This window comes from Plectrocnemia conspersa, unplaced genomic scaffold, assembly GCF_051122295.1.
Source record: "Plectrocnemia conspersa isolate PC_06_02 unplaced genomic scaffold, ASM5112229v1 ptg000008l, whole genome shotgun sequence".
NCBI lineage: Eukaryota > Metazoa > Arthropoda > Insecta > Trichoptera > Polycentropodidae > Plectrocnemia > Plectrocnemia conspersa.
Genome location: NW_028277172.1, coordinates 5,139,119 through 5,211,207, shown reverse-complemented (window position 1 = coordinate 5,211,207; position 72,089 = coordinate 5,139,119). Strand labels below are relative to the sequence as shown.

At 32.7% G+C, this 72,089-nt stretch overlaps 5 protein-coding genes across 55 annotated transcripts; 2 read left to right on the top strand and 3 right to left on the bottom strand.

The window, feature by feature from the left end:
* Positions 1-13,950: 13,950 nt before the first annotated feature.
* Positions 13,951-34,960, bottom strand: lig (ubiquitin-associated protein-like lingerer). 50 transcript variants are annotated; one of them, XM_088190123.1, is made up of 23 exons: positions 34,820-34,960; positions 29,565-29,678; positions 28,557-28,676; positions 28,302-28,481; positions 28,024-28,231; positions 27,093-27,317; positions 26,807-27,012; positions 25,895-26,044; positions 25,715-25,835; positions 25,554-25,639; positions 25,050-25,223; positions 24,690-24,975; positions 21,322-21,485; positions 21,122-21,241; positions 19,989-20,105; positions 19,824-19,920; positions 19,571-19,749; positions 19,206-19,493; positions 18,051-18,258; positions 16,910-17,040; positions 16,576-16,728; positions 14,443-14,475; positions 13,951-14,242 (listed from the first exon to the last, which is right to left on the bottom strand). In XM_088190123.1, the coding sequence occupies exons 3-23, from the start codon at positions 28,653-28,655 to the stop codon at positions 14,141-14,143; spliced, it is 3,327 nt and encodes a 1,108-aa protein (XP_088046249.1). In that variant the 5' UTR covers positions 28,656-28,676; positions 29,565-29,678; positions 34,820-34,960; the 3' UTR covers positions 13,951-14,140. The 50 variants fall into 50 exon arrangements, with proteins under 50 accessions (XP_088046249.1, XP_088046252.1, XP_088046256.1 ...); XM_088190126.1 differs by having other exon boundaries at positions 19,833-19,920; XM_088190130.1 differs by having other exon boundaries at positions 26,807-26,979.
* A 1,469-nt stretch (positions 34,961-36,429) lies between these two features.
* On the top strand, positions 36,430-44,265 carry glu (structural maintenance of chromosomes 4-like protein gluon). Its single transcript, XM_088190120.1, has 18 exons — positions 36,430-36,476; positions 36,684-37,044; positions 37,106-37,297; positions 37,364-37,543; positions 38,199-38,303; positions 38,376-38,563; positions 38,624-38,764; positions 38,881-39,049; positions 39,111-39,677; positions 40,660-40,862; positions 40,935-41,122; positions 41,191-41,317; positions 41,384-41,525; positions 41,593-41,879; positions 41,946-42,084; positions 42,154-42,333; positions 42,434-43,039; positions 43,909-44,265. The coding sequence occupies exons 2-18, from the start codon at positions 36,694-36,696 to the stop codon at positions 44,080-44,082; spliced, it is 3,939 nt and encodes a 1,312-aa protein (XP_088046246.1). The 5' UTR covers positions 36,430-36,476; positions 36,684-36,693; the 3' UTR covers positions 44,083-44,265.
* Positions 44,253-48,051, bottom strand: Gint3 (GDI interacting protein 3). The gene is made up of 8 exons (XM_088190121.1): positions 47,911-48,051; positions 47,476-47,838; positions 47,105-47,235; positions 46,895-47,036; positions 45,844-45,938; positions 45,617-45,773; positions 45,393-45,550; positions 44,253-45,029 (listed from the first exon to the last, which is right to left on the bottom strand). The coding sequence occupies exons 2-8, from the start codon at positions 47,725-47,727 to the stop codon at positions 44,624-44,626; spliced, it is 1,341 nt and encodes a 446-aa protein (XP_088046247.1). The 5' UTR covers positions 47,728-47,838; positions 47,911-48,051; the 3' UTR covers positions 44,253-44,623.
* A 4,404-nt stretch (positions 48,052-52,455) lies between these two features.
* Prosalpha5 (proteasome alpha5 subunit) lies at positions 52,456-54,139 on the top strand. Its single transcript, XM_088189714.1, has 5 exons — positions 52,456-52,599; positions 52,712-52,968; positions 53,028-53,206; positions 53,614-53,726; positions 53,797-54,139. Exons 2-5 carry the CDS (start codon positions 52,712-52,714, stop codon positions 53,977-53,979), a joined length of 732 nt encoding a protein of 243 aa, XP_088045840.1. The 5' UTR covers positions 52,456-52,599; the 3' UTR covers positions 53,980-54,139.
* Positions 54,140-54,205: 66 nt separating this feature from the next.
* Positions 54,206-57,302, bottom strand: Pgls (6-phosphogluconolactonase). 2 transcript variants are annotated; one of them, XM_088189716.1, is made up of 4 exons: positions 57,115-57,302; positions 56,852-57,052; positions 56,513-56,793; positions 54,206-54,392 (listed from the first exon to the last, which is right to left on the bottom strand). In XM_088189716.1, the coding sequence occupies exons 1-4, from the start codon at positions 57,230-57,232 to the stop codon at positions 54,291-54,293; spliced, it is 702 nt and encodes a 233-aa protein (XP_088045842.1). In that variant the 5' UTR covers positions 57,233-57,302; the 3' UTR covers positions 54,206-54,290. The 2 variants fall into 2 exon arrangements, with proteins under 2 accessions (XP_088045842.1, XP_088045843.1); XM_088189717.1 differs by having other exon boundaries at positions 56,519-56,793; positions 57,115-57,300.
* Between the last annotated feature and the right edge of the window lie 14,787 nt (positions 57,303-72,089).

Here is a 72,089-nt window from a genome sequence, read left to right as displayed (position 1 = left end):
AAAACAGGAATGCAAGTAACCAAGAATCGTTTTTCCTCAAACTCTTTCAGAGATTTTCTCTGATACAACTTTATTCACATTTCGTAGTTCAAGATAACAATAATGCAAGAGCATTCATGTGAGCAATGATCCCTTAACCATAATTTCATGCTGCTTGCTCGTGACAATGTAAGCATAATACTTATTTAGACAAATCAAATAGCTCTTGAACATACCCTGAAGATCAAAATATTATATTGCTACTGCACAGTGATTTTTATTATTTTTTAATACAAATCTGATCATAATTACTTCACAGATTTTTTCAATGCGTCATTATGACTATACATTGCTACTATAGTATAAACATTCTTAAAGAAACATAGAATATTATTTGTCGATTCTTCACTGCTGTGAGATACCATAGCAAACATGCGCACGGGAGCTGGACGTTTTTGTGCTTTACTTTATTGCTTCGTTTAATTATTTTATTATTTACAATTTGATATATTTATAACCAAAAACATTGAAATTGCGTGTTGGTATTTTTTTTATATATAAAGTAGTTATATTATAAAATAACTCCTAAAATACATCTGGACGGCTCGTGCCAGTGGAGCGTATTCAAGCGCTGCGCTCTGGCCGCGACAGACAAGAATAAGGGATGCGATCGCTACAAGAATATGAATGATCCTCTAGTTGATTTCATCGTCCCCTCTTCGGTATCATCACAATTTTATCCCCGCAATCTCTCGTTTTAGTTAGCGTCGCGCAATTGCACATTCGGCTCAGTCCGTTGCGCAATCCAATTTACCCAACCACTTTGTGCATCGCACGCGACCGTTAGGAGCACGTTACGTTCGAGGAAACGGCGCAAATCGTACATCGTCCATTATTGCGAGAGAGGCGAGATCGCAACGCTTCGAAACTGGTGCACTCGAACAGGTAACACACTCTGTTCCTAAAATGCATCGACAAGAAGCTCACTATAGAAAAATAATCAGTGACGAAATAATTTGGGCGGCACTCTTAATAAAATAGCGAAGGGCTGGCATATAGATAATGTAGACAAGACGCAAGGTAACTTTTTTACAAAATTAAAAAGCAGCGAATCACAAATAATATTTATCCTTAAAACTTTACACATTCAGAAGAATTGGGTACTAACGAAAATTATAAAAAATATTTACAGTAAGTTATTAAGATGATATTTTTTTGTCAAAAATCTCTAAACATGTCATATCAAATGATATCAAAAGAACAATAGCTTTTTACGAAGTTGCATTTGTAAGAGAAACGCGTGCAAATTCAGTCTCATAAAATCGGAGATATCGTTCACTGAGTGCTTAAAGAGAAATTTAGTTAACAAATTGAAAACATCTCTTTCTCATATAAACGCAAAATTAACGATATGGCGAAATATATTGCGCATAACATTATTTTAAAATTTCAGTTATGTATTGTACTTTTCACAATTTGATGAGTCAATGAACGTTGCAACTCTTTCCATTTTATTGGTTTCCGTTCGATATTACTTAAATGTTTTATCATTAAATAAATGTTACTTTGTGAAAGCCGGCGCCACAACAAAATATGGAATATTAAAATATTAAGATATTTTTATAGAGAGTTGTGAAATAATTTGAGATTACGTGAAATCAACGATAGGACTTTTACTCTAAATTTAACGATAATATCTGAAAATAAATAATTTATTATTTAACTACCATTTAATGAGCACTGGAGCTTATACTAAAACCAATGTGCGAATTTTTCAATAGATATTTATTTTTAATTTAATATTGAATACGCATTTATTTTGAAATTCACCTATTAGTGGTATTTAAATATGTGTTAGTAGTTTCTAAGTCGTTACCGAAGATCAAATTGTGCTTTTCGATTCTGAACGTGAAGTGAAAAACGGCTGCTTATGGTCGTCTCAGTTGAAACTTGGGTTAGCTCCGTTCAGAGCGATTTAGGCTAAATTCTCATGTGTTCCAAGTCAGAAACGAAGTGGTATTCAAGGTAGAATTTTCCGTTCAGAAATATATTATATTTCAATTAAAAACTTTTTTATATTTTTGAGTTTGGGAAGGTCCATCGTTATTCCTACTCTTGATAGTTAGGCCAGTGCGATAATTTGGGGCGGAAACAGACTATTTGTTATTTAGTAAATATCTAATAAGAATTTATTTAACGATAATAATTCCGCTAATCATCCGATTATAAATCAAGTCAAAGGGAAATTAGTAGAAAAGTAAAAATATAAAAAAAAAGTTCATAGAAGAAGTTTTTAATCAAAAGTTTATTTATGTGGAATTTTCTAATATATGGAATATTTTTTTTTAATAAATATAACATGGTTGACGAATGAAAATATGTACATATTTATGTACACAAATTAAAACATAACATATGCTATGTACGGCAAGAAATAAACGCGTACATTGGACATGTAACTACATATATGTATGTTGTGAGATAATAATGCGATTTTTGCAATTAGATCCAATTGAGTAAAAGTTACATTTTTATGCCGTTTTTAGATCACAAATCACGTACAGGTAATTTTACGTTGTATTTGAGTTTTTAGGTTATGCAATACGTTTCGAAATTAAATTTTTAGTACTTATGAAATGACAAATTGCCTTTTCATTATTTGCAATACATAAAAATTTCTTTATTTTAAAATTAAGTTAATGTTGCGTTACAAAATCTATTAAGATCTTTAAATATAACCTCGCGGTGGATTTTTAAAATGGCACCACTATAACTGCCATTAATGAGTGAAAAAAAATATTTTATTAATTTTTTTGGGTCATTCTGCGTATTATAATGATTTAAGAATAGTTAAAACGCAATTTATGCTAATTATTCATATGTTCTAGACCATTTTTCAATTATTAATTGACGTTTAATTTTAATGGCGCGTGATTTACGTTGCACGCTATAATCGATTTCTTTTCAATAGACTGCGCTGCGCGCGCCCGCATTGAATTAAAAATTTCAGAAAAATAATTTAAACTGACTTTCTATTCTTTTTTAAAATGTGCAATAAGAGTAGCTGTATTTTTAATTTAAATTTAATACTGGTATTTAATAAATATAATTAAAACCAATAAATATAAATAATAATAACCACCCATATATTCAACAATTGGATCACCCAATGTTGAGATTAAATCTTCAGGTCTAAAAACAGATGAAAAGCTTCTAGTAAAAATACAGGCGTGAGAATCCAAATAATCTTAAACATTGATGACAAATTCAGTTTCAGCATATGATATACATAGACGTGTTTTAGGACATGACAATGATAATACTATAATTATTTTTTTTAAATAAAACCATTTTAGATAAAAATAAAATATTATCAACTAAATATTGTTGTAAAGGAAGTGTCGAGTAATATTTATTCACGCAGCGTGAAAATTTGTATGTTGTTAGTTTTAAGTGAAAATTTGTTAATTTAATAAATGTCTACATTGTTACTGTGGTTACTTTCAAGTTTTATCACTACATCCGCGTTCATTTTTTTATCTGTTAGATCCGCGAATTTAACATTTTTCAGTGTTGTCTGTTTGGAGTTTGTAAATTATATGTTTGGTACTTCCTGATATTTTTAAATATCTTATTTTTACACAATATGTATCAGAATGTTGGAATCAAACAATTTTATAATTTTTTATCCATGATTAGAGTTAATCAATAATTTACATTTAAAGCCATCGTGATTTCAATCCTAAGGTACTATTTATTTTAAGAAGATGAGTAATTGGAATTGACATTATGTTTGTTGCAGGTGTCATTCAATAAATATTTAACATGTCTTCTTAAATATACAAACGCCTCGGTTTCCTAAATAAAAATATCATATCAATAGCATTATTGTATAATATTACTTTATATTTTTTAATTGTATGAAATGCATCGTTTGGTGCTATTTTTTTATAATAAAACAGCTTAAGCTTATTTAACCAAATTTTTTATTTTCGCAATAAAACTGCGAGTTTACGTGTTTAAACTTGGATTTAAAAAGTTCCTTTATAAACTTTTTTAATAATTTTACCTTCCTAGCACTTCGCTTTCAACTTGGAACATATGAGAATTCAGCCAAACTCGTTCTGACCCCAATTATGACGGTTAAACAAAATTTTATTAGCTATTTAATAAATAACAAATAGACCTACTTATTAGCAATAATTATATTTAAATAAAAAATGTATTTGAAAAATTGGCGCGAAATTTATGTTTTTTTTTAAAAAAAAACGTTTTTTATTGGAAAATAATACAATGTTATTTTTTCTGATACAAATAAAGATAGGTTGTACTAGATCAGTAGTACTTAAACTGGAGTCCGCGTACCTTTATCGACGGTTCGCGAAACCATTCTGACATTAATTTTAACACTGGATGTATTATTAATAAAAAATCAGTAATAGCATCTTATGAAGTATTCCTACTAATATCAAAAGCTACAGAACCAGAGCAACTAATTCTTCCTGCTACAAAAGTAGTAACGAATATAATGTTAGAAGCTAAAGCAACAAAATATATAAGTTTGATTACATTATTGAACGATACATATATAGTTAATACATCAATACTGGTATTGACCATTTTTTTCTCTCTGTAATACCGGTATTGAAAATTCCAGTATTATTTCAATCCCTATTTTTAACAAAGCAAAGTGAATGACAATGAGTGCATCTCAAAGTCTACCTCCATTCACCAAAAAGACCATGAAAACATCCATGTTTATTTTTTATTTGTTTTTTAAACCCTCATGTATGAGCACATTACCACCCGTCAATTATCCCCCTTTAATCTTCGGCAAAATGTTGCGTTAAACAGATAATGCGTAATACTTACTTGGTACTACACGCGGGCATGTACAACAAATTTTGCCAATTATAAGAATCGCTCCCGGGATTTGCCACGGCACACCTGTGCACACACGAATGATGCATCGTGATAATTCGTTTCGTTCGAATGGGAAGGTGAAGGAGAAGAAGAAGATCCAGGTAGACGGACAGTCACGTGCTGGGGTCGTTATAACATTCGCAGGTGTTTCGCAGGTTGATTCCCACACACACACGCGACCCGAAAATGACGGTGTCGCGTGGCCTGGGCGCGTGTCTGACACGTGGACAAATTATTAAATAATAAATACGTTGCGTAACAGGTGATTTCAGGATGATAATTGCAAGTTGTTGTTAATCGAGATTGGATGGATAGCTTGGAGAAGACATTAATGTGCATACTCTTGTTTAATGTATTTATAAGGCTATTTGAATTGCATTAAAAATGGTATGCGACAAGAATTCATTCTCAGGCCGATACTGTGTGTTTCAGATCTATAGCGAATACATCACAATCCTTGTGTTTGGCAAGCTCGTTGAGAAGCTGGGTGGCTCACGCAATAGAAACGTTTTCAAGCGCTAACGTCCTGGCCACGACGGGCAAGAATAAGAGACGCGATCGCGACCTACTAGAGCTCGCTGCTGAAAGTCGTATAGTACGAATTAAAATCTTGAGACTACTAGATGTCTCTAAAAAATAACAAAAAATAATAGCAAACACTATTGACAAATCGGTTCTTGGGTAAGAGCAAACCATCTATAGAAAACTTCCTAATATTTTTCAATACAGAAAATTGATACAATATTTTGATTTGCTTCGCAGTGTATACAAGATTTAGGCTCTGCACGAGTTATACTCCCCTTCTCCTAGCAATTTATAATTTAAAAAACTCAACGAGGATTTGCTCTAACACGCGGTAAGGTCGGTGGAGCGAGTGAGAGCACACGGTGAGTTAGATGTAATTTTTTTAATTCGAGGACGATAACCCTGATTATTTAGTTTGTTGTGCTGTTTAAAAATATGCTGTCGATGATAATTAAATTAGGCTCAAATATTTTTTTACAGATCTAGCAAAGTGTGCCAGAACGCAAAAATGTGCTGAAACGACGTATTTCAAAAATGTTCTATAAAAATATAATACATATTTAAAGACAGGTTAACAACTTCTGATCTAAAGGATATTTTTGTACGTATCGTCGCGTGAGGGGTTAATCTAGAAAAACCATTAAAATGACTAACTGTACTATCACCTAAATTGGGTTTTGGGTGCGACGTATATTTTGTTTCACGTCACAAAAATTAATATCACTTCCAAAATACTATCTGTATTTATAGAGTTTAGATGTATTCTTACTTTTGAAATATTTTAATGTTGAATAGCAAAGGACAGAAATTTAAAAAAATAAACACAGGTAAAAATATCTCTATCGTTTTTAAAATGCATTTAAATTACTCAAATCTTTAAAAAAAAAAACACGAATTACTGTGTTACATAATGTGTAAATTCTACATTTTATTTAGCTGCCAAAAATTGTAATTGAATTATAAAATAATAATTATAATTATTATCTATAGGTCTATGACTATGTAGAGCTCCGCCTCCGTAGTTCCACTTGAAAAGCCATCTCCAAGTATTAAGCCTCCGCCCCCCGGGAAGTTTGCAAAGCGAAACTGTATCTTCGAGATTAGTTCCCCGCGAATTTCCTCCGGGATGGAGGGAACGTCCTGATCCCGAAATTAATTAACAAAGTTTGACGGAGCGTTTCACAACGCTCCTCCTTGAAGACCTTATCAGCGCCATGCTTGACGGAGTTTCTCAAACGAAAGGGTGCTATAGATATGTATGTATAAATTCTCTAAGCCGTTATTATTATTAATTATTATTTATAAACTCTTTGAATACGGGCCGAATTAAAAATTTGGCACGGATCAAGCCGCATTAACCTTTCGTGTTTTGCGTCCAAATCTCTAATTGCTAATCCTTGGTGGTCTCTCACAATCCAAAATAAGCGGTATGATAATTGAGGTCTGAATTAACCAATGTTTCAATTTCTTGGACGATTCAAAACCCCCCCCAAGTCTTTGTTTTGAGATCACGTCGAGAATTTTGATTAAATCATTACGTTTTAATTAACCAGCTGCCGTTCCAAGCTTATGATATGAATCTATAAATATATATATGAGACAGTCTCATATTGAATTGGCTTTCAGTTTTGATTTATATTTTTAAATGATTATTTTCTCATAATTCTCAATCTCAAAAGAAAAGTTTCTTCTTTTGGGTTTTAAGGCCGATGGGGTATGACTTTGCAACCAGAACAGACGCCGTAAAATCTGCTAAGAGTTTATATTTAATAGGCATACATAAAATAGAACATATGCTGCCACTATCCGGTGGTGATATTGAAATGGCAAGTATTGAAAATCGGAGAGTCTTCGCTGGAGTGTAAAGTTGAATTATTGTCGGCTGTGATCTGATGCGCTTATGTGTCTCTGCTGTGACTAATAAGCGTCCTTAGGGTGTCTTTTCTTTCTCATCTATGCCCTTCTGCCGTATGTGACTAATTGTTACATATTTATATTTCGAATCAGCTTTGTCGAATCGCAGATGAAGATGTTGCGAGCCAATTGCATCGCCTCATGCTCACTTTCAGAGATCATTAACAAAATGGTAGAGAACAATAATATTTTTTGCGTGGAGTAGAACTCATTATCTATCACGCTTTTTTTTTACAAAACAGATATCTTACTTCCTGATCTCTCTTCCATTGTAAGGTCTTACTTTCGAGAGGAGTTGATATTTTTTTCATTTGTTTGAAATGGAAAATATTTAAAAAACGTATGTTTTTATAATAAATCAGTAATTTATAATCTTGTATACTAGATCAATGATATTTATTGTTAATAATTTTTTTTTTATAAATGAAATAAAACTTATTTATTGATTTTATTTTATATTTATATAATACTAGCTTTATTATCCGGCTTCGCCCGGGATAGATTCAAACTCATTCTATATTAATTAAAATTAATTTTATTCATCCTGATATCAAAACTAAGCTATATACAATGTTTTCTCGTATTGCAGTAGCACGTAATTGGTCGTCAGTGCGTCGCTGCTCAGCTCAACTTTCAACTTATAAATTTGAAGTTGAAATAAGTATAGTTTACCTAGAAACGTCACTACTATTCACCATTTTGAAAGAGTTTTGTGATAGACAAACAAACACGTATATTTTCTGTTTTATATTATAGATATACACATACATATAAAATATATATTTTATGATTTTTCGTTAAATTAATATAGTTGTGTAAGTCTTAATTAAATTATAAAAAAATATTTATGATTTTTAGCTAAATATCACTTGTAATAGATCAAATTATATTAGAAATTAAATCTAAATCAATAATTTATTTAAAACTATGTATTAGAATCAAATTACAGATAAAAAAACTGTATCAAGGCAATTCAGACTATTTGAGCAATGTGTTTTTATTTGTAGATTTTTATCATAAGATGGTTGCAATCAGAGATACGACGCAATACTGCAGATAATAATAATTTAAATAATTAAAGTTTCATAACTAATTTGAGCACAACTTACATGTACACATATCCTATTTTCAAAAATGTAAACAAAGATACGTAGATATAAATAATAATATACGAATCTATAAATATAAATCTTCACAACAGCTTATGAATAAATCAATAAAAAAAATAGATAGAATACTTTTTTTCTATTGATTTTGACTACGTATAACATACATCTAATTATCATTTTCTATGCGCGACTTTTATTGTTATTTTATTTGATCTATTGTTTAAAGTGATCTCCATGGTGAATATTTTTAAAGATCGGTTTGCGACTGGCTTATTAATGTCAGAGAAAAATCTTATTGTTTTAGAATAGGAGATATTAATCTTAATATTAAAAATTCGTAAAAAGAAAGCTTCACTATTCTTACGAATTTCAGGCTAAAATTTGAGTCAGGATCAGTTATTTAAGGTTCGATAATGTATTTTCATGTCCGCCTCAAAGGTAGGATGAGGTAATGGGGAGGCTGTAGAAAAAGTCAGATGAAAAGAAAATGATGTCTCGCCGAACTAATCTGGCTATGATGGAAAATCAAAAGGCTTCGCGTCGGGAAATCCCCCGGGAGACAGGAGCTTATTTTTGTCATCCACAACTCGCTAGCGTAATAATGAAAATGGGGAAAATCGGATAAACTGAGTGAAGCGTTCGACTTAACACATATCAATGCGATATATGGAAAATGGATTTTCCCCAGAGACCAAATTATAAAGCTTCATACACCTATATAATATTTATTTTCGATTAAATTTAAATTTTATTATTAAAAATATTAGCTTTGTAAAAATGTTTTAACTCTTAATATCAGATTTTATCAAAGGTTGTTAAGTTGACAGTAAAAACCGTTAATTTAGCTATAAATGTACCGGGATACCGTTTTAATGGCGGCCTATCAGTCAAACCGCAGCGTTTTGTTTTGCGAATTTCATCCCCGTTATCTACCATCCCCCGCCCTTTCCGCCCCCAGTAATCCTCTCCCCGTATATTTTTATCCACCACGTCCATTCTCCCGTTCGGCAAAAACCAATAACAATGGCCGTGGTGGAGCGATTCAATTTTTACCGCCCCCCCGGCGGCCATTGTGATGGCGGATTTTCAATTTTTAACCGCACAATGGACGCTTTCCGCGCGAGCCGAATGCGGCCCCGAGCCGCAAGCCGCACCGGGGGATAAATTGGAACGCCACGCTCGCCCCCACCTCTCTCCCTCACTTGATATAGCACAATACATTCGATTTTTATATCGCGGTGTGAACACGTCCTCTCTGGAATAGCCATTTTAAAACGTGGATGAATTTTTCATATTGATAATTCGCGTTGAATGTGCGCTCGGGCTTGTCCAATCAATTTCGAGAGAGCGAGATGTAAAATGTACATAAAGTAGATGAAAAATATTTTTTATTTTATTACAAATCTGACAAACATGACTTGACAATTTTTTTAAAAAAAGTTTTGGTGCATACCTTATATAGATAAACACCATCGCACATTTTTTCAGCTCCTCATAACTATTGCCGAAAACATCCTTGTGCTTGGCAAGCTCGTTGAGAAGCTAGATAGCACGTGCAAGAGGAGCGTTCTCAAACGCTGCATCGTGTCCGTAACGGGTAAAAATAAAGAACGCGATCACGACTTTCTATGGCATTCTAAAGCTCGCAGCTGAAAATCACTGAGTATTTACGGGTTGTCGACACCGCCCTTCCGCAACTGCAAAAAGTGCTTCATTGAGTATACGTTACGGAATGCAATAAATTATATCCCAACGCTCCTTGCAAAAATTCACTAGGATAAAAATACGAATACAAACCGTTTCTCCTTTTATTGAGATATCTCAGAAAGCATCTTATCATAAATAAGCTACTTTTTTATAATATTATAAATATATTTTTTGTGACAAGGCTTATCAGTAATATAATATTATAGATATGTATTTAGCGATAAATTATTGACTCAAATTATTTTTTAATTATGGTTGCCTTGTCACAGGAAAGAAGTATGAGATTATTTATCAGTGAAATATTATGTTAGTGTCAAGCAATGAGCTTCAAATAAAAATTTTGCTACACAATAATAAATACATGTGTATAATTATGAATTAAGACGCGCGTCTGAAGTCTCGCGAGTGGTGCCTGCGGACCTAGTAGCCGTCGAGAGGTACGCCCACATTCTTACGATATTCTGTGGGGATACAGCTTACTCGCGCAACTATGTATAGCATAAATGTGTTAAGTATAAATACAAAAAAAAACAATGGGCAATGTTATTGCGTAATAAAATATTATCTCAGACCATCAAAGAATTCAAGTATTCTGTCAAAAGCAGGAAGTAGCAAAAGAAAACGGGTTTTGCCGTGTTAAAGAACCTTTTTATACTCTACATCTACATATTCACAGAACGCTTTTAGTTGTGTAACTCGAACCGTATCAATGTGGAAATATTTATAAATTTTGTTCTATTTCAATAGGTAGAACATCACCTGCAGTTTAAAGACTGTTGTGAATGATGTGAGCACCGCAACCAACGCCCACAATATTTATTCCTAGTTTCTTCTTCAATCGACTGTAAATATTGTTTTCTACCTCCAAAATTGATATTGCAATGTCTTCAATGTCAATCAAGGGTTGTAAAGCTCGCTGACGAACACAACTAAGCAGCGACCATTCAGCCAATTGTTGCACTCATTTCCACGCCTATAGAAAGTGACATTTGCTTGATAGACATCCTTCCGAGGTCGAATTGTGCAACGGGAATATTGTGACTTTACGGTGCTTTTTGTCGTTCAGTGAAATATTGTTTCAGTGCCTTTTTCGCAACAAAGAAATATTCTTTCAATGCACCGGAGAGTAATTACATGTTATGTAACGAGGGCTTTTACACTCTATTGTCAAGTTCATCCTTATCACGTCGTGATTACAGTAATGAAAGGCGCGAGTTTCAAGAAGAACACCTTACAAACCCAAACCAAACTTAATGAAAGTTCTAAAACTAATTATATTTATACAAAATACAAAGTAAGTCACTTATCTTTCAGGGAAAATTAGCAGAAGAAATACAGACAAACGTGGCATCTCGCATATTGTTCCATAGTCCGCACTTCGATATTACACTATATTTTAAAAACATGATAGCTATCCTTACCGATATTATTATGGACTTCTATTATAAGAGGGCTGATCAAAGTATATTCAAACCGAATTTTGGTCAATAGGAAGGCGCAAAAACAATTAACACTTCTCAGAAGTCAAAAGCAATCAAGCCGTGTCGACGTCGTCGCAGTAGAAATGCTCGGTAACGAGCGGTCCATTATACGTTTACATTTGTAATACTAATGTTTTTCTTAAGATTTTCGAATCATAAAACATTTTTTTACAACTGTGTTTTGTAGATAAGATGAGATTCTACAATTTCTGTTCAAATTTTAATTATTTCTAAAAATACTGCGCTATTCAATATTAATACTATTTTAATATCTAGCTTTTATTACTCTATACTTAATATAGATTTGCAGTTATCGCATTCGATACATTCGTTACAGGAAAATGGTTTCAGGCGAATCAAAGATCGAGTTGCGTATCAGAAGTTTTTATTAGATTTTAATTATTATATATATTTTTGTTTATAATATATATAACCTGTAGTTACAAAACCGAAACTAAATACAAAATACACATTATATTTATATATAATAATAATAGGTACAGTAACCACGCTAATTAATATAAGAACGATTCAAGTTTGTCGCTTTAGCGCTACAATTAATTTATAAAACATACTTATCGTTCGCGCCCCTAAAATCCATTAAATTAAATTTATACACAAAGTCACAGGGGTATTTTGCGAAACGTTCGAAACTTAGGTTACACTCTAACAGTATATTAAGTGTTTTTTTTTATTTTATTAATTGATTCAATTGCATCGTATGATGGACATATAAAAAGCACACACTTTAAAAATTATGTTATGATCTTCATTACGAGTATAATATATTATATATAAAGAAATACGTAAAAAGATAAATAAAAAAGGTTTTAATTAATACAAAAGTATTTTTTCATAAACTTTTTATTTATTGACTGATGCCATCCAATCATGGCCATCGACAGATCAAATACATTGAAGTTAATTGGAGAAATAAAAATGACACATTTTTGTACACATGTATATTATATATAGTGATCTCGTTTGTTTTTAAACATACAAAAAAAAATGTACGATATATTAAACAAGTTGGCAGTATATATAGAACATAATCGAAAACAATAAAAAATTGTAATTGCGGCTACAATTTTTTTAAACGATGCTACATTGATTGAGTCTTTGTCTTTATTATCTATCACGCACAGGCACTGTATTTTGGAGAAACCCTATAACCGGCGTGGTTCATCGTAAAAAAAAAAGTAACTCGTAAAAAAAATTTAGGCGCCACCAAAAAAAATGTACATATAATGCGTTAAAAAATCCCTATGAGATGTAAAAAATCCGATACTAGTGCAAAAATAACATTTACACATACTCTCGGGTACAGATTAAAAACAAAAAAGATTTGCTCAAACACTGATCAACACATTTATATAAACAGATATCACATTGATGATGAATTGAAAAAACGCCTCTAAACGGAAATGTTACAACATTCATATTACAATAACCAACGAAATCGCACATTAAACACTAGGAAGATTCGCAATTGACATTTCAACATATGTTTACACAAAAGTTAATTGTGTGTTGTGTTGTACTGTAAGAGAAGGAAAAGAAACAGAGCAATCGCGATACGTATTTATAATACTGACAATATATTATAATATATTTCACTAATCAACTAACACAATTTAATTACATATGAAAGAGACAAGCGAAAATGAGCGACCGACGCATGCGTAAAATTTCAGTGAAAAACGTTATCGCATTACTGCCAAATTGTTTTGCGATTTATATTTATTCTTTCGCTATTATTGTCCGTTGTTTAAATAAGATAATCTTAATACACAGAGATCAATCGAGAGCGTTCGTTTAGGAAAAATATTTTTTTAACTACTCGTTCCGACATTTTAAGCTAATTTTTTATTTTTATAAACTTCCGTATAAAACAACTATGTAAATTTATCGTATATATAATATTATATAATAATATAAAAAAAATTGCCGTCGATCCGAAAATTACACAAATTACATATAAGCACAACACAAAATAAGTGTTTTTTTTTTCCTCCATATATATATTTGAATTAACCTCTAAAGCATATTTTTGTTATAATGTATATATAAACTTGACTCAAAATCGACAAAAAAAAAACTATTTAGTCAGATGTCTTTATACATGCCTCACCAACGTGCATGTATACATTTCTTTATATATAATATACACACAAAAACGATCAATGCAATGGTTGGAAAAAAATTAAAATCACAGATTTCTTACATCCACTGCCGATCGATCGCATAATTACTATTTTTTTATTCACAATTTGTCAAAATATTAAATATACACACATATGTATTGTATATGATTTTTTTATTATTATTCGTTTCCATCATTTACTCATAACAAAGCACCATCTGCTCTCGGAATCGGTCAGTCGTAATGAAAAACATAACTTACGGATGGATATATATATGGATGTGTTGTGTGGTGTGTGTGTGTTTTAAGTGCGATGTCGCATGTATTTCTGTTAATATACAATGGCTTCTGATTTGCTTTTAGTTCGGTGTCCAGTAGGACTGAGAGTAGCCCTGCTTGGAGCCGCCGCCTTGCTTGCTCTGGCCTGTAGTTCCACCGCGCTGATTGTTAGTACCGTTGTCCTGAAAAAATAACAATAAAAACCAAATAAGAACAGAAACAATCATAATATCAAATTGTTAAGATCGGAAAAGAAAATTAAATTGAAAACCTAAACCGCTAAGCTTTATAAATATCATGCATAACCGTGCAGTTTCACAAGTTTTTAAAATGTATAAAATTATGACTAAAACTAAAATTAAATTATAGTAAAAGGACTTACCCTTCTATGGTTATTGTTAACTCTCCCATCCATCTACAAAATACATTTACTCATTAAAATAAAATCATGCATTGTGTGTAAAAAAACATATAAAAAAAAGTAAATTAACTGGTCGCAGTCGAGTCTTACCCAAAACAATAATAATGAAAAATAAAGGACAATACAAATGAGATGACAAAAATGAAAAAAAAAGATGCCTAGAACTAATGTTTTTCCAACACCATAGCGTCAAAATGATGCATCAAAGACAAATAAAAATGGTGATTCAAAAAACACAGTGCATAAAAATGTTGCTTTATCCTAACTGATTTTAAGTTGAATTTTTAATAATCAATTGCAATCTTTCACAAAAAACATCTAAAGCAGTAATTAATAACCATTAAATAAAAAACTTATTTCAATACTGAAAGTAAAAGTCTGACTATAAAATAAAAAACCTATTTCGATACTGAAAGTAACACAAGCACTAAGTGCCATAAGACCGGTTATTATTTTAATGCTAATAAATTAGGCACATGTCTCCGATATTCCTTCTAATAATTTACTTGAACATCACATTAGATGCTTTCACACCTGAAGTCAATATATTGGCTTATATAGAACCATCAAAAATACACTGAGCTAATCCAGGCTTTGCAAAATGTTTTCAATTTAAAAATTAAATATAAAATGAGTTTTTATATTAGGTTATAACGACAGAACAAGTTCCTCAATATCTACGCACTTTCATTTTGCCTATTTTAATAAACCTAGGATCAGAATATAATAATATTTCTCAATAAAAATATTTTTAATCACTTTCCGGTCATTAAACTTTTTAAAAAATATCTGGCACGGACCCACCCTTTCCTATGCAGCCATTGTAAAATAATTAAAAACATTCGTATTTTAATTTATAGCAAAAAAAGCTGATAATTTTCTCGATAGATTTGCTGATTTTTAATGAGAATTCACAAAATACAAATTTCCAAGTTAACTCGGGCATGACCGGGAAGGAGGGTTCATTAAAAATTGAAGAGTTTAAAAGCTGTATATAAAGAGTGGCATTTCCGTGGCATTATCCAATATATGTAAGTATCTATCTATATATATATAAAGCAGTTATATCTTGAATATTGCACTTCATACCGCAACACAAACGCCAGCAAATTTATTATATATTTAAACATTAGAATTTTTAACGATATGTAATACTAGCTAAACTTAATTGTATCACTTTATAAAGACCAAGTATCTAAACTTATTGATATACAAAAAAAAAATTTCAACATGAGAATAAAACAGCACTCAGCTTTTATTTCAATGGGTACTTTCAATTATTATACATCACAAATGCAATGTGATATTTTTGTGGCAATATGTTTACATAAATTTGATTATGTTCTTTCAGCATTTAAAAATTTTAAGAATGTGTCATACATTATGATTTTAACCCTTTGATTGCTGAAATCAGATACAGCTTTGCTACTTTGGCGAGAATTGCCAGATCCAATGTCATCATTGGGTAAAATTTTATAAAAACATATTTTGTATAAACTTAATTTAAAATTTTCAGTACACATACGTGGAGTTCCTTCCTAATTTTATTTAACTAAATAACTTTGATTATAAAAACTGTATTGTATCATTCAAATGGTGCATTAAAAAAATGAAACTCATTAAACCGTTGATTATTTAAACATGAAACTTCACCAATTTTCAAATCAATAATGTTGAAATTATGATTTGAATGCAACGTTTCCAATATGTTAAAGAATACAGGACGATTGCAATCATGCTAGATGCACATACACTAGCATAAAAATATTTAAAAGAAAAACAATCGCAGTATCTGGTGATAAAAAGATATTTAAGAATCAAGCATAGATCTCAGATCTCCTACGTCTTGCATATAACTAAAAACAATAGAATTTCATCCAAAACCAAAAAGAAAAAACATGCAACGTCCGCAATCGCAAGACTATCTTTTCCATTTGCACTAATAATTATAACAAAACCAACAAACCAAAAAAAAAAAAACTACCAAATCCATTTTTTAAATCAATCGCAAATCAAAAACCATATATATATATAATAATAAAAAAGGAAACGCTAACGCGTGTCTCGGACGACTTGGAAGAGTGGGAAACACACCTGATGCTGTTGCGGCGGCGGTGGAATGGCCGCGTGCGGCAGGTACAGTGGAGCTGCGTATCCACCGGCCCCGACACCGGCCACTCCACCAGCTGCTGCGCCCAAACCGAACGGTGGCGGAGGAGTTGCACTGTGATACGCTTTATCGTAACTCTGAGAGACACAAACATTATGTTTACTATAAAAAAAAGTACTTCAAACATCAACCCTATCGTTATTATTACTATAACAACCCCCACCCGATACGCAGGTACTATAATAAATTCAATTTAAATTAATTCTAAACAATTGGACGACGACGATAATAACGACGATGACGATTGAAAATACTTACGTTTACCTTGCCAAGCGAAACGTGCCCTTTTCCACCGTACATAGCGTTGTTAAGATCTCCCGTTCCGGAATTTGAGTTTGTCACGCCCTGCTTCACACCGCTGGACTGCTGGGTGGAGTTGTATCCGCCACCTTTGGATTAACACAATTTTTAGAATAGCGAGGTGTTAAGATTAGAATAAGATTAGGAAAGCATCACAAAGAAAAAAGCTTCAACAGTTGCCCAAAAGTTATTGCCGCATAATATCCATAAAAACACTATATTCAAAGATACAATTTTCATTTAACACTTAAAAATATCGTTAAGAGCCGATGACGCAAGTATGCGTCATCTGTATTTAATATCAAAAAATGATACAGAGAATTAAACAGCAATCTCATCAACATATTTATATAACTAGCCTTGAACAATCAATCTTGTGACGGACTTTTCTTTTCAACATTTATATCTCCGCTTAGATCTAGGTCTGCGTACACACTCTCCCTGTAAAAATATGCCCGTAATGATATATAAACCAATACAATTGGAATATTAGCATCCTTTTTTATGATTACTAAGTAATATATCCACATGTAGTCTACTATTATTAGCTACAAGACTTGAAATTACCTGGATATTGAACATTTGCAGACCCTAACAAAATGTTTAATTATCAGCATTATTGTATCAAATATTTGATTGATTATAAAATTATCAAATCATCATTCGAAAAATTGTAGACGTGTATACTAGGAACGTGGGCTCAGGAGCTTTTTGAAATAAATTATATAAATATAATAAATATATAAAAAAAATTGTATTCATTGACATTCATAAGATTACTATTTCAACATACGTATAATATATGTATACATATAACGACCAATATTGTATGAGCTCTGAATAATAATATATATTAATGTATTATTGCATATATTACATTCAACCGATACTTAAAATTAAATTCTAGTAGTGATAAGGGATCATTCAAGTACAACGAAAACCATTACCAAATTTATTCTACTAAATAAAGACTCGTAGAAAATTTTGTAATTAGTTTGTAGCAAAAGAAATGTGCACAAGCAATTATTAGCAACAAGCATAGGATAGATTTAATTGCAGACCAAATAGCATAACTTTTATATGGAGATTGGAGACAAACCTGATTTGTACTCCTGCTGGTGCGAGTTGATTTGGGTCGGCTGCTGCTGTTGGACAGCTTCATAAGGCTGCGGTGGTGGCGCAGCTGCAGCTGTGGGTGCACCATATGCTCCAACTACTCCGCCAGCGCTTCCGACGTAAGCACCCGCACCACCAACACCTTTGCCAGCGCCGTAACTAGACGAACCGGTACCTCCCGCAGTCGCAATCTGACATGAGTAATAATAAAATTAATCAATGCAACTTTAATCATATCAATTAGATTCAGTACTAATCAAATAGTGGTCCGCCACACTAGCAAGTCTGAGTAGTACTGCTTTTTTGTTGACACTAATGAGAAGCGGAGTTTCTACAAATATACTGAAAACCGGCTTTTATGACTCAGTTAAACGTTTTTTATTATTATTTTTAAATTAAATAATTTTTTTTTTTTTTTTTTAAATGATATATAACGCACAAAATTGAAGAATAAATTCCCAGGCGAAGCGATAGCGATGAGACTCCAGATTCTCCAAAAGGGTTTCTCAGTCATCTTTCTTGTGAAAGACTCGGCCAATAATAAAATAACCAATACAATTATAAATATTAAAATAACCAATATTCAACAGTCGTCAAGTATCCTTTCAATTATGTTGGAGATTAGAAATACTGAATAATAAATGTTTAAAAAATACATCATACAATGTTACTTCTTCTATTTCTAAAAATATAGTCCATTTTAACACTTGACCGACGGGTCGTTTTTTTCCTGGATGATCTGCAAAAACGGGCTGTTTCGCGAGAACTTTGCGCAACACAGATTTATAACAAAAAGATATGATAACTTTTGAATTATACGGAATTAAAAAACAAAAATTTATCAAATGTTCTGCATTGTATTGGTTCATATGCTAAAATTATTTTATCAGTGGTTTTCAATCTGTGGGTTGCATAACCACTGCTTCATCAATAAATAAATAAAAAATTTGAAAAAATTAAATAAAACAAATTAAAAAACTCAAACGTAAAAATTAGCTCACTCCCACAATATATATGCTAAAAACATAACTCACTAATCAAAGGGTTAAATGCACATATCTCTTAAAACAATTCCTTGTTAAATCGCACTCATTCCAAATTATCACTCTCTCCTGAAGTGTTGAAAATTGATACATACCGGATAGATGGGCTGCGAACCGTAGTGGTGTTGGAAGGAACCAGCTGGCAGCATGCTTCCGCTGTATGCGTAATAGGCGTAAGGAGGTATCGCAGTCTGAGGCGGTTGAGCGGCTCCGGCGCCGCCTCCGGCCACGGCTTGTGGTGACGGCGCTTCTGTTCGTCCGAACCTCGTATCGGCCGTACCCGCGGCTAACGAACCAGCAAACGAACCGAGAGGAGCGTCACGAGCGCCAGCTCCTGCTCCACCGCCTCCACTACCGTAGCCGACTTCATAATAAGCACCCGGCTGCGAATCATTAAACAATGTTGTAGCATTACCACCTTTCCTACGTCCTATTTTTATGCAAAATGTTAAATAATTACCAAATGATGCGGCAATCGCTGCTGCATCACCTGGACGTCTTCGTACGAATAAGGCATAGGCTGTTGATAATAAGGTTGGCTCATAATGTACTGCCCCATGGGAACAGTGTTGACGTGTCCCCCCGCAGCCGCCGACCCGCTGTTCATTACCGATGTTGACGACGACGAATTAGTCTTACCTAAACGTAGCGATTATTGGTGTTCATTAAAAGTAAATCCATAACATAAATGACAAATTACAAAGGTAACAAACGATTAATACCGGAAGTGGAAGATATCTTTGACGAGGCCTGCGTCGATTGAGTAGGTTGGCTGATAGAGAGATTAGCCGTCGTCACCGCAGTATCGTACTAAAAAATAAAACATAAATGAAGCGCATCGTATAAATGGTTATTTATAATCAAGAAACGAGTCATACCTGCGACTCCTTGACGTTTGAAGAAATTTTATTGGAATTACTTTGTAACGCCTGGTAGCTGTTATACGACACTCCAGATCCCGTATAGAGTCCACTGCCACCGTAGACGGATGAATTCTAAACGAAAAAATATATTTATTATTTAAATAAATAAATTAATAATTATATATTGAATTGACACAATTTCTGGATGTTTTATTTATGGGTGAGTCAAATGAAAACCTTATAAATTACTATTGTTCTATATTGTTAATTGGCAATTCATGCGACACAAAGACGACAATAGCTAAAATGGTAGCCGCACTTGCAAGATGCACCAAAGTAAAGCAGCGCTATGTTATTCGTCGAGTACTGAAGGGGTGAAGCCATTTGTGGGAAAGATTATTCTGACCTTGTTGAGGAGCACTGTTTCCAGTATAACATCTTTGACCTGTAATCGAATCAAAATGACATGGACTTCTGAGTATGGATGTTTTGTTTAATCGTGAAAATGCTCAGCTCCATACTGCCTATTCAGCAGCTGTAACTAACTATACAAGATCCCACATCTTTGGATCATTAAAATGTAATGGGAGAGAAAAGTTTCAAGAATGGTTCACACCAAAATATTTATTTTAATAGAAGAATCCACGCACTTTCTAAGCACTGTAAAACTAGTGTTTAGCACCATGGAGACCACCTAGAATAATGCCCTCTTGAACCCTTTCCATCCAATAAATTACAAAACATAACATATTTAAAGTTTTCATTTGACTCTTATAATATATTAAAAATCGATTGTGTTCTATGGTTTATGTTTTTAACAAGAGGTCGAATTTTAAAAATGTTCATGACATTGTTATAATAGATATTATTGATTATATCTATTTTTTAATTATTTCAAAATATGCCCTGTCGAGTTATTATATTTTTAAATAATTATTTTCACAAGTTATCACAATCACATACATTTTAAATGCATTTGAATGATCCTGACTAATACTTTAAAAGGTGAGAATGTGTTCCCAGACTACGATTCAAAAAAGTGGTTCAAATCATAAGAAAATTGCAAAATAAATAACGAAATACGTGTAAAATTAATCAATCTCATCGTTGTAAGCAATAAACCATTCCTAATTAATACTAAAACATACTTGATATGTATTTAATGGTTGTGAGACATGCTGGTACTGATTCAACGTATTCGTCGGAGGATAAGCACTCGCTGATGCTATACTCGACGCAGCCGTGAAAGCCGTAGCACTTGAATTCACCTAAAAATATTCCTCGAAAATGTCAAAAACAGAGTTCTACATATGAGAAGTAAACGATAAAAAAAAGCATATAAACGCACTTGGGAATACGGGTTTCCTGGATACCCGTGATGCGTATGATACTGCTGCTTGGGAGCCTGCGCCACTTCATAGGCAGCGCTCTGTCCGGGATACGAGGAGTAAGACTGTTGACTAGATATCGCCGACGCACCTGACGATTTTCCCGTTAGTTGGCTCTCTAGACCTGTAAAAGATTAAAAATGTTAAAACAATGCATGCGAATGAGCCTTGAACATATAAATATGCAAATTAAATGTGGGTGATATTTAACAGGGAATTATTTTGAGAAATATGTGTATTTAAATAAATACTTTGTTCCATAAAATTAATTGTTCACCGTTCTGACCAAACAGTAATGCACAAACAATTCATTTTATATATTGCTAATTTAAATTGTCCTCATTAAATATGATCCATTTAGCAGACTGTTCAGAAACAATAAAAAACATTAAATTATAATTATGTTTACATCATTAGCAATTTCTTTTTGTACAATGTGTAAATCATTTTTTTTTTTAATTAAGCGCATTGACCTTTGTATGGTTTAGGAATAAAAACTTTTTCATCCTTCACAACATTAGAAATTTATCTCCACAGGAGACGATATTTTTTCTGTATTGAAAATAAAGGAATGTGTTGAATTGACATAGATGAGGAATCGACTTATTAGATCTGCAGTAGTGAGTTGGTACAGCCGGAAGGAGGGTTACCAGTTCTTAGTAATTTTACACTTTTGCTTTATTTCCAGCTCTATTATCGAAGGTGAATCAGTTGCTTGTTGTGGTCCACATGGTCGAGATCGAATGTTTGCAGCTCGGTCATCGTATTTAGTATATTATTAGATGTAGTTCACAGTTTGCGAGTTGAGTGTACCTCACAATTGTTCACTTTTAAAGTGCCATTTTGTGCTATTCTCCTGCAAGTGTAAGATTTTATATCCCGAATTTTATAATAGCATAATCTGTGACTTATTGATAACAGAATTTCATTTTCCTTTTGGCGTGAGAAGTTACTAGTTTATTATTATTTTTAATTTTGTTTATTATATTAGCACACATAATTTAATGGTTAATTTGTTCTGGGAGTATTACTTCATTCGCTTATTTCAACTTTATTTTCGATATACTTTGGCGCCTTGAGCTTCAGCAGTGATTACACTAGATTACAGCGATTTTGACCCATGACATTTGATTTATTTCTTATGTAAAATTGCACTCTGAATCCGAAAATAAAGACAAAAATTAAGAAAGTGAAACAGTTTTTGAGATATTGTTCAATTTTCGTGTTTTTCTTTCTAAAAAAAAGTGTTTTTACTAAATTGAAAATATTTCCGGTTCAAGTTCGTCAATTGCAAAATATTTTATATAACAATAATTGAACTTCCTATCAACTGTCTATACCAGAGGTACCCAACCCGCGGCCCGCTTTGAAGATTTTTCTGACTCGCGAGATTCTTTACAATATACTTTTAGTATCATTATTATTATATTATCTATGTTTACATGTAAGAATAGTAGTAAACACAATAATAATAACTTATTATGTTTCAATTTTTCACTCAAAAAAAATGTCTATAGTGTATCTAAATATATTATGGGGATATATAATTTTATATGTGGCCCGCGGAGTTACGATGCATGTCCAAAGTGACCCACAAGATAATTTGGGTTGGTCGACCCTGGTCTATACAATCGAATCAGTTTAGACACTATTTATGAATTAATCGACGATTTTGAATTATTTTAACACTTTCGCGGACACGTCTGCAATTGCAGTCATTTTTCGGCTGTTAAATGGGACACGTCTGCATATGAAAACCTCTGAATATACATAAATAATAATTAAATTTAGGTCAAGATATAATATACAATAAAAATAATTAGGCATTTAAAAAAATACATATATTTTTTTTACAAATTTTAGCCATATTAGTGTCCTAGGGCAGGGATGGCGAACCTTTATCCCAAGTGGGTAAAATTTGCTATATTTTTGTTAATAAATCCATGTGGCGGGTCACATGTTTTTTTTTTTTTTTAATAAATCCATGTGGCGGGTCACATAGGTTGAGTAATTTAAACAATAATAAATAAAGGCTTACAAGTTTTATTAACATTAAAATTTACAAGCAAAATTTCAATGTACTCTTTATAAATAAAATAAAGAAAAGAAGAATAAATCATTTAATAGGAAATCCGTTGTTGTTTATCATACCTAAAAATTTTTTTAGTCTCAGTTTCGTATTTAGATGTGAAGCCTGATCTATTACAAAGAAAATAAACCTTCATTTGCTGTTGAAAACGTTCACAGTGCTCATCATGATGGCCATGGAACGTTGCTAGCAAGGTTTTGGAACTTAATGGGTGACTTTTGATGGTTTCTCACTCACGAAACTGATAATACACAGGAGACTGAACAAATCGAACCTAAGTAATTTTTATCCAAAACCGTAGACAAATTCATCAATAGTGGCTAAACCGAAAATCTGATTAGAAAGTATTGTATGGACGATTTATAGGAAATTCAATTACCTTTAATTTAATATAAAATACTTCATAATCACTCATATAGAACTGGAGATATTTAGATCCAAGTAAAAACACTTTTAAGAATGAAAAATACGAAAATATGGCAATAACTCAAAAACTTTTCTACTTTCTTAATTTTTGACTTCGTTTTCGGATTCAGCGCGCAATTTTAAATAAGAAATGACGATAAATATCATGGGTAAGCATTTTTTAAACTAGTGTTAGTTCCCCACCATAGTTCCCCACAACATTAAAAATATTTTTAACTTGAATTGTTTATGTAAACAATGTTCTTCCGTGGAATGAGATGATTATATTTAATTTTGTACGTCTTTGTTGCGTGGAATCGGAAATATCGGAACTTTTTTAGGAAATCAGTTAATGTTTAACCTAACTTCCGATTCCGAAAACGATTCTTTGGATTTTTTTCAGTAGAAAGGCGAAACTGGAGAGTTGATAATGTGTTTACTTCATAATTTAGGAATTTTAGGACTGAAATATGAATTGCTAAGTAATATCTTTTAAGGCGTTATAATGTGGCCTGACATAAAAAAGGTTGAGAAACTCTGGTTTAAACTTTTACACCAGTTTTTTTAATAAACATGATGTCCAATTATATTTTATAAACTTTATTAATATACATACTTTGTACAACACATTTTTAATATTAATTTTGGATAAAAAGAAATTGCTTTGTATATAACAAAATTTTTTTAAATAAATAGTAGTAAAAATAATAAATTTTAAATTCATTATTTTACATTGTAGCAATCAGAATCGGAAATTGTATCAGAATCAGTAAAAAATTTGGAATCGTCCTATCATTAATTTTTATAGCAAATATTTATAGTAATAAAATATACCTGCTACGGTAGTCAGTTGTGCGTGTGACGACGAAGCACTCGCTGCCGTCCTTGAAACGCCGCTTCCATACTGTGAACTGGACCCTGTTGCATTCTGTTCGGACGCAGATGTAGATAAAGAATCTGAAGTCATCATTTGCGTCGATCTCGGCACACTCGAAGAGTACGCCGATACGTCGTTGGACATGGAACTGGGCGCCGATTGGTGGATCTCCAGTGACGCCGATTGTTGAGACGATGCCATCGCATTTCCGGAATCTGACATCCCGTGATCTAACGAACTCGACTAGAAAGCCGATAATAATATTAATAAATCGAATATTCAAATATAGGTTTGTGTTTTAATAGCAAGTTGCTCACCGTGGCAATATATTTGTCACTATTGTTTATAGAATTTGAGACCGAGCCGGACACTCCGTCGTTGAGGAACGACGTCGTGTCCGAACCGAAATCCAAAGCACCAAATTGAACATCCAGCATACCGATGGACGAACTTCCCAGATCGCCGGGCATCTCCACGGCGCTGGCGGGAATCTTCGGAAGAAACAAATCGTTAAAAAAATGCCATTGATATATAAATACTGTATGTGTTAGATTAGAGGTAAGCGAGGCAGCTGTGAAAAAAGCGAAGGATACATAGACCAAATTAGGTTCAATAAACATTCGGGAAGCAACTTCTAATTTACAATTTAATGAACTTCAATTTTCATCAGATGCAGTAAGCTCAAAACATAAAAAAAATAACATGAGGATGTCGCAACCGAACTGGAAGTGAATAGTTAGGAAGTTTTGATCGCTGCTAATCCTGGATGCCGGCAGTGTTTTGTAGAAAAAAATAAAAATTATTACGAAAACGTTTGTCACCTTGGAAGGTGGAGGTACTCGCGCTCGTACTACAGGTTTTCTTTGGCTAATTTCCGAACCGTATACTCCATAATTTGTGTTGTACACTAAAATAAATACATTTAGCATAAGATTTCTATCGTCACATTAACTATTTTGCGTTTAAAAGATAATCAATTCACCCTGAGTATTGAGCATGCTCTGCTGCTTCATCGATTCAGACTTCTGCGTCAACTGTGAGAAATACTGAGATTGAGCTGCCGATAATGTGCCCGAGACATTCATCGCAACTGGACTCTGTGACTGCAAACAGAAGCGATCAGGTAAAGCGTACAGAGAACATAAATCAAGCAGCAGCTTACTTTAGGCATGTGATGTGTTGAATTTGTGTACGCGTATATCGCAGGATCTTGAGGCAACAACGCTGAAGGTATGGACGGAGGCGGCGTTGGAGACGTTTCCGCTCCCATGCCGACTCCGCTCTGCTTGGAATAGTCACTATTGGGTTCCTGCTGTTCAAGGATTATTTGTGATTAGTATGAAAGTTTATGAAAAATATAATTATAATTACAATGTATACAGATTTTTGCCACAAAGATAAGATGAATCAAATTGCATTTAAAATTACATGCTCATTTCAACCATATCACTTTTTTTCCTATAAGGTCTCATGTAAGAAATTGTAATTTCATTATCATCCGGTAAGTTATGTACCTTATATTACAATGTATTTGAACATTAACCACTTCCCGGTCACAGTACTTTTTTAAAAATGATTTAAAATCTTCTTACACGGATCTACCCTTTCCTATGTAGTGGTATAAAAATACGCAGCCATTGCAAAACATTAAACATCGGGGTTAAAGGACAGTTTTACAAATATGTATCCGCTTAATTCATGTGGCAACCTTTTAAAAACCTTGGATCAATGAATGGTTGAATGAATAATTAAATTTGTTTAGCTGATTCTTTAACATTACAATAGATTTCTGCTTAACAATTGTCTACAATAGATCTTTGTATAACTTACAGGTCTACTAAAAAGAGGTTCAGCTTCGAAGCTGTAGTCTCCGGAATGGAACTTCCGAAACTACCACTTGCACTAATAATTTCCCCCCGTTATTGGTACATATTTTTTCTGCAACTACAACAGTCTAGACTGGCTATCGTCAGCACATAGTTTATGAAATGAGTGCATAACTATAGTGCATATAAATCGAGTTATTTCATCTTTGTGACAGAAAAAAATGCAAAATTTTTGTAGTGTTAAATACCTGTTGAATTAGGCTGGGCATGTTCCCGTGAATAGCGTTTTGGTCAGACATGGTGTTGTTCTGCGGCGACATGCTTAGGTCGGCGCTGATTGTCACCGGCTCGATGGAGGTGGCAGACGGCGTGAAGACCTTTGTGTCAGCCAGTGAACCGGTCCATTCTTCGTTGTCCCAGTCTTCGGCCAAAGGAAATTGGTCACCGTACCCATCTAAAGCAAATATTTATTTGCTTTGAAGGATACGGAAACAACACAAGCGTTAGTTTAGTTATGCAGTTTGTTATTTTTACCTTGCCCTTCGTTCATGTTGCCAGCTCCCCAGCTTTCCTCGGAATGTTGAGGATGACGCGGACCGCCGCGAGGGGGTCGCGAACCCCGACCGCCCCTACTGGAACCGCGACCTCCTCCTCGTCCGCCGCCTCTTCCCATAGGACCCCGTCTGGCTCCGCCGCCCCGAGACATACCCTCGCCATCCTCGTTGTTCATATGACCACCATCTCCTCCCCTACCACGGTCTAAAAAAAATAAAATAAACATTTATTTTAGTCATTAAATATTGTAATAATGTATAAATTCCACTAGGTTTAAAAGCATTTTTTATTATAAAAAAACCCCCGATAATTAGAAAAAAATAAACAAAACCTTGTTTTATTTTAAGTAATTTAGGTTTAATTTTTGTATATGTGTTTTTTATCATTCATTTCTTAATATTATTATTTGTAAATAAAAAATGTAAAAAATATGTTTTATTGCGTTTAACGTTTGATAAATGTCATCAGGTCTGAGTAGGAAATGCGTTTGTGTGCGTGTATAAACAATGACAAAAAGACATAGCATGGTCTCATTCTACGTTCGATTAAAAATATTTCAGTCTCTCAACAGTTAAATAATAGATTTTAAAAAAATATTGTCGAAAAAAATTAGACTCTTTTAAATCCCTTTCGTCGTTTTCACAAAAGGCAGAAATGATACACTTTTTTGTAAGAAAAGGTTGTAAAAGTAAATCACGGAAAAAGATTACAAAATGTAATATTTTTATTTGTATTAACACATGTACCCCGGCGTCTATGTGATAATACGTATATCATATTTATTTATAAAATACGAAAGATATTGAATGATTTAAAAATATAAATAAGGATAAAAATGCCACTGAAGTATCGGATATGAAATGCCGGTGAATTTCGTAATTTTTTTATGAAATATCACAATTGAACTCACATGGTCTTCCGCTAGACCGTCCTCGCGATGAAGGCCGATGATCTCTGACATTAGAATGAGGAGCCGAACCCGCAACGCCGGCTTGAACGCCACTCAAGCCTTTGTCGCCTCCGGTCGACCAATCCTCCAATTCCGCTCCGGTGCCAGCTGCATTTGTTGGTGCACTATTGACGCTCTTTTTCTTTTTCTTCTCGTTGGTTTGCCAGCCCTGTCGTCGATAAAAACATTAATCAAACACTATTGAACAAACCTAGAAAATCACATTTAGCAATATTAACCTGCGTTTGATCAGCGTCTTCGAGAAGCATGTCACATGCCTTCTCGATGTCGTTATCGCAGTCGTGCAGCGCGGAGCAAACCTCCTCTTCAGTGCGACAAGTTGTTTCCATCAACGCCAGAACGTTCTTCCTTATGCCTACTTCTTCTCCGTCTGCGTCAGCGACAGCCTTGCCGCCTCGCTATTGAAACGAATAATAATTAAACAACGTTCCGAAAAAAATACTTTGAAAGTTAAAATTGAATGAATATCTCACCTGAGACTTTTCAGCATTTTTATTGGTCTGTTTTCCCTGGGGCTGATGGCCACCACTTTTGGTGGCGCCTTTGTTGGCAGATCTCCCACCGAGACTCATTTTGATTTCCACTATTTACAACTGTAATGAAAAAACAATTTGTTTTAAAATCCAAATCCAACAAAAATTAATCAACTATTATTACTTTGATAAAGTATTTATAATAAATGTTTAAATAATTGAAAATCAACTGCTGTCAACGTTCTCAACTCTCAGCACTGACGACAAACTGAATCCTTCTATCTCGATGTTTACGTTCATTACAAGCATGACCTCATACATTACGAAAACATCTAGAGAAGATAAGTATCGATACACAACCAAGCCTAGCAAAAATTATACTAAAATGTGTACAATGATCGAAAGAGATAAACGCAATCTGCACATTTAAGATAACGACAAACAAAGAAATGTTTATTATATATTGAAAGCTTAATGGATAAACAAAGACTGTCTTTGAAAGATAAGGGGTCAAAATCGTATATTATAGAGAGCGAAATGTAAACATATTTTAACGATTTATGTCTTCTTTATCATATTTGCATTCACAGTAAAAAATAATGAGTATCTAATTTTAGACACATATAAGATAGTGGTCAGTTTTGAAATAAATATATAAGTGAAAATGTGATGAAAAATTGCAATTTTTTAAAACGTAAATAATTCCAATAACTCTTATACTGAATAGTATCAAAAAAGGAGTAGAAACAGCAGCAACAACGGCCTGAAAAATGCATTTGCAGTGTGCACAAATATAAAAAAGCATCCCTGTCCTCTCCCTCTGCTCTTTGGTCAAAAACAATAGATATATTTAGACATTGTATACACTATTTGTAATAAAAATTCCAATATTACCTCTGGTCGAGGCAAAAATAAACTGTAAAAGTGAACTACAACTTTTTTGCAAGAGGGAGAGACAAAGAATCGACGCCTTTCAGATGTGATGTTGGAGAAGATTGCTCCAAATACCTTGAATAGATTTGTTGAAGAACTCCCCGGAGATGATGTCCCAGTGCTTTGGACATACTATAGAAGAAAGATGACGTTTGGAGCAGCTGGTTGTGGTTGGTAACGTCGAGGGATCTGCAGAGGTAGATCTCAAAAGATTACTCAAAAGAGGCTCTCTGTGTGATGAAATGTTAAATGTGAAGGGGCAACGTCGGGCATATAAGAGATAAGATGAATCATAACCATATATGCGACTAATTTTAATTATTGTTGATTTTCTTTAATGAAGCATTCTTAAGTGTAGAAAGAGTTGCAACATTTTTACCAAATAAATATTAACAGTTAGATAGAAAATAGCATTTAAGCAATATAACTGATTATTAAATGCCGATAAATCAAGCTTTTCTACAATTATATTAGACCAAGGCTGTGATGGTCATTAGGAAAAACATTCACTTATTACAACAGTAAAAGGGCAAATGATTGAGAATTTATAGCGTTTCAAAACAAGAAGTATTAATAAATAACAATGCAACCTTAAATGATGAAATATAAGTGACGACACGGTTTCCAGCATGAAAAACATCTTTGCAGTTGTCTTGTTATTCTCAGACTTCAAAAATTACGTTAAAAATTATGAGCAGCATTGTACCATATAAACTCAAACTGTACATTATTCGGTTCTGACTAAAGATATATAGTCAATACTTAATTATGCACAATGTTTGAAACTCTGACAATTACACTCGCCAGCCAGTTACAAACTAATCGTCGTTAGGAAGTCTTCAAGAAAAGCACCGGAGAGTTATTTGGCAAAGAAGCTCTTTGAACTGATGCATAGATTCAGCATAATAATAAAAGTTTTGCTGTGTGTTGTGTGGCACATACCCTTAAGCTAGCGAGAAAGGATGATATTTTGTTCAATAAAATAGTTTCAAGTCATCTTTAACACTGGGCAAACAAATACATGTCTATACAAGTGCCAAGATACTTACGCTTTATAATCCCAATCCCCAATTCAACGTATAAAAATACTAGTGTCTAAATAAATTCATAGTCTTTATTTCTAGGTTTATATACATACTGTGGCGTATCTAGCAAGAAAGGGAGCAAGCATCCAAAGAGGATCGAAAAATATGTATATATTATTAACCCAAGACAAATCCATTCATACAAAACTGAAAATTTAAATAGTCTTGCATCAAGTCTTAGGTCATACATCCTCTAAAACGTTCGCTCGTTTTATATTTTTTAATGATTATTCATATCCAGAAATTCAATCAAAACGCTTTATGGCCCGGCTCGGTGAGTCATCGAATCTAAGTCGTTTTATGACCTTTTATGTTAAAACCATTTTAACAACGGGTCGGTACTTTTTTCCGCAACTTATTCTCACATCGCCCGCTTTAATCCCTTTTTGTCAATTTCTTGTTTCAATCAATGGGTTTGGATAAATTTAATAATGCTGGTTTGAAATGTTATATATCACATATGTATTAATTCAGTCACCACCTGACATCAGAGTGTTAGAGATCTTGGATTATGTGGTTAATTATTAATTTTATGTGCTTTTGAGAAGTATGTTCTTTGAAAAGAGGGAATTTTATTACTCATTTTTTCGTTTCATTTATATTCATAACTCTATGATTTAAAATTCAGCTTTCTTTATGAAATCGTAGTAACATGTTCTCTCACTTCTAAAATCGATTTTTTTTTATAATATATTTTCTTAAATTAAATTAAATTTTGTTATAGATTTTTTTTTAATAATAATTTTATATTTCGTTAAATTAACTATACATAATTAAATTAATGAAAAACATTAAGCTTATAATTTCATGAAATTAAGTGTATAAAATTAAATTATTAAAAAAATACTAACGTTATAAAATATAAATTGAATATAATAACAATCGAATAACGGAGCGCTCGAAAAAATATTGAATAGAGCAGAAAAAAAAAGAAAAAAACAGCAACAGGATGCACTGAATAAATTATTGAAACTCAAAACAATTTATACTAAAAAAAACAATGTGAAATTGAAGAAAATGACGAAACAATCGATCATAACATAAAGGTACAGATTTAATATACCATTCGAGATTTGATCAATGCAACCGTTGGCCGGTACAGATCCGCAACCAATTCTAGGTGATACTGCTTTTGCTCAAAATGATTTTTGAAATTATATTGATTGAAATATCTCTGATGACGATCAACGATTAATTTTAAGTTTGCCACCAAATAGACCTAAAGGACCATTCCCCAAAGATAGCAAACAGCAAAATAGAAGTTTTAGAGAAATATATTATCAATCCAAATCGAAGTACAGTAAAAAAAACCACTACTAAGGGTATGTTACTCAAAAACATTGAATTCGGTTAATATTGAACCGTGTTGGTTATTTTCTAAAATTAATAGTTCATGGCGTTCTGGTGTAATACAAAGGCAAAATTTATCTACAGACACTAAACGACACAGTTCTTTCCAAAATCACATTGAGGCATGTGATTTTGTATTAAAAACAATTAAAAAATATTTTAGTATTTGGAACCTATTAAACTTGTTAAAATGTCAGATGCGGACACTTTAAATCAGTGTTTAATACTAAAAGACAAATATTCTAAAGTGTTTATGGACTAATTAAAATTTCAAATAATTCAAGTAATAACCTTATTAAGAAATGGTGTTAACTCAACAATGAAGCTCAAAAATTTGCAAATGTAAAGGTGCAGAAGGACATTTAAAACCTGTAAGTTTATTAATTTAATTTTTGTAACAAAAAAACCCCTTCGGTAACTTTTACACGTGGGCCAAATTTTTCTTTAAATACATTCATGTTGACAAAATAAATTATTGTCAATGACCAATTAGAAAAGTGTTAATATTACTTCCACTTCTATGACATAATCTATGCCAAATAGTAATATTCAAAATTCTATATGCTTTTTTGAAATTATCATTCTTAAAAAAGTATTTAATGCACAAACACCGGAAATTCTGTTAGCAGAAGATTTAGTCGATGATGAAAATAACCTTTGCATGTTACTTTGACATATCTTTGCATAATTCTCTATTTTTACACGTTGCACAAAAATTACACCCATTTGCAAAAAGTGAGATAAGATTATTTATGAATAACTATAGACTTGAAGCATTAGTCAGCACTGATTAAATTTTCCTATGTAGATATATTTATAATTACTGTGACGATTGTTATTCAATAACAGATTTAGAGCTACACCGCCACCTTTTGACATTCATGTAAGAGGTGATAAAATCTATGTAATCCCAGTACAAAGAAAATAGTGGTATTGGTAGGATGTTTATGCCTACCAATGCTGTATGAATAATAAAACATTAAAATGGATAAGAAAAAAGGGAATCAATTATCAAGTCATCAAGATATTAGAAAACATAATCGACATACCCGAAGAGTGCTCCGAAGACGAAAACGATGAATTTAATGACAGTGAAGGTGAATTAATTGACAGTAAAATTGTATCATTCACTAGTGATAGTGATTTTTCTGATAGCGAAAAAACTTCTGCGTCCTCAGAAAATTTAAGTGATAATATTTTGAATTTACGCAGTAAAAGAAAGTATGTGATTGTCATTTAAATAGTGCCTTCTGAAGTAGATTTATAATGAGATTACAACTAGCAAGGAATCGGCATATCGCTAACATACACATAAAAGATATGTGGTACTCCCATTGAGATAAATAGCAGGATCAATTGAGTTCTCTTAATAGTAATGGATCAACAACCTCAATGCATGAAATAAAATAGGCTGCTGTGGTATACCGTGTCAAATGCCTTTTCAATAACTAACAAGAATATTCCCGTGTCTATTTTTATTAGACATATTTTACAACTGTGTCATACTGTGCGAGCTAATAGTTTTGTATTAGGATTGTTTGTTGCTTTATTAATATAGGCTTTTGGGATAGGTGTTTTATCTTAACCCTCGCGTACTGAAACCTCGAAAATGGCATCGAGAACTTGTATGGAATACAAAGCAACCTCAAATTCAATAATGAACTAAAAGTTAATACAATAGTGAGCTTAATATAGATTTTCATTTTGAGCATGTTTGAAATGCATTTTATAACCTATCTATAAATCGTTTTCCCGACCATACTCTCAAAGAACGTAGCAGTAGCAAACTGACGCCGTCTTGTATATCGTCCGGCACGCGCTGATTAGTCAACGAGTGTTCAATAAGTTACTATACAAAATAATAGATTTTTTAAATATTATATATTCGAATAGTTACAAATTAAAATTAATTATCAAGGGTAAACACCGAAACGTAAAAAAAACTTCAATATCATTACTATTTTTTAACATATTTTAATTTCTTTTTCGCATTCTATTGATTGGAATTAATTGGATTACATTAAATATCAGATAGGCATTATAAATATTTAAGAAATGGTTGAAATAACAAGAATTTTGAGGTACAAACGTATAGCCTAATCTGGAGCCTTTTTTGTTTTAAATCTATGGATCGCTCGTTTTGACATTGGAATAATGTATTATTATGATTCTCAGCGAGATATGAATCAGCTCTAAAGTCGTCCACGGTGTGTTTCAACAGACTCATACTATCGGCACGTTATTCGGTTTAGAATGAATAGCTTTTGCCATTAGGATTTTATACTAATTTGAAGCATCGCGGTACATAGTGGATCTCCTCATTCATGCTTATAGTAAAATCGATTAATATCGAATTGAATAAATGGACTGATGACATTGTTTACATGATGATAATAGTATATTAGAAAAATGAAATATTATTGTTACACTCTTGGAAGATAATAAGCGTTCCGTCTGATGAGATTTATCGCATTATGGCCAATGATTCGAGTGTTAGGATCTAACAAAAGAAAATGGTCTCTTTTGAAAAAGAAAGATGGCCGCCGGTGTCTGCGGATGAAGTTCAAGGTGAACCTCGATTTGTTGGTTATGCGAGCTAAAGGGGCAGCGGCGTCACCCGCTGCGTCGAGGGAGCGCCCTTGACACATATTTACAAGAATAGGTTAGAGGCGCGCAAAAGAGGTCGCCAACCTTCGGGCGCTCGCGATGCGTCATAGCGTCGTTATCGCAGCCGCGAGAGACGGCGGTAGGAAAACGGCGCAAATCGGGCGGCGGCGCGCGGGAAAGGAGCGAGACCAAACGCGAGGGCGGCGTGAGACACGAGGGCGTCGCGACGTCGCCGGGCGGCGCCTCACGTGTTCGGTGTTCGGCGTCGGCGCCCGCGGACTTGTTTACCCGTGCGTCGTCGAGCGCCGTGGCCGCTGTCCTGCCTACGGGGGCGCACGGGCGAAGTGGCGAGGGGCGAGGGCGCCGGACTGATGAGTCGCCGACCCGCCGCTCCGCTCGCCGCACGCCGATCGTAGCTAGACGTAGAACGAATTGCCACTCGCCGAACGCGAGTACGAAGCTAACTGAGACGCTAACGCCGTCGCGAGTTTAATTAGCTCTTTATACTATTTTACTACCGAATGCAGTAGCTTTGCTAGATGCAATTATCACTAACTAGATGTAAGTATAAAAGGACCGACACCATTTATTAGGTTGCTATGAAAATAATTTCTGTCTATGATCTTTACATTCAAATACATTTTTCTTAACATACAATTAACATTTTTATACTTTGAGATTTTTGCAATTTATATTTTTTAGCAGATGTCAACACATTTCCTATATTTATTTAATTCGTGCATTATATGTACTTATTGATTATATATAATTCAAAGCGTATGATAAATCCTTAATCAAGCATAAATTTCATATTTTTCATTTTGTCATATTAGGAGCTTCTCAAGAATCAAAAATAAATTTTGGTAGATGATTTGTATTTTTTGCAGATCTTTATGAAAAAAGTTTATTAATACATATTGTCTTGTAGTAGTACCAAGTATCGTTATTACCTAGTTACAATAATTCTTCAAAAATGTTGAAATTTGTGTCGCAAGAATTCGAAATACAGCAATTTAAACTACGTATTCTTGTCAAAGAATGTTGTGTATCAAAATACGCGGACTGGTTAATTCTGAAGTCCGAGTCCAAAACACGTGTATTTGTATGTAAGTTTTATTGATTTCGGCGTGTACCGACCGATTTATAACGACGATCAGAGCCGACTGGCTTGTCAAACATTAATATTTTCGAATGCCGTAAAATGGCGGTCACGAAAGCATACAATAGGCGAAATGGGCGTCAACAAAGGCAATGAAAAAATATTCGAAACTAGATGAATTTGCTTAGATCTAATCACTTCAATTGCCGGCCAAATCAGTAACTCTTTCCACAACTATATTCAAAGGTAAATATACTATTTTAAAAATCTTCACACTCTCAGGACAGGAAATTTCTGCAGTGTATTCCTTAAAAAATCAAGTTTTCGAGTCTTTACATCTACCGTGCAATACGACCGTGGTAATCGGTTATCGACAAACGTGTTAAGTTGTTATTTATAATTAGGTTATAAAATATTTGTTTCATCACTGTTTCTTGGTTGAGCAGATCAGCCAGAAATGTAATTTGCGTACTCACTACTTAAAAATATCAAATACAAAAGTGAAATAAAAATAACATTCAAGATATATAATAATATCGAAATAAAAAAATGTAAATGAATCTTTCATAATATATTAATCTATTTATTCAATTTTCCTGATATTATAGAACTAAAATTAAAATAATTCAATTGCAGTGTCAGAAAATAATATAATAGATCGCAATCTTGGACAAGTTGGCCATCACATTTCTGTTGCGTGAAAAAGCGCAAAACATTTTTGTAATGGCATTATTAATTTTGTCGTCCAGTTAATGCGTCATACAAAAACTCGCTAATTTAGCGTTTTTTCGGCGTTCACCTTCTCGGTGCTGGCAACATTTATACGTTTGACCGTTGCTGTGGCGGGTTCGTAATCCATTATTGTCCAAATATGTTTACTTTCCTAATTATCTTCAATATTACTCTTTTAAACCGTGTAATATATTGAAAAATTGCGTTATAATTTATTGTTAAATCGTTACTTACACGTGTCTCATTGACAGTATTTTTTTTCACGCACTAGTGTTATTGACAGTTACAATAACAAGCTTAGATTTATATGATCATTTCCAGCTTTGTCGCGATGAAGAACGTCAAAGATAATGAAACGGAGGACATGGACGTGGACGAAGAACCCCTTGCTCAGGTGGCGCGCTCAAAAAGTGCAAAAAACAAAAAAAATACACCTACAAAATCGAAAAATCAACCTGCCGCTGCCGAAAATAGACAACCTGCGGAAGATCCAGATGAAGAGATGGACCATATATCGGACGACGAAGAAGGCGGAATACGAATCGGAGATATTTATATACCGCCAGCTCCAAAACCGACGCTCTCCATGGAAGCCGTAGGTCCTCGGTTGATCATAACGAAGATAGTCAATCATAATTTTAAAAGTTATGCTGGGACACAAGTTTTGGGGCCATTTCATAAAGTAAGATATTCATAATTTAATAATAAAAACATATATTAATCCATTGTTTACACATTTTTAGAGCTTTACCGCAATCATTGGACCAAACGGAAGTGGAAAAAGTAACGTAATCGATTCCATGCTCTTCGTGTTCGGATACAGAGCTACAAAAATTCGGTCTAAGAAAGTATCAGTTTTGCTGCATTCGTCGAGCAAATTTCCTAATATAACAACCTGCACAGTTGCTGTTCATTTTATTGAAATAACCGATAAGGTAATGCTAATTCTGCACTGATATTCTATTATCTATATAAGATATTAATTTATCATTTTTTTTTAGGAAGGAGAAGATGAATATGATATCGTACCCAATTCGGAAATAGTGATAGCTAGAACGGCCTTCAAAGACAATTCCTCTCATTATACTTTGAACGATAAGCGAGTACAGTTTAAAGAAGTAGCCAAATTTCTCAAATCATACAATATTGATTTGGATCATAATCGATTTTTAATCTTGCAAGTAAGAAATTTAATTGGTAGATACATCTTTGGCTCGAAAGAAGACTTAAAATTAATACAACAAAATCCCCATTTAACAAAGTCATAAGTTACTATAAATCTGTCTAAATTTAGTTAATAGCTATGAATTTACAATGGAGATAATATATTTTTAAATTATACGCAAGCGAATAAATAGGTATTTAATATTTTTTTTACATAAATTTCATTGTCTCATCACCTTTTTTAGTTACATTTTCATTGTAATGAACAAATAAGTTATTTATTTAATATTTTTATTTATGTATATCTTTGTTAATTGAGAATTGGTAAAGTTCATACTGTTTCTTTCGCAGACAATTTGCATTCCAAGCGGTTTTAATGTATATACATAAAATTCCTATTATTCACTAAATTATTGTTTATTATTTAAATAAGTAAGTTCATTATCTGCAATCAAAGTAGTCGTGACACATACGTTTCTATGTTGATAGTTCAAGCAAAGATGACAAACTGTCAATAATTCTCAGAAAGACTGACTTCTGTTTGAGTTACTTGAACACTGTAACCATAATATGCTGATCATTTTCATTCGCTCTTTTTAAGTCTCAAAAAGTCTTCTTGCAAACTTACATTATCGTCAATAAATATTGTATGATTTAATGCATTATTTTTAGGGAGAAGTAGAACAAATTGCGATGATGAAACCTAAGAGTGCAAACGGACATGAGACAGGAATGTTGGAATATTTAGAAGATATTGTCGGGACATCTAGATTCAAAGTTTGTGTTTTAACATTTAATATTTCTGATTTTAATGTGCTTTATTTATCAATAATGGCATAATTTAAATAGGAACCTATTGAAAAATTGTTTGTTCGCGTCGAAGAGTTGTCCGAAGCCCGTAAAGAGAAGTTGAATCGTGTGCGATTGGTAGAAGCCGAAAAACAAAAGCTTGAAGGTCCGATGAAGGAAGCTATGGAGCAGTTGAATGTATTGAACAATCTTATGAGGGCTAAGAATACTTTATATCAAAAATATGTGTAAGTTGCAATCAAATTATAGACGATATTCTATAATTTAATTTTTTATTGTATTTCTAGACAAGCAAACCATAGAAAGATTCAGCATATTGAAGAAGATAGGGATAAACAAAAAAAATCACTAGAAGAACTCGACGATAAAATGAAAGAAATTAAGACAAAAAAGGATAAAAATACTGCAGTACTTTCAGAGAGAAATAAGTATGATTTGGACTCGTTAATTTATAATGAGTTTTTATATATTATATAAAAATGATAAAATTGTAGAAACAGAGAGACAATATACTTTTAAATAAAGATTACTTTTGTATTAATAGAAAATTTGAAAACTTTGAGAAGCAAAAAGAAGAGTGTAGCGATGCTTTGAAAAAAATGAAAACTCGCGACGTAACACTGCAAGCTGATTCCACGCAGATGAGCAAACGGAAGAAAAATATCGAGGGAGTGTTGGAGCAGGACAAGAGCAAATTATTGGATCTACAGCAGGTATTTAATTGTTGGCTTTAACCACTGCGCTGATGATATTAAAAAAATATTTTAATGATAGGTGCCGGAGAAAAGCAGAAGAGACATTGAAGATTGTGAAAAATTATCAGCAAAGTTGAACAAACAGAAAGAAACTCTTGAAGTCGAAATACAAAAAGTTATGGCTACAGTGAGGAACGAAACTCAAGGGCTCCACGAGCAAAAGGATAAAATACAATCGAAACTGATTGAGTTGAGGAAAGTCAGAGACGAGGCAAAGAAGAATTTCAAGGTGGCCGAGTCGGAGTTGAAGATCTATTTGAGTACTGAAGAGAATGAAAAGAAGAAGTTGAACGATTTGAAGCAGACGCTTGAGGAAGGCACAAATGGCATACATGAGAAGAAAGAGAAGTTGGCACAGCTAGAAAAATCTATACCGTCTAAAGAGACAGCTTTGAGAAACGCTAAAACAGAACATAAAGCTTTGAAAGAAGAAGAGAAGCAAGTCGGCGATAAAATTCGATTTTTGAGAAATCAGCTCGAAGAGTCTAAGAGTTCGATGAGTGCCAATAGATATAGAGGAATTCTGCTTAAGGCTCTTATGGGAGAGAAGCGGAAAGGCTTACTCCCTGGAATCTTTGGCAGATTGGTGAGTATATATATTAAAAATTCGCTTCAGTTATTTCGCATCCTTTAACACAGAGGTCCCCAAACTTTTTGAGAAAGGAGCGGGATCAAAACTTGGAAATGCTTGGGAGGCCACTATAAAAAATCCTATGGTACATAAAAAATCATATAAATTTACGTATGTAATAACTATAGAATAAAAACTAAAAATATGGACAGCAATAAAAAAAACATTAGAATTCATTGTCACATTTTTTAATTGACACTTAAATATTATATAGAAAATAGTAATGTGAAGAGTGCACGGAACTATTTTTTTTAATATTTGGGTTTAAATTTGTTGTTCTCTGAATCTTTTGTCCAAATGCTTCACATAACAATCGACATTGTTAATTCGGTTTTGAAGATTTGTTTCCTAATGGTTGTGATTTAAGTGTAACGTCCAATAGATTTAAAGAAAATGCTCTCTTTTTAAAATAGACCAAAAAAATGGCAAATGCCATGAAAAAAAAAATTGTAAATCAGGATGAGGTCCAAGTCCCGTGTTTAAAATTACGCATTAAACCCCTTCTAGCTCATGCCCGAGTTAACTCGGTAATCTATTTTGTGAATTCTCATCTCAAAAATCAGCAAATTTCTCATAAAAATTATCATACTTTTTTTGTTAAAAATTAAATTTGTGCTAATATTTTTAATTGCCTTACAATGGTTACATTATTTTATACTGCTGCATAGGAAAGGGTGAGTCTGTGCCAGACGTTTTTAAGTCATTTTTTAAAAAATATAGTCACCGAGAAGTAGATAAATTCTTCATCTTTCAAATCTTTCCACGGATTCTACATTGAATTATTTTCAATTTATTGATGTGATTTTTAATTTACCTTGAGAAAAGCATTCATCTGAAGTCAATTCTTATCACATTGTGATTTATTTATTGCTACTTAATTTTGAAGACATTCGTTATAGATAGTGCTAATAATTATTATCATTATTCTTGAACTCAGGGCGATCTCGGTGGCATTGATGAAAAGTATGACATTGCTATTTCGACTTGCTGTGGACCCTTGGATAACATTGTGGTGGACAAAGCTACCACTGCTCAACAATGCATTGAGTTCCTTAAAAAGAATGATATTGGTAGAGCCACTTTCATTGCAGCTGAAAAACAAGAACATTTGAAGCAGTATTATAATGTTTCCAAGAAATAGTTAGTATATCTACTTGAGAATGATATTTATGGGAAGTTCAGATAATTTAAATTATTGTATATGTATTACAGTCCCGAGAATGCTCCAAGATTGTTCGATCTTGTGAGAGTATCCGACGAGAGAGTGAAACCTGTCTTCTATTTCGCTCTTCACGATACTCTTGTAGCTAATGATATGGATCAAGCTTCGAGGATTTCCTTCCAAGGTAGTACGAGGTATAGAGTTGTTACTCTTGGAGGAGAAGTGTGTGAAGTAGTCGGTGAGTTTATAATATTTTTAGATCATTTATCTTTTTCGTTAAATATTATAATGATTTTTAATGCACAGGAACAATGTCTGGTGGTGGATCGAAGGTGATCCGAGGAAGAATCGGCACTTCGGCTCAAGTCGAAGATACAGTAGATCCAAACATTCTTAGAAGGCAAGAAGAAGAATTGGGAAATCTCATGGAGAGGTATTATTTATTTGAATACGCTTTTCTTTAATATGCTTTTAATGCTTACGATTGTTTCAATGATAGATTGAAAGAAGTTCAAGTGAGGATTGAAGAGCTGGAAAAGAAGATTAATTTAATGACCCGCGAATGTACCGAGTTGAAGATGCAAAAAGATAAAATCGATATTGAGTACCGGAGTTTTGTAGAGCAGACTCCTGCTTTAAAGGTATTATTATTATGTAATCAGTTTATAGATTGATTCTGTGTTTATTTATATTTTATGATTGTTATAGAATAAAATCAAAGAACAAACGGAGAAGGTTCGTAAATGCGCTGTAGATCTAAAACAGAAGGGTGTGATGGAGCGAAAGACGAAAGATTATGAGTTGCTTCTTGAAAAGGCTAATTTAGACGCTGATAAGGTTGAAAAAGAAGTGGCCGTGATACACGATAAGATCGTTGAAGCCGGCGGCGGAAAATTAAAGACTATGCAGACGGAAATCAATGATTTGGATAAGAAGGCCGATAAAGTAAGGAATGAAGTCACTAGACTCAACGTGGCAATTAAAACTAGTGAAAGGTTCGTGTCATTTGGCTTTGTAGTATGAATCGAGAGTGGAATATAATGGTTTATGTTTAAATTTAGGAATGAAAAGAAGACTAAGGAAAAAATTGATGCGATGGTAAAGGAGATAGAATCAATCGAAGATAAATTGAACAATATTAAAGACGAGAAGAAGAAGATTACGATAGAAGCTGCCGCGGTTTCAAAGAAGTTGGAAGAAGTAAAGATATTGTTGATTTCGTATTATTTTTATTATTACTGGTGTATTGCTGATTATTTAAGTTTTCAGCTTGAAGAACAATTGTCGGAAAAATCATCTGAATTCTCTGATTTAAAAGAAGAAATCACAAAATTAATTAAACAAGAAAATAAATTGAAGGGCGATCGGTTGGAGTTGGTGGCGAATTTGTCCAAGTTCGATAAGAGTTTAGAAGAATTGAATGCTAAGATGTCGGGATGGAAACGAGAGGTTGAGCCGTCATTTTAGTGATATTAAAATAGCATCATCGAGAGAATGCTTATTTGTTGTAATTGTTTTTAAAATGCTGATAATTTATTTTAATTTTTAGATAAGATCTTTAGCTCTTGAGTCGATTGAAATACCAGGATACGAAACACCTCCACCTCTAGCCGAGCATTCGCCCGAAGAATTGGACGGATACAAGATCGACGATCTTCAAAACAGAGTGCACATCCAAGAAGAACGGCTCGGAGAGCATAAACCGAATTTGCAAGCCATACAAGATTACAAAGCCAAGGAAGATCTGTACCTACAGCGAGCAAACGAGCTCGAAGACATAACAAACAAGAGAAACGAAGCGAGGGCTCTGCACGATCAGCTCCGTAAGAAACGTCACGTTGAATTTTTGGCCGGTTTCAACACGATCACGAACAAGTTAAAAGAAATGTATCAGATGATTACGTTGGGGGGAGACGCCGAGCTGGAGCTAGTGGATTCGCTGGATCCGTTCACGGAAGGAATCTTGTTCAGCGTGCGACCTCCGAATAAATCTTGGAAGGTCATTTCTAATCTATCGGGCGGTGAAAAGACTCTTAGCTCTTTGGCGTTGGTATTTGCATTGCATTACTATAAACCGACTCCGTTGTATGTCATGGATGAGATTGATGCGGCTTTGGACTTCAAGAACGTGTCTATTGTGGCTAACTATATAAAGGTAATCATATAAGACAATAAACGGAAGCTTGAAAAGTTCTCGTAACAAGGTACAATAGAATGCATAGTCATAGTAAAAAATATTGTAAATATTTTGGTTAAATTCGATTCCTGATTTTTATTTTTAAAAAAAAGTAACGAATTTATTGCATGATAAAAATTATTCAGCAGCATAATAGGGCTACCAACCTTCAGTTAGTTTGTTTACTTTGATAAATTCAATAACTCAACTGGATAATTTACTCATTACCTTTTCATTTAAGTGACATGAATGTGCTGCAACCTGTATAATTTATTAAATCGTGATACTTCGACACATTTATACGGTTACTAGCTTGAGCGTTAAAATGAACACACTCGCCTTTAAATATTTGTGTAAATGCCTTTACAACAAACCATGTTCCACCGCAAGGTTTTGGTAGAAACAATTACCTCACTTGCATAATAGGGCTACCAACCTTGGCGATTAATTTTCGCTCCGATAAATCTGGGAATTTAAAAATTGATCCAGATAACTTGTAGCTTTTTCTTTCATTAATTTGTCAATTGAATAAAATAAAGATGCTGCAACTGGTATAATTTCTAGAATCATGAAATTTATTTCATCTTCTTTTACCTTGAAGTATTGATTGTTTTTCAGACTGAAAAAATATAATATCTAGACTGAAGATGAGAGAATAAAAACGTTGCATTGATCTAGAAATTAGCAGCAGATCGTCATAAAAAAAAATCATATTTTTAGAGTCAGACAAACGGAAGAACAAATTTTGAGAATAATTGTAGATATATTATTTATGTAACTATTTTTAAAACTGGATCTGTAGCATGAAGCACATTTTTACTTGTTGTTTATATTGATTTTCATTACAGGAACGAACTAAAAATGCTCAATTCATCATCATATCGTTGCGATACAACATGTTCGAGTTGGCTAATAGATTAGTTGGTATTTACAAGACAGAAGATTGTACGAAATCAGTAACCATACAAAACAATCCGACTCTGACGGTTCAAACCAGCGATGCTAACGCAAGAAACTTATAGTACCTAAATTATTTGTAATAAGCTTTGAATCACGAATGCATTTTGATGCTAGATGCTTGATTATAAAAAAGCATGATTTAGCAACCTTAGCACCAAAAAGTATCTGCGATCTAAGATAATGAATAATGTATTATTGTTATATTATATATTTTTTAAATAAAAGACCACGATTGTAATATTAAATAGAGTTTTAATTACTGTTTCAATACTTATATAATTACAGAACATTATACATTGAACAATAAAAACTTTGGTTATAATAATTATTAATAATTCATAACATAAAGCTTCCAGTGCGGCAATAAATGTAAAATAAATGCAATAATAATTATTTATTTAGTGCAGTGTTGCAAAAATTTAAGAAAATATTGTTCTAGGGTATATCATTATAATATATTTTTTGTATGAGTAAAACATATGACCGTTTTATGTTCATTAAAAACTACATGTGTATCAATCCTCAATTCATAACTTTTAAGATCAAAAATATATTTCAACTTCATCGTCATTAACCATTTTGTATCTATACATTCAAAGCGTTTTAAATATTCGTAACTAACAACATGACTTCGGGCTTCAAATAAACATCCCTCTGGTTAGACTGGTCAACGGCTTCGGCCACAGAAGAGTCCCAAGCGAATTTCAAAATCACGGCTGGTATCAAACGGAGATCCATCAGAGACTTTTCAGCCTCTTCGTCCACTAGCAGCTTCAATCCGCTCGGCGATATCAGCACAAACGGCAAACCTTTGTGTTCCACGTTGTCGTTGACAAAGTTGTAAACTTCGGAGAACTTATCATAGACGGAGAAAGTGCCTTGTAGCAAAATACCATCGGGAAATCTGATCCTTATGAGAGTGTATTTGTATCTTCGGAGCTCTTTCAATTCGTCTTTTTCTCTCATGGCTTTGGTACGTAGCATCAGATTTTTTTCTATTACCTCAGATCTATAAGATACATAATTTTTCTTTAATATTTTTCATAATTTATTGAGCAAAGAACTATATACTAAATTAACTCAAATTTCAAATCAAATATGAATTCTTTCATTGATACTGAAATTGATACAATATAACACCATATTGAAAAAAGTAATTAATTTATAATCTACTAATAAACACAACTTTAAAATGTGTCTAATAACAGTAGACAAGAGTCAAAAATATAAGAGGATGAATTAAATAAAAACATTAGAAGTGCAATAAAAATCAAAACACCGCTCTATTGTTCTATAAATTTGTAGCAATGTTAAATATGAATTATGGCAATACGAATCGTGTAACCGTGTAATGAATAATACTGATATTAACCTTAATTGTTGCTCTCGTTTGATTTCTTCTGGCGATATAGCGAAAAACATTGGCGGTAAATCGGTCCTAGAGGCAGCCTGAGACGGTGACAAGACCTGAATATTTCTATCTAATTCCAACGTTATAGGTTCAGCTGATCTTAGGCCATCGACTAAAGTCTATAAAACATTTTATTACCAGATCAAATCTATAAAATAATTAAATTTGTTTTAAAAAATGTATACCATTAAAGTTTCATTAGATTCTATATTAGTCATATCGAAGATCAGAAATTTTTCTTCCACTCCCGTATCCTTATTAGGCACAGCTTGTTCTCGGAAACCTGCTGCATGCAATAACTCCATAGAACCGTCCATGCTCTGTACTTTTTCACAAAATACTCTAAAAATATAAACATGTAATCATATTATAAAATTTATACATATTAGTTATCAATAAATATGAGTCTCACTTGTTCGTCATTCTAATTTTATGATACTTTTCGTCGTCGGGATGAGCGATTATATTTTCTAAATATTTGCAAAGTGTTTCAACACACGTGTCAATCTGTGAAACATATTATTAATTTTTTTAAATTTATATTATAATTCTTAAATCACTTGGGTGTGAGGGTTTCAAAAATGGCTTTAAAAATCATCAAAACGATAATAGTTTGTAAATAAATAATATTATGCTTCTTATACTGCTGGGCTCTTTTATGATAGGGAGGGCTGGTGAAGTAAAAACAAAAGCAGGTATTGCATACATTAAATTCTTTCTACTATTTGTACATTTTTATCTCCATAATTATATTTAAATATAAAATGTATTTGAAAAATTTGCGTAAAATGATTGTTTTTTTTTAAAAAAAGTCTTTTTCATTGGAAAATAATGCAATGTTATTTTTTTCTGTTACTAACTAAAAATATATTGTACTAGACGGTATAACTAAAATAATTAATAATTAAAATGTGTTGAAGGATGTTTTTTTATATCAAATTTGCTTTAACCTTTATTTTTGTAAGTAAATAAATATGAAAAATATATTATTTTTTCTTATTGTAACTAATAAATATTATTACTTTTTATTACATTACAAATTGAGAACACACAAAAAATAGTTCAAACATTGTTAAGTCATTTTCACCAAAAATTGAGTTAGCAAATTTACACTTTAAACTATTGATGTGTATAACATAATTTATTTAAAAGTGAAAATCAACGATTTTGACAATTTATTGTCTTCTAAGAAATGTATATTTTCAAGTAAATGTCCTCAATTTTTTTAAATTTTTGTTGTATATTTATTATTTACCTGAAAATATCAATTTTTAAAAGATATTTCAGGCATGAAGTGGTCAATTAAAAAAAACATCAAAGTCAGTAGACCTATTATGCTGCTGTGGAATTTGGATCTACAAAAGCTTTGCGATGGAACGTGATTTAGCTTTAATTCTCAATTCGCCATGACAGTAAATAAGTGAAAATTTAAGAGATAAATGCTATCTAAAAATGAAACTGACTTTTTCTCTTCCAATGTTACACGATTGTATGATAAGACAGGCAGTTAATCCTTGCTCTTCTGCTAATTGTTCATATAAAAACTGTCTAATCTTGGATTTCCATTCGTTTTTGGAAAGAATTTCTTCGCTGATGAATGGACATCTGAAAAAAGATAATGTAATTAAACTTCGTTTAAATTAGAATAATAAGAGAAAATTAATTATTCGAACCTAAAAAATACTCCGGTGACTGCTAAATGTGGTGAAGCCTCAAAACTGACTTCTTCGACTTGATTTGATAGTACTTCGACAGTGTCCGTTTGCTTTTTCTTCTCTATTTCCAATTCTCTTTTGACCTGAGCCTATAAAATTAAAATAAATTATTACATTAAAAAATATACAAGTATTAGACTTCTTAAAAATCAACGTTATTAAAATATTATTGAATTAATGATTGCTATGTTATCTACATCTCATTTAGAGAACTTTTAAAGCTTTAATATATTATTGTCACAAACTTGCCTAAAGATATGTTTTTAATTGCCTAATAATAGCTGATTTATATGGAAAAATTGTTGGTAGATTTTTATATTTATATTTACCTTAATTGCAGCCAAAGATGTATTGAACGATGCATTATCTTTTTTTTGATCATTTAATCTCATCAAAGCCGCTTGAGCAGCAAAACGGCTCTCTTGAGACATATCTTTCCTAGGCGGAGGTGGTCTAGCCGAACTATGCGAAGGCTTCGACGCCGACGACGAATCATCGGTGAGCTTCCGACCCGGTCCGGCCTGTTTAAACTTAATATCTGCCTTTTTCTTCGCGAAAAACTTCTTTATCTTATCTGTCATTTTAAAATATATATTCAGTCGCACTGAAAAGTCAAATCCTCGGCGTGTGCTCTTTGGGCAACTTGAGTCTCGACACGCTCTCTTTCAATTCTTGTATGGCTTTGGAAGTTGCTGAAACAAATTATTAAAACATCATAAAATTTCATCGGAGCATGAGTCACCGATTGTCACTGTGACACTTGCCTGGCTTCATAAAACGCTCCGAGATTCGTTCGCCGTACAGTTTCCAAGATAAGAATATCAGAACGAGCGTTACGAACAAAATAAGCAAGAAGGATTCCAATAAGAGGAGGTGGAAGTCGTCGAAGTGGATGTCGATCGGCGGAGTTATCTGCAAGACTGCGGGAGCTTCTCCGAATAATAGCCTCCCAGAGTCGAAGAGTTCGTATGCGGAGTTTAGCGCCTCGTGCGCTGCCTCCTGCCACAGTGCGACCACGTCCATCCGACAATCGACAGTTTGACAGCTGGTGGTGGTCTTAGAGCCGCGAAAGTCGGCCTTTGCCTCGCGTGACAAATTGAGGATTGATAGATAAGATAATATATAATACTGTTTAAATAAACGCCTTTAAGATAAATTAATCACATATTTATGCTTGTTTAAATGCTTAAAAGATAATTTAAAAAGTTAAAAATATAAATATAAAAGACTTTAATTAAATGGTCAGAATTTAAATCAAATTTTGGTCAGAATAAAACTCAATTTTCGGTCAGAATTTTATTAGCAAAATGGTCAGAATAAATATTACATGGTAAGAATAAAAATAATAAACGGTCAGAATAAAAATAGTAAGCGGTCAGAATAAAAATAACACATGGTCATAATAAAGTAGCTTGCTGCCATAGTCACATATTTTACGCAGGAACTTGAAGTCAACCTACTTTATTATCTCATTGCAATTGTGGTACTCACATATGCGTCTTCACTTTTTGAATAGTTAGTCATAGATTGGATGATAATTACAAGATATACCGAAATGATAACAAATCAATACAATATCATTAAAAAAATGGTTAGGTTGTTTGGTTCTACAGTGAAAATCGGCGCGAGCGGTAGCGAGACGCATTCCTTTTCCTATATAAATCTGTAATTATTAATCCTTTCAACGCCAAGCGCATGATATGATGCGCAACTAAATCTACTGTCTAACGCCAAGCGCATGATATGATGCGCTCGTTAAAACCTTCATTTTTTAAAGAAACGGAAAGGTAAAAGTTGGCAATATATGTTTTAAAAATCAGTTTGAGTTCCTAGTAAACGATTTCAGTGATTTTATTTATAGAATTTGCGATGAAACAGTGGTATATATAATTATAAAGTCACGCCTTAATTTTAGTCGTTTGTATTTCGCGCGTGGTTTCGATCGTGCTTATTTAGACCACTTTTAGGGTTAGCACAAACGCATCGCGGAAATTCGTTTTTTTATACTTTAATTTATGAATCGAAATTAAATTATGTCATCAATATTTCAATGATAATTGTGATTTGTAAATACTTGTGAATATATTTATACGTTATTTCGACTGTTTTAATATTGTCAACTGTTTTTGTGATTGGTTTTTATTGTTTGTAATAATTAAATAATAATAATAATAATTACTATTAAATACTTATTAATAAATATAAATAAGATATAATTAATAAAATATCAATATTAACTCTTAGTAAATATTAAATAATAATAATAATAATAACAAAAACGATTCCTTGTCGTAGAATCATTTTATTTTACTTGTTCTATTTATTTACATTAAATTAATACCATCGTGACCTAACAGGTTACCCCAATGCGTCACGATGGTCGAAAAGTTTATTATTTATTGTATATATATGTGTGTGTGTGTGTAATATATATTACATATTCCGCCTGGAGTGTAGATATGTTGCACTCTTGCTGGTCCCAAGCCCGGATAAAGGAGGAGGGTTTCTATCATGGAGCAAACCAACCAACGTGGATAAATCCAAATAGTTATGAAAAAATTACAAAGAAATAATAAATCCGCCCCGATTCATAATGACCTAGACGATCGAAATCTAGATAAACGATTGGACGTCAATTTTGGAAGCTGGAATGTGCAATATTACTACCAGGAAAAATACAAACAATATCGGAAGAAATACTAAAACTCAAGATATATCTAGAAGCCCTACAAGAAATTAGGTGGAAATGCCAAAACCGATCACCGGTTGTAGTGCCGTGGAAGAAGAAGAAGAAGAATATGTATATATTATAAATTATACTTATAATTATATATAGTTAAATGTAACATCGTATCTTGCTATCAAGTTTTATTATTTATTATTTTTATATATAAAGAAATATGACAACCTTCAACAACAACCAATTGCAAACACCATTGATCAAAAACAAACGGTTAGGTTATTAGGGTTATTTTTGTGTACGATATATGTGATTTTGTATGCATCAAAGAAATCTTGTCGATTTGTAAATTTTTATAACAGGATGTAGTTCAGACGAAGAAAAAATGCGTTGCAGATTTATATATTAAAATTGTCTCAGTGTGAGCATGACCCTGCTTGTCGTTCGCTTGTATAGTGCCGCGCGCGTTCATGTGTGTGTAGGTGTGCGTACGCGAGCCAGCTCGCGGACCGACGAATAGATTTTTTTTTGTTCACTCCATATATCCAACAATACGACTAAAAATGTTTGTTTATTGATATAATTAGAATGTTTAAACCATGCTAATCATACATATATAATTTTAAAATATAAAAATTGAGTATTTTGCCTGTAATGATGTGTTAAACAGAGTAAGTAGCCAAAAAATTATATCGCTAAAAACGCATGGCGTACAGCGAGTAATTAACAATTTACCGGTCGGCGGTCTAAGGGTTAATAAATAAAATCCATGTTATAAAATGAATTTTGTTTTATTTTAGTATGTTACACTTTGATTATCATTAACCGTAGTGGTGGTCATAACGAATATCTAATAGTTGGGGTTGACAGGAGCTGTTGATTCAGCGTTGGCGCGTCAGAAGTGTCAAGATGTAAACGACAGACGCCGTCGAACAGCTGTACCAATCTTAAACGATAACACTATTGCCAACTGAAAAAATCGAATCTGACCATGTGTCAACATAAATATTACCATTTAATATTAATTCTGAAGGCGATTAAACGACTAAACTTTAGGTTAGGTTAGGTTCACAGTCCTATTTTTAAACTTCATTTAAAGTGTACATTCACCGGTTACAATTTTATTTTTCGTTCAACTTCCTTTCTAAAGTCTTTCAACTCCGATAAAGGTGGATACACTTTTTTCTTGGAAGAGGTTGTAGAGCTCCCGATTTTTTTTCGTTGCTCTTGTATATAGCGACTTATATCCTGCAGAGCACTTTCCTCTCAAATACGTCAAGCAGCTTTTCGTCAGCCATGGTAAGTGTCAAAGTAAGTAACGTATGTCAGAACTGGTCTGATCAGCGTTTGGTAGAAAAATATTTGTGTACGACGAGATAGTGTGCGGCGGCCCTGATTGGAGCAATACTATTGAATTAAGAGTCCCTTGGTAAGCAATGCCAAAAATTCACAAAAAAACATTATATTTGCGAATTCCATCGTATTTATTGTATTAAAGGATTAAACATTAAATCATGGGACTCTAGTTCTAATCAGTGATTAGCACAATGCCAGCTATTGTTCCGACAATTTTACATATATTTATGCATGGCCGAATAAAAGTGTGTTATGGCCGTGCGTGGTTTTTTGTGTATAAATAACCTGAAGGCGCCTCAGCTGTCACGGCGTATGGTCGTGCGTCAGCAAGGATTCTGAGGATGTAAACTCTGATAATAAAGCATTTCTATGGTTAGAGGCGTTTAATTCCGTCGAGAGACGGTGGTCCTTCGAGAAGAAAAGACGGCCATCTTCAAAGGGGAGAGGTCGCAACAGCTATAATACAAAGAAACTTCTCTGACAGAATTGTTTTCAGTCTACATTAACATTCTAACATCACATCAGCGCCGTCGCATGCTACCGAAACTATTTTTCTTAAAAATAATCTTCAATCATCCCATAAAAATGAAGACATTGAAGTACGGATTCAAATATTTCTTTTGCCGTTACGATTAAGTCTAAAAATAAATGAATCGGTAAATTCATTCCAATACTTTCGATACAGTATCGAACATACACAAAGTGGGTGTTTTTTTTTGCTTATGGTGATTGAGTCATCATTTATCAGTTAAATTATATTTTTCGATTAAACAATTTTTTAAATACCATCCATTTTAATTCCATTTAGTTATTTTAGATAAATTTCATTTTTAAGTATAGAATGCTTGATTTTTATTTGTTACTTTCTATGCACTTTTAATTTTTTTGCTGTTATTGCTTTTACCTTCCTTTTATATTTCTACATATTGTCAATCGCTTCGCACGTGTATTCAGTACCAATTGCTTTTGTAACAGTAAAAATACCGCGAAAAAAGGTGCTGGATCACCATTCCATCGCATTACATAACAAAAAAGCCCTGGTTTCAATGATCGAAGTCAATTATTATTATTTAGTCACGTAAAATAATTAAAATTTTAATTTATTTAATTTATTATACATTTTCATTTTTTATTGCTTGCATTTTTTTACAATTTATTAAACTTAAGTGTTATAAAAATTATATTTTTAAAAATACTATAAATAGGAATATCTTAAATTATTTATTTAATTTGCTAATATAAATTAATAAAAAATTAAATTAATTTTTTTTTTAAAGGTCAAAATTTATACTGTTATGTTCTTCATAGTGACTTAACGGGTCCGTCCGGAACGCCGTGATAGTTCTGTTTTGTGATTTAAGTTCACAAAACATATCTAGCTCTTCGTACGTTCACCTAACCTAAAGAAGCTCACAAGGTATTTATTAAATTGCTCGTATCGTACGGAATAACATAACATAAAATGCATATTCATCCGAATACCGCTAACCTCAATCCGTTTTACTAATGTCATTGAATAAAACTTATAGATGTTCTTAACGCGGTCCGAGTACGACAGAGGAGTCAACACTTTCTCTCCCGAGGGTCGATTGTTCCAAATCGAGTATGCCATCGAAGCGATCAAACTCGGTTCGACGGCCATAGGAATCGGTACTTCCGAAGGAGTCGTTTTGGCCGTCGAAAAGAGGATAACGTCGACGTTGATGGAGCCGACTACCATCGAGAAAATCGTACAAGTTGACACTCATATCGCTTGCGCCGTTTCTGGGCTGATGGCGGATTCGAGGTACGTTATTTTTATACCTTGATGGTAATCAGTTGTATATATTTATAAATGTTTCGTAGGACTTTGCTAGACAGAGCTAGGATCGAGAGTCAGAACCATTGGTTTTTATACGACGAGAGGATGACCGTCGAATCTTGCGCTCAGGCTGTGAGCAACTTGGCTATTCAGTTCGGCGACAGTGATGAAGATAGCGGTACTGCAATGTCGAGACCGTTCGGTGTTGCAATCTTATTTGCAGGTACTAAATATTTTTATTAGCTGTTGTTTTTCCTATTTTATATAAAAAATTAGGTTTTCATACATTTTCCTAATCTGATATCAATTTAGAAAATCGTCATCCACTTTGTGCTGTGCATGTAAAAGTGTGTAAAAATTGGAAAATACAAATATTAATACAAAACAATCGTTATAATATTAGTTAAAATCGAAATAGAGCATATGCATTGGCTATCCGAACACACCTGACCTAAGAGACTGTTTTTGAGTTACTAATATACTTGTATAAGATTTCACTCATATCACGTCTTTGCCGCGGTTTGTTCATTGTCCTAATGTTGACGGGTTCCAATATATTATATATGTTTTAATGCATCAATCAATTTCAAAGTCGGTCAAGGATATATAAATGTTTTACTTTAATTATAGGTGTTGATGAAAAAGGGCCTCAGTTGTTCCATATGGATCCTAGTGGTACTTTTGTTCAGTATCACGCCAAAGCTATCGGATCTGGTAGCGAAGGCGCTCAACAAAGTTTACAGGTTCTCTATCACTATTGTTGTATTTTATTTATATATTTATAATAATAATAATTGTTTTATTTTTCAATAGGAAGTGTATCATAAATCGATGACATTAAAGGAGGCCATCAAATGCGCCCTCACGACACTGAAACAGGTGATGGAAGAAAAGCTTTCCGAGAACAACGTCGAAGTCGTCACAGTCACTCCAAAAAATTTATTCACTCTTTTCTCTAAAGAGGAGCTTACAGAAGTAATCAAAGACATTCCTTAAATTGGTTCATGAATTATAAACCTCAAATGTGGTTGTTATGGTAACGACTACTGCGTTATTGTTTCTATTCGCATTTGGGACTTTTCTTTCGTGACAGTGTAAGTTATGTCAATCTATATTTTTCAATTTTCAGTTTTTTAAATATATCAATTTAAAAGAATGCTTGTTTTTATTCTGTTACCTTTCGAACTAATTGATTTGATTTTTATTTAAAATAAAAAATGGATAATAGATAATATTAATTATATTCTGTATAAAAATATAAAAAATACACATGGAATGAAAGATAAAAACAACAGTTTTATTCTTAGTTACAATAACTTTGCAGCGTCCATGTCGATAATCCAGTATAAGATACCGTTTGTTGGTTGCACTCGACCTGCTGGCAAATCTTCATTATCTTTAAGAATTCTCTAAAAAATATATAAACATTACTGTAATATATAAAAACACATCATAAATAGCACTAAAAGAAATTGCACCTTTTTTGCCATAAAGATAATATAATTATATTCACATGTGCAACGACAAACTGATTTCAGATGTATAGTTCTTTCTTAAAAAATCTAATACTTTGGACATACACGATTACTTTTCTTTTTAAATGCTATGTTACTTCTGTATGAAAGAACAGTACAATAAACAATTTCTTCAGACAGAGCTTTGTAAATGTTTGACTTAGTGGATATAGACTGTATACACTACCAGGCAAAAGTTTAACCTTTTACACTCCAAAGACCTATTCAAAACATTTTCAGTGAATTTGTCAATAATTATGTTTGAAGTAATACAAAGGCGAAAAAACACAGGTTTTAATATAACTATGAAAGGGGGCAGGAATTATGATGACCTTAACCTTTAGTAGTCCAAAAGCATGTATATTAAGCCCAAAATGGTTTTACCATTGCAGTCCAAAAGCATCTATGTCATGCTCAACATATTTTATATTTTATGAAGCCATTTTAAATGATTTGATGATAAAAATTTTAGTATTTTATTTCATTAGTTACTCAGAGATACTTCTATCAATATATTACGGTAAAAATAAAGAACATCTAAATCGAATTTTGGTCAATAGAAGAGAGCAAAACACAATTATCCCTTCTCAGAAGTCAAAAATCCACATTAAAAGCAATACAATTGTGTTGGCGCTGTTGTAGTGGGAACGCTCGGTACCGAGCGTCCTCACTGCTACGTTACTGACACAATTTTATTGCTTTTGACGTGAATTTTTGTCTTCTGAGTAGTGATAATTGTTTTCGCGCTCTCCTATTGACCAAATTCGGTTAGAATATACTTTGATCAGCCCTCTTATATTGGAAGTCTATAATAATATCGGTAAGGATAGCTATCATGTTTTTAAATCATAGTATAATGTCGAAATGCAGGCAAACTATGAAGCAATATGTGAGAAGCTATGTCTGTACTTATTCTTCTGCTTATTTTCCCATGAGAGATGAATTGGCTTAGTTTTTATTTTGGACTTGACCTAATGAAAGTTCTAAAACTATAATTAGTTTGAGTTTCATAGACATTTTAGAGCAGCATATTAGTGCCTATCAGTTAAATTATATTAGTAGAAATACATATCTACTGGTGAAAATCTATTTGGACTTTACTAGTGAAAATATAACTTTACCAAGAAATACACATTTGCTGTAACATTTATACATTGGATGTAAATAAATTATGATAAGTATGTAAATATATATTTTACTAAATATAGAAAACTTGAAAGCATATAATTTTACTTGCATCTCCCAGATAAATTATATTTTCACTAGTAAAAATATACATCTACTGGGGAAAATGTATTCCGATATGATTTTACTGAAATGACATGTTTTAAAAAATCTTTTCTGGATAGATTCGACTGTTTTTTCTGGATTTTGACATGAAACTGAATGTATTATTTCTTTATTTTGCTGCATTAAATCCGGTTGGCAAATCACCGATAATATTTACAATCTATAAAAACATTAAGTTTATATTATTCAGCTGGTGCTGTTGTTGATTTCTTTGCTTCTTCCTTAGGTATTCGATCTGAATTTTCAGATCGAATACCTAAATTTACTGCTACTAATTTACATTCATTTGATATTTAGTTTGAAAATTATTTATTTCGTTTAGTTTTCAAAAATTCCACACAACGAAAATTCTGAAAATAGGTAATTGTTTGATTGGCAAATATATTTTACTTTTCCAACTGCTTAATATTTTTCTTAATTTTAAACAAAAAATTGTGTAATTATAGGAAATATAAGTGAATCATACTAATGTAAATTACTAATATAATTTAAACATTATTTTTATATAAATTTACGTATTTTTAAATATACATACATATGTACATATGTGTATATTGATCTTCTATGATCAGAAATTTTCGCTATGTGCAATTTCCATTTGCGCAATAATCACCGAGCTTCATTTGACGTAGAAAAACTGTACTAATGATGCAGTTGAAATATGCATATAAGTTATCTTATCTTTGTGGCAAAAATATCAGTGTAATGATGATTAAATAGTTTACTCTAACAATATCAGCTTTTCCTTCACCGCTAATAGCGAAAACGCAACATTCAGCATTATTTATCAGCGGATAAGTCATAGTTATCCTTTGTGGTGGAGGTTTAGGTGAATCTACAATTGGAGCTACAATCGTAGATTTTTCATCTAACAACGGATGATCAGGAAATAAGGAGCATGTGTGACCATCAGGTCCCATGCCCAACAGCAGCATATTGAATCGTGGCATGTCCTTATTAAAATATGCTTTTATCTGATTAATATAATCCACAGCTGCGTCTTCGGCTAAAAGTAAAATTCGATATTAAACTTTGAAATGAACAAAAAAAGTCATAAAACTTACCTGAAACTCCTTGCTTGATCTTCACAAACTGCGACTCTTTCAACGGTATTTTTGAAAGCAAGTGTTTCTTGTACGTTCCAAACGTAGAATCGTCGCTGTCCTCTGATACTACTCGCTCGTCGCAGAAGAAGATTTTCCAGTTCGTCCAATCTGTGCTGATGTGAGGCAGACCCTCGCACAGATATTTGATAAGAGATCCTCCTATTATGGCAATACATTTAATCATGAGATGTATTTTGAGGGTTAAGTTTTCGTATACAAACCCGAAAAACCGATCGTGAATTTGCCATTATCTCGTATGGCTTGTTCGGCGTTCATTTCTATCACCGAACATAACTTATCTATCACTCCTGTTTCGTTAATTGTTTTGATTATGGTCATTTTTAATAGTCTTCAACTCAACCGACATTCACTGGCAATGTCACCTTTGACAGTTGAAAAAAATATATAAACTTCTTGGCCATAACAACAATTTTCTTAATCATAAAAATAAAATTATATTTTAATAATTTATATGTAAAATTCTTAAAATATATAGTAGAAGCTTAAGAAAACATTTAATTTTTTATTACTCAATTTTAAGGTATTATTTAATTTTTTGCATTTACCAATAGATGGCATTACATTGAACATACAAATAAAATAATTTAAATGTATCACGATTAACCCTTCCGTGCCTGTGGGGTCTATTGACTCCCCCAACTTTTTGGTTTTTCTCAAATAACTTATTTAATATAAATCCTATTTGTCGCAAACTTTTTGTATTTGTCAAAAATAGTTTAAAGAATTAATATTAAAAATAATCATTGTACTTTATTATCTCCAATCGCGAGAAAAAAATAAAATCAACTCTAATCGCTACTGTCGCCGCGTGATTTGTATACCTGAGTCAGTTTTTAGAGAAATTCGCCTTCTAAGAATTTCGCGCGGCGCCCCCTCCACGCGGTTCCTTCAACGCTTTATCGCAAACTACACCGTCACCCAAAAAAACATACCGCCAAATTCGATCGTTATTGTTATTTTATTTCTCACGTTACTTTTGAAATTGTAAAATGGCTGATCGGCTTGTAACTGACGAAGAGTTGCTAAGAATTTTGCAAGATTCTGACGAGAGTAGTAGCAAATACGATAGCGATATCGATATTGATAATACATTTCAAAAAAGACATTTCTCCCGTAAATCGTATCGAAGTTGAAGCGTTTATAGGCAACCTATTATCTTCTGGAGGATTGAATGGGGGTAAAATACAGTTCAAAGAATTATGGACAACAAGCGAACTGTTCAAACAATATTTTTATTCAGCGGCCATGACTAGAGATAGATTTTCGATGCTCAGATTTGATGATCGTTTGACCAGAGAAGATATTTTTTAATAAATGCATTTTATTGTACTCACGTGTACATAATCACAATTTTTAGTTTATTTTTCCGAGCAGCTGCAGGTTATTTCTTATATGTATTCATATAATATTTATTACAATTTGCCAAAGTAACTGTGGCTACATACTCGTGTACATATACATGCATAACGTCCACCAAATTTAATCGATTTGAATGATTCTCTAGCCAATTCCTTCAATTTTTATAGCCGCAATCAGAGAAATATTTCGCCCTCTAACTGTTGGCAAGGACACGAATGCCAATGTAAAAGAGTTTATTTAGAAATGAAGTCAAATTACAGAAAATAAAAAATACGATGTACATATATAAAAAGTACAAAACACTAAAAATTTATCTTACCATTAACCATTAGATAATATTGGATTACTGAGAATTTAAAGATTGTCAGATTAGTAAGATTATATTGTATTTTTTTCTATCCTGTTATAAGGAAATCATAACATATTTTTTTGAGTAAATATTATCTCCCGTCAGATATTACTGGCTCACTGGAAGTACCGAATCTCAGAAATGACACATTTTTTTAGAAAATGAGAATTTTTTCGAGTTATTATTTTTAAATTATTAGCACGATACACATAAAAACTTATGGATAAGAATTCAGTTTGCCTGGAAGATTTCCCATTACGGTGGAGAAAATTACAATGGTGAGTGAATATTTGATTGCAATTGAATTATATATCAATAAACTCGTATTAGCAAAAATGTCATTTCTCACTTTTATAGATAATCATTTGCACAAAATATCACAATCCGAAAGAAAGGTGTGCTTGAAAAAAGTTTTTACAAATTTGAAATTAATATAAAATGTTAATATATATATGTATAAGATAAACATATTTTTTAGTGTTACACTAGAATTTTTTTGTGTTTATAAAATAAATGTGTTTTATTTTTTCAAATTTATATTTTAATTTCAAAATAGTATTTATATATTGACTTTTTTGTATAATAACAACATAAATGTTGCAACAATTTTTTATTTCAAAAATTGAAATAATAAATAAATGAAATACTTGTTTATTTTTTTGGGTTACTCCGTAGTTTTATGTACCGAGCGCGCGGCGGTCATTCGTATACCTGCAAAGCTAGTCTGCAGCGAAATCTCGGCGTTTACGTCGCCGCTTTTTGCGTCGTAATGATTAATTAAAAAATCCTAAATATTGACCAGATGATGAAGCTTATCATGAATAACAAATTTTATACTTAGAATTATCCATTTTTAAATATATTTGATGAAGAATTCATCAATATTTTGACTTGAAATGTTTGGGGGAGCTGAGCGACCCCATCGGATGTCATTTTTCATTTCGAGGCACCGTGACGTATGGGTTAAATGATTTGAACACATCAAAAAAAAAATAGAAATACATTAATGCATAATATTAATTTATATTAGAATAAATTATTATTAAAATATCAATATTATTATGTAATTGAAAAATACTGAAAACTTCCCCTCTGCGATTCTTAAAAATGTTTGATGTATCGTACGTAGGTGTTGCGATATGTTTAATGTAAATATAATCAATAGTTAATTTTATTTCCGGTTTTATGATTAAAAGATATTATCCCTAATCACCTACCGACTATATAAGATTGCGACCTCAACGCACGTCACGTTGATTTTATTAATTATTCGAAATGTATTAATGGCGACCTTGCGAAAGTACTTCGACGAGTTATTCCTGGATATAAACAATGACAATGTGACTACTATAACTGTTTCCAAGTTCAAGACCTTCACCCACTAACGGAATGAATTGATAGGAAGTTCGCGCGGTGACGGAAGAGCAATGATGCTGTGAATAACGCAATTGTCGGCGATCCGAAGTCATTAAAGAGTGTGCCGACGTGTTACACAAATTGAATAACGATTATGAAGCGCTTGACGGGGGTCGCCAACAATGTGTTACTAATCAGATTAACGTAGTGGGTTTTAAAGTTTGGATCTAAAGAGCATTAACGTAAGGGATGTATCAGTTTTATATATATATTTAATATATTTATCTATATAATTATTGTGATTAATATAGTGGAAATGTAATATCATTATGATGTAAATTACAATATCGACTCTAGGGGTAGCTCGCAAGCACTGGCGAAAATGACTCATTGAGAATGTGAATCATACGTGGGCTTAAACTATATACCCTTGATTTATGAAGTTCACGTTGTTATTTATATATATATGTATGTACATATGTATCACTATAAAAAATGATGAGATTTAAACATACAACAACAGGAAGTTGTCAATATGCGCATGTTGTGGAGTATTGCAAATTAAAGATAGTTTATATTATTTACAGTAGAACCTCGAGTATCCGGACTAATTGGGGATGAATGCTATCCGGATAACGAAAAATCCATTTGGCGGAAAAATATATATAAATAATTAAAAAGTTCAATATTCTTCTTCATATTGATAGTCATTTTTGATATTATTATTTTAATTATATAATAGTTTTTGTATTGAGACATATTTTTTATAAATGGTGTTTCTTTATATTTTTGCGTTTTTTTCTTTAAAAAGTGCTAATTATTTTTAATAAAGTTTTTTCAGCAACTATTTATAAATGATTTTTATATACATATTTTATAAACGCACGGGTTGAAAAAACAAAAATGTCTGAGGCTTATATTTTTTAGCTCTCACCAGCGTCCCGCCACTTAATCAACCCAATAGTGGATAAATGTAATTAAAAATAAAAAGATTAAGCTGCAAGAAATTATGAACTAGGAATAGTTGCCATTTAAGATTTATCAAGAACTAGGAATAGTTGCCATTTAAGATTTATTACTATTATATTTTTAATTTGATTATATTCCAGTCCCCCATTTGGTAATTGAACGAAAGTAACCGTTTGGGCGGGGGGGGGGTTTACATTTTGCTCTGATAGGCAGCAATATTACATTTAAAAACTCATAAGATACAGTAGTTTAAACCGTTGGTATAAAGGTTTTAATCGTTTTGCAATAATATTTTTTAAATAAACTTTCTATTTAATTAACTTTTTTGTGTAGACGCGGGCAACGTATATATCCGTCTTTTTTGCCTAAAAATATAGCTAATAGTTATTTAGTGCATACTATCGGTAATAATAGAATGAATATATAACAATTCTTATTATTTATAAAATATAATCATTAGCGGTGGTATTTTTTTTGTTAATTAGGACTGAAATAATATAGTACTTCACCATATGTATTATTGCAAAGTGATTTTATCAGTCAGTGCAACGCTTGGTGGATCTGTTTGGTATATATTTTATTGCACAATTAATATATGTATACTAGTACCTATACATAAATCTTTATAATAAAAATAAATAATAATATTATTTTTGTATTGTGGCAGTCTTCTTCTAAGTCGACGATATGCTAATAAGATTATTATAAATATATGTTATTATAATGAAAGAGCAAAATATATATTGTATTTTACCATAATGATATTGATACGATTTTATCTGTACCGTAACGCATTACCGGAAAGGTAGTCGGACAATTGATTTCATTCACTACTTTCACCGCTGGGTATCGAATGATGAACTTTCATGTCTACGTACAGCGCTCTCCAGCTGTCTGCTTCCTACAGAAGCAGTATACAAATAACAATGACCATCAAACACACATTGAATTGACTCATTAACTCAACTTACCCAGCGGAAAGAAGCAAGCTAATAATTGTGCCAGGAACTGGTTCATTATATTTATTTAATGTAGAAAATGAAATTGAATTGTTGTTTATTGAATTCGTGCTTTTCTTGTTTGTTACCAGAAGCAATTTCTTCATGTATACATGATTTTAAAGACTCGTTTACTACGATGCTATAAACATAAACGAAAGCTTGTCGCTCACCTCGGCCTTTGTTGGCAGAAAAAACACAATAAGGTTCAAAACTGTTGACCCTTACCTGTCAGAAGATCGGAAGAGGCTTTTTTGTTGTTCGAAGATGTGTAAAAGAAAACAAAATTGAACAATGTATAAAAGGAGGCTTCCACGCGGGCAAAATTTTAAGCACACGTTCACCTTGTCCTAAAAACGGCTTCGGCCAGACACCAGATACGATCGAGGAGCGTGTCTCTGGGTGGTTTCTGATACATACGTGTTTCGTTGTAAGTGTAGCACACTTGGGTGGGACCAGAAAAAGAGGTACTGAAAAGCTGAATGGATGGCGAAGGTCAAAAGAAAACGAGAGTTGAACTACACTAAGAGTGAGATTAACTTTCAAACTCTACGCGATCGTATTTCACCTGTGAATAATAATATTACAGATTATAAAATAATCGTAAAATACTTTTTATAATCTCGATTAAATAAAGAAAGGGCGTGTTTAGATCTTTTTAGGACGTAGATAAATATGAATCCTGAAATCCTGCAACAAATTTATGAGATGTTTTATTCCATGCGATTATTAAAATGTTGAATACCAACACAAACTTTAAAAAAACAAATATATTATGAATACCCCAAGCTAAGAATATATTAACTGACATTTTTGCCGAGAACGAATTATAATAATTAAAAACTTAAGGTTTTTTGGAACAGAGATGTGCCTTTCAAACACAACTATCTTGATATAATGTGAACGGGTAAAGTAACGAAATATTATGCCGAAAACCTTACGCCTTACAAATATTGTTTTATCGATTTAATCTCACGGTTATATACGCCTAGCAAAGTAAATAATAAACTAAATATAAATCGATTCAATGCACTTATAGTTAAATTATATGACGTAGCCATATAAAATATATTTTACGATAGGCATAACATAGCGATATAAAAGAGCAGTTAATTTAATATTATTCGGTTGGCTACACTGTCACTTAACGCTTGTAAATATCAGCTTTAAAATAAAGCTGCGAGTGCATTCGCTAATTAATTACAATAAAAAGCGCATGTCTGACAGGCAATGCGCCTCAATAATTTAATTGTCCGCCACAATCGTGCTATATTTTCAATAACCGTATCGAACGGTGAAATGCGATTTTTCTCTCGGTGTATCGTGTTAATGGACGATTTGTCTTTTTATTTAGGCCAACAAGATCACACGATTGAACGATTATTAAAAATTAAATGCATATTGAGAGTTTTTCTATGTGTTTAAACATTTAATAAAATTATTTTGTTACTTGCTTAGAACGTTGGCGCCACGCTTAGAAACCAATGGTTATAAATTCTCCGCTGCGTTACATAGCTGGTTTGGCCATAACGGCTACGAAACTGGCCAGAAATATTTTGCTACATAAATTTGTTTTTAAATTTAAATTGCTTAGGTGTGAGCGGGCCAGGTGCCTAGACGCCCTCCTTCAAGGAGAACTGTCCTCCTCAAAAATGTAGTTCTTCTACTGTCCTACTTATTCTTCTTGAAGGAAAATTTCCAAAAAGACTTCTTTAGCAGCAATTTGTCCCCCCTCAAAAAAAATCCAAAATTGCTTTTGAACAAAAATTTCCATGATGACCGTTTTTAGCTCTTTCGAGAATTTCTCAAACAAACATTTCCAGAATTACTTTTTTTATAGAGTCCGAGGGGTTGCATATTGGCGAGCGTTAGTCAGAACATTTAAACCATTTACGTAAAGTAAATCTTAGGGCAAATTTATATAATCCTTCTATTAAGTAGATTCATTGCAGATTGTGATTTATGGGGTGTTTACTGTTCGCTCGCCGCCGCTTGTTCGCACCTAACCTGTTGAATTTTTTTAATTTTTACGTATTTATCTAGCAAAACGTCGATGGCCGCTTTCGTAGCCGCTAGGGCCAAACCAGCAATGTGTCGTAGTAAGAATTCATAACCATTGGTTTCTGAGCGTGGCGTCGACATTCTAAAGAAATACCCTTATTTTAGTAGGAGATTGTTATTTTATTGTAACAGCATATTTTTAATAGAGATCCGAGTCACCCCGTGACCTAACGATTAATTGGTATTCTCAACAGTAACAATTCCAACAAATGTAACGTAACCATAGGGAAAAGCCTGAGCTGCATAACTGCTTGCAAATTCGCAATTAATATTCTTCGATTCGCACTTTCGTTGAATGCGAAATGAATGAAAGCTCTCACTCAACTTCAATTCTAAAAAAAACATTTTAATGTTGATGTTTTTTTACGAAATCGATATCAAATCTACAAAACGATGACGGCAGAATGTTAAAAGCGAACGATTACGTATGCGCCTTAATATTTCATTGGCGCGACATTTTTAGAATTCGATCATGATTTTGTTTTGTGCAAATTTTCATATACGTGATTCACATATTTATTTCCACATTGCGAAAGAGCTTACGTAGAAAATTATATTATAAAAAACTGTTATGGTTGTTATTTTATTTTTTTGGTTCACGGTCGTAAAACGCACAATACCGTCAATTAAATCGTTTCCAATGCGTTGATATAAAAAATGTATTAATATTAAAGGGCCTCAAAGGTCAGGTAATTCACTTCTGATTCATATTTATTTATATACGTAGGTATATAAATTAGCACATGTATGCAATTAAAATAATGTGTATAAAAACATATGTCATTTTTAACTCGAAGGTTGTAGTGACAATTTAAAAGTTTTAAAGGTTGCGCGCTCAATGACGTTGAGTTTCTGTGTGAACGATTTTTATAGCGTAAATGCGTATCCATTATTTATTATTTTCATGTTGATGACAAAATAATAGTTTTATATGGAGAAGAGATATTAAATAAAAAAAAATAAAAGAGGGAGTAAATGTAATAATAAAGCAATTGCTGACTTTTAGTTACAAACTTAAATAGCTTTATCCCGATCTACAGGATAAAAATTGAGAAGCAGCTGTTGCAAGATGGTGGCGCTTCTTAATGAGTGTAGCTTTCAAGCAACGCTACAGTGACATCTGTCACGGCAAAGTAACCGAATATAAAATATAACATACTTAATAAGTTTTCGCTCTATCAGTTAATAGCGTTTGCGCAGCAACCAGTTTTTTTATTTTATTAACTGTTTTAAGTGGTTCATAATTGTGCGATTTGTAACGCCTTACTTTTGTGCACACTTTTGAATTGTTGTGCATGGTTATAAATCAACCAATTTTAAAAAAAAGAGAATAAACAGTCAATATCGACATTACAAGTATTGACATTATTATTATTATTTTAATTAATTAGTAATAAAAAAAACGAAAAAGTAATTCGGGTATCGCTCGCATGTTTCACAATGTTTATTGATTAGCACAACCAAAACATTCGAATACCCCAGCAGTACTTTTTTTGATATACTATATATTTTAATTATATCATTATCCCTTTTCATGTTTACAATGTTTCATCCAGTAATTATATTTTATAGAAATTTGCGACTTGTTAATTTTTTCGTTTAATTTAAAATTGTTATTTTAATTACTAGTATTAGGCTCAAAAATGATTTAGAACAATTACATTGTATGTTCATTAATAGTACCCACACCAAAAGCGTTGTTTAATTTATGAGCAGTTTCTTCTGCATATCTGTCCACGTTTATACAACAAAAATGCTAAGATTTTCTTCTTTTTCATCTTTAATTTGATACTTCAAATAAAAGAAATATTAGCAATAACACCAAATTAGACTTTATTGTCGATGTAATAGTAATAATTCCCGGATGTAGCATCGTTTCTACGCACGATGAAAAGTATATTATAGTTATTTTAGATTTGCCTTCCTCCTATAAATTCAATTTTTTATTTCTCAAAAAATGTTTCATAGAACTTAACATGTGATGAATTTTTATGGATTACACGAGCAACGATTGACAAATTACGTCGCAAAAAAATAATTGCATCTCAATCATATTAAGTTGTATAATATTAATAATACATATATTATAAATCAGAGTATATAACAAAAACTGTTAATTTTTCACAAGTTAATTTAGCTGTATGAGGGCGGGTGAGTGGCCTTGTTTTGTCCGGTAAGTCATGCGAAACCTAAACTCATTCTCTCCAATTTTTTTTCTGATTTATGAAGGTATCTTTGGGTGCTTGACCGGGAAGTTTCAACTCTCCTGAAAAACGTATCGATGTACACCCTTGCAGTTGATTCAGCTTCGGAACGCCAAAAGCTTTTAGCAACTAGGCTATGTCTTCCATTTTTAAGCTCATTCTTTAAATTTAAATTTACAGATTTGGATTTTCTAAACCACATCTGATACTTTATTATGTTAAACACGAATGTTTTCAGTAGCAATTTTTGCATTTATTTTTAAATAGAATTCGTACAGTATACAATTTTGTAGATGCTCTTCTGATGGACAGTTGTTTGCTATTAATCAAGATAGGGTAAGTAGAGCAAATTTTTAGGCGTTAAACCAAGAACTAGTCTTCTAACATAAAAACACTAAAACACGTACCGTAGTCCAAAAATTACTGGTTGTAAAACCAGCTCACCAAAAAAAAAACCGGCATTACATCCTAGTATTCCTAATATAAATATATTTTTGGAAAATATATTCTTAACCCCTGAAGCAAATATTATACAACCTATTAAAGCAGTGCCCAATTATTTATTCAATGATAGCATCAGATCCAAAATCTCTCGCCAAAGTAGCAATAGATAATGTTTAGAATTTCGGCAACTAAATGGTTAATATGATTTTAGCATTGCCATTTTCCATGACAGTGATAAAAAGAGTTTATTTTTTATTATTAAAATTAACAGAGGATAAATGTAGTTAATGTAATTTAAATTATATTTTTTAAAAATTGCTAATGCTAATTTTTTTAAATAAATTATTTTATAATCGATAAAATCATATAAAAGGGAAATATTATTTAACAAAATAAAAGTAATTTTTGATTCGTGTAAAATGAAAATCGTGCAAATAGAAGGATATTCATATATTTATAAGCGTGTCAATATTTTAAGTGGTTTTATTTGTACGTTTATCCCGAATCGTAAAAACGAAAGTTTCATGGCCGCTCGGTCGTCTGTTAAGGCCTCCGAGGCATCGTATCAGCCGCGGCGGTGGGTCGACGAACTTTTGATTAGCGCCGACGCCATTATGCAACGATCTGAATGAAATTTATCATTTTAGCATTAGGGATCGCAGCCAGGTGTATGAATACACTCGATCTACTAGTGAGCCGGACGCGGTCGGCCCAGGGCACCGTTGAGCAATTTTACGATACATTGTGAAGAGCGATTTGAAGACCATTCTTAATGGTGGGCTTTTCTTTCGAAGAAAAATCGTTGCGCAATTCCAGTGTTTGAATATAAATAAGCGTGAATTTCGCCTCGCATCACACTCCTATTACGAAACACACAAATGTTTCAAATCGAGCTCGATTGGAATGTGATGATTTTCTTTGACATCGCGAGACGAATTTTAAATCGGCCCGCGCTGATATATAAACTCTACAGGGATTCTCAAACATTTATATTATATTACCCTTTCAATAAAACTTTTAAATCAGGGAGTATCAATTTTTTTAGGAGCATATTAATTTTTAAAAACTACAAAACTTAATACAATAATTATAATTAAAATTATAAATACTTACATTTAAGTGGTCAGTATTATGTGAGTGTAAATAATTACGGTATTTGTTTATAATGTCGGCGCCACGCTCAGAAATCAATGGTTATGAACTCTCCGTTGTGTCATATTGCTGGTATGGCCCTAACGGGTACGAAACCGGCCAACATCGTTTTACTACATAAATTCGTTTTAAAATTTATATTGTTTAGATGTGAGCGAGCAGTAGCGAGTGAATGTTAGTCGAAACATTTATACTATTTACTTAAAGTAAATCTTGTTGCCAGTTCATATATTCCTCTTTTTAAGAAGATTCACTAGTTTTAATTTTAAAACGTATTTATTTAGCAAACGTTGTTGGCCGCTTTCATAGTTGTTAGGGCCAAACCAGCAATACGATGCATCGGAGAGTTCATAACCATTTGTTTCTGTGCGTGGTGCGAGATTCTAAACAAGTACCATAATAAATAAATATATAGTATGCACATTAATTATTCTTATTGTAGGGACCTATTTATATACTATGTATTTATTTTGATTGTAGCCTAACTTGACAGAACTGGTAACACTGCTGGGATGGCAGTGTGAAGCAGAATTTTTATGGTGGACTTCGACGCATAGACAACCGACCGATATACTCTGATTTTTTAATAATGTTTTGACGCATGTAATATAAATTCTGACCACAATGGTATTCAAATTCTGACCCGAAAAATACGAGCCAAACTGTTTCTGATTAAACTTGCGATGATTTAGCCCTCGTTATACAAATAGTCTCATATTATAATTAAAATACTTTAAATTACGGTGAATTGTCCCTATTTACCAGTATTAATAGCCAGAGACGTATAAAAGAAAGGAGCTAGTGTAGCAACTGTTAGGCGCTACCTACGTGTTTTGTAGCCAAATGACGGGAAAAATTGTTTGTGAAGAATTCGTATTCAAATTCTAAATGCATCCTGACATGTTGTATTTCTACGAGCTTATGATATATGTATTATATATGCTAGTAGTAAAATCTTAATTTTTTATTATCTCAAAACGGAAAAACATAAAAAGATAAGCATAAATTATTATATATAATAATTTTGCTATCACATATGAATAAAAATTAAATCAATCCATAGCAGGTTTATGGTCAATTTTAAACGGCTTAAGATATTATATTTCGTGCATAAATGTCAAACTCTTGAACGACACTATTTAGCATAAATTATTAAAATCGTAGTATTTTTACAACGATTCCTCAATTAGCGGTATTCATAAATGAAATATGTCGATTTTGAACTAACGATGTTGCATTTAAACGACTTTTTTATTAAAATGAAATTGAATACGAAAACTGTCAAAATGGCTCAAATTTTTGTCTGAGACGTCATCGAATATTTTTATTAGGCAACCCACACACGTACCAACTTTATTATTTTATTCAAATACGATTTTAATACATTTTAAAAGTAATTAGTTGATTCAGGTTTATTGAAAAAATAATCAAAAATAATAAATAAAGAATTATATCATTTTTCGAGGTTCACAGTACACTGTTTAGTATATTTAAATAATTAAAAATATTTTTAGAGTTGAAATAATTCTTTGAAAAAGTATATTATAATGGTTGATATACTTTTAAGCATTTCCATAATTAAGGAATCTTTTTTCTGAGTTGAGGCAACGAGGCAAAGAGTCATATCGCTGTCACTTTGCTTAGGAATTTATTGATCGATTTTGTGTGTTGTTTAAAATTTTTGAGAAAAAATCATGTACTTTATTTAATTTAAAAATTAAATAAAGTACATGATTTTATTCTCAAAAATTTTAACCGGTTAACCGAGTCAAAAACGTCGGTTTTGGTATTAACCGGTCTGGAAGCCCTAGCTCAGCCTAACTCGCAGCAAACGGAACTACACCGATTCGACGACCCTTAGAAGTCCAGGAAAACAGCAGCTTTTACATCGAGCTTCCGATTCGGTTCATCTAAAAGCAGTTTAGCGGTCGCCAGTTGCCAGTCGACCATACGCTGGAGTTCGCCGATTATAGTGTGGGAGAGCGAGGGACCCTTCATGAGGTTAAAACCCAAACCCTGGAGGGGAGGTGACCTCTCGGGCTGGCCGTCCGAGGTAGGGCGTGAGATACTACTTATGACAAATAAAGCATAGCAGAGTAACGCAAGCAGGGCCAAAGGGTTCGGACCTGAGAGTAACCGATGGCCAAGGCTGCGACTGAAGCAACATAAGCATCTCTCAAAGGGTGGTGTTGTGACAAGGATGATTTGCAATGCATGCAGTGCAAAGCAATGCAATCCAGCCAACGAGGGAGAAATACTAATGAAACTCCGATTAAGTATGTAGTATTATGGGGGGTGGGTCCCGCTCATCCAGCCGTCACAAGCTGGGTGCCCGCTCATAGGGTTGGACTCGTAGGGCCCTAGTACTGATAACGGCAGTGGTGCACGCAATGGATACTAAAGTAGCTATACACCAGTTCAACCCGATCTTTGATATCACTTTGAGACTATGAACTCGCAGTACTACGAAGAGAACAGACACGTGTTTATGAATTATTGCGCAAATTTTACGTCTGTTTTTAAACTGTTATGTTAAAATAATCATATCCTTTTCATACATCCTTGTAACGATCCAAATAGCAGCCACGCCACGCTGCAAGGTGACATTTTCACCATACAACCATTCAATTCCCACCTATGGAGTACCGACCGAGTTGGCCTACATTTCTTTGTATGTGTTTGTATATGCATGTGCACGTATATTTTTTCTACATGAGACCGCTTTATCGTTATTACGTGGCCCCATGAGATAATGTGTCTCGGAGAATGTTTAACGAACGCCCTCAGGCTAATATTGGCCTGGGCGTGCGGTTCTCAAATAATTTCGCATGTGCAACCGTATAAAGTTAAGGCCTTGGTCGAAAAAGATTCAAAGAAAAAATCTCAGCAGATCTGCCCTTTTAATTGATTAGTCGTTTGAGTTCATAAGGACTTGAGATGTTTTTCATTAGGTCATCACGACACGCGGTCAATGTCGGCGCCTCGCTGTCATGTAATCGTGACTTAATGTATGATTTTTATAAAACATATGCGATTCGAGTTAACAATCGATTTGTAAAAACAACACCAAAACAGGTTTTAGTAAAATCAATACATAATTTATGATCAATAACGTTGAAATTCAGATATTTCTACAAAATTTTATTACCGCAAATGGAAGGTAAGATGCAACTAAAAAATATATTTTTAGTTTATGACTAAATTATTATTTTCTGGAAAGTTTATAGTGTATTTTTTTATATTTAATGACAGTCTATCTATCATGCTTTAAGAGTCACTGGTTTATATTTCAATTTAAATTAATGCAATTATCGATTCATGCGAGTTTGCACACATGCACATGCGCAAAAATCTCAGAACAAGGTTTGCGATTATGTTATTTTTTGCACATAGTCGTTCAGGGCCATTTTCAGAGATTACTCTTATTTCTTGTGCAGCATCCGCACGAGAAAACTAAAGGTCAGCTCTTCCTATGCGGTTTTCGGTGGAAGTGATTATTATATTATTAACTGTGTATATTCCCAAGGACTACAAATTGATGCGAATTTTTTTAAATTTCTTGACACACATTCTAAAATAATAATTTGAGTAACATGTATTTGAAAAATAAAAATATTATTTTTTCCTTAGTATAACTCAGTTTCTAGAACTACGTGGCGTCAGACCACGCAACCAGCAGAGGAGAGGGGACAAATTTCCGGGACCCATTCTCCTTGATGGGTCCGATTTTATAAATATAATTACCCGCAAAAATATAAAAAAACAACATTGTGAAATGTATACATTTAAAATATGCTTTTTCGATCGACCCCAAATCGACCCATGGTTATTCGATATCGACCATTTTGGGTACCCCATTGCTTTTAAAGATTTTTTTTGCTTTATCTAGATTTATTGCTGCTTGTTTTAAAAGTTATTAGCTATATTAAAATAATATATAATACTATTTCAGCATTTTCCTTTGTGCAAGAAAATGTTTTCCTGATATATTGATTAATATGAAGCAGGAAGGTAGATCTTCATTATGATGGTAATCTATTATTTTCTATAATATTTGCACGCTATATAGTACATAAATAGAACGTAACACTTCCGTTATTAGAATATAATGTTTACCAATAAGATATATAAAGCAGAATAGTCACATTTAAAGGGCAAAGGGTGGACTTGGAATTGTTTCACTTTCAGAAGAAGACTTTATTCTGGGGTCACGGTCTATCGATTATTAATTGTGAGGCTATTTAAACGATCTACAGCTATAATAATTTATATTGTCATATCGC

Coding starts and splice junctions, on each gene's coding strand:
- Pgls (XM_088189716.1), bottom strand. CDS start 57,232: ATGACCATAATCAAAACAATTAACGAAACAGGAGTGATAGATAAGTTA. Junction 56,794..56,851: donor GATCAAGCAAGGAGTTTCAG/GTAAGTTTTATG, acceptor TTTTACTTTTAG/CCGAAGACGCAGCTGTGGAT. Junction 54,393..56,512: donor GAAAAGCTGATATTGTTAGA/GTAAACTATTTA, acceptor TATATTTTTTAG/AGAATTCTTAAAGATAATGA.
- Prosalpha5 (XM_088189714.1), top strand. CDS start 52,712: ATGTTCTTAACGCGGTCCGAGTACGACAGAGGAGTCAACACTTTCTCT. Junction 53,207..53,613: donor TGTTGCAATCTTATTTGCAG/GTACTAAATATT, acceptor CTTTAATTATAG/GTGTTGATGAAAAAGGGCCT. Junction 53,727..53,796: donor GCGCTCAACAAAGTTTACAG/GTTCTCTATCAC, acceptor ATTTTTCAATAG/GAAGTGTATCATAAATCGAT.
- glu (XM_088190120.1), top strand. CDS start 36,694: ATGAAGAACGTCAAAGATAATGAAACGGAGGACATGGACGTGGACGAA. Junction 38,304..38,375: donor TCGGGACATCTAGATTCAAA/GTTTGTGTTTTA, acceptor TAATTTAAATAG/GAACCTATTGAAAAATTGTT. Junction 39,050..39,110: donor AATTATTGGATCTACAGCAG/GTATTTAATTGT, acceptor TTTTAATGATAG/GTGCCGGAGAAAAGCAGAAG.
- Gint3 (XM_088190121.1), bottom strand. CDS start 47,727: ATGACAGATAAGATAAAGAAGTTTTTCGCGAAGAAAAAGGCAGATATT. Junction 47,236..47,475: donor CATCTTTGGCTGCAATTAAG/GTAAATATAAAT, acceptor TTAATTTTATAG/GCTCAGGTCAAAAGAGAATT. Junction 45,030..45,392: donor AAACGAGAGCAACAATTAAG/GTTAATATCAGT, acceptor TGTATCTTATAG/ATCTGAGGTAATAGAAAAAA.
- lig (XM_088190123.1), bottom strand. CDS start 28,655: ATGAGTCTCGGTGGGAGATCTGCCAACAAAGGCGCCACCAAAAGTGGT. Junction 28,232..28,301: donor AAGACGCTGATCAAACGCAG/GTTAATATTGCT, acceptor TATCGACGACAG/GGCTGGCAAACCAACGAGAA. Junction 24,976..25,049: donor GTGACAAATATATTGCCACG/GTGAGCAACTTG, acceptor TCGGCTTTCTAG/TCGAGTTCGTTAGATCACGG.